Source organism: Strongylocentrotus purpuratus, unplaced genomic scaffold (assembly GCF_000002235.5).
Source record: "Strongylocentrotus purpuratus isolate Spur 01 unplaced genomic scaffold, Spur_5.0 spur5_scaffold_18, whole genome shotgun sequence".
In the NCBI taxonomy this organism is placed as follows: domain Eukaryota; kingdom Metazoa; phylum Echinodermata; class Echinoidea; order Camarodonta; family Strongylocentrotidae; genus Strongylocentrotus; species Strongylocentrotus purpuratus.
The window spans coordinates 4,805,445-4,862,374 of NW_022145603.1; the positions used below are offsets into that span (position 1 = coordinate 4,805,445).

Sequence of the window (56,930 nt, forward strand, 5' to 3'; positions counted from 1 at the left end):
AATTTAAAGGGACTAAAAGCAATTTCCCTAAACGTTCGCTCGCTATGCTCGCTCGCATTTATAGATGATATAATATGCCTAATTATAAATATTTTTAACTTATCAAAGGTCTGTTCAGTCTTCAGGATTGCCCCCCCCCCCACTCTTTATATTTAATGAGATGTATTTTTTAGCAATGAGACCTAGCTCACACATTGGGTGGTATTCTCATAAGTTAAGCCGGGACTAAGTCCAGACTAAACAAGAATTTAGTTCACACTTCTATGGAATGCTAGGTTTCATCTCCCTCCTTCAATATTCATGACAAGGATAATCTACCAAAGACTTTGTTGAAATTCAGTTCATACTCATATTATTATTTCTTCCCATTTCATTGCAAAATTAATTTTTTGGACGCTTTTCATTGAAGGATTAAAATAATCTGTTAAGGGTAAATTAGTTCACAACAGGCACTCCATAAAAGTGTGAACCACTACGTGGATCCTTGTCATTTGATTGGACGGTTGTTGATCACATGATATTCAATAGATGGTATATTGCACGGTCGTGCATTTTTGGTTATATGCGCCGTGCATTTTTGGTTATATGCAGACTGCGTACCTCTCTGCTGCATGTGCGCGTATCCCTGCGTGTATCTGACGCGAAGGCAATCTGCATGTAATCAATCGAGAAGGCTTGACTCGAACTTTAATTTATCTTTATAAGGAGTAAAGCATAATTTGTTGATTAACGTTCTATTAGGTCTTCTTCGATGTTAATGAATGTTTTTCATTCGTTTAATAGTGCAAATATGTTCATTCGTTGAAAGATTAACGTTAATTCTATTCAACTCGGCTGACGCCTCGTTGAATAGAATGTTAATCTTTCAACTCATGAACATATTCGCACTATTGAACTCATAACCATTCATTATTTGTATACCAACTAACGCGCTAACTTAGTACGCGCTACCGGAATACTAAATGTTCTCCTCGATCGCTCGCTAATTCGCTCGCTCGCAAATGAATTTTCAGACCACCACACAGTGCAAAGTATGATGTAGAGGAACAAATATAGAAATCAATGTAGGGAATAAAACAATGTCTAAACAAAGTTAATTTTTTCGCTTTGAGATTTCTCTTTGTAGGTGCCCTTTCTCTCTCTCTCTCTCTCTCTCTCTCTCTCTCTCTCTCTCCAGAAAATGCCCTTTTTCGTTGGTGCCCCCCCCCCCCCACTTTGGAAGTCGCTTGACCGCCCCTGAGTTATTTTATTTATTTATTTATTTATGCATGCATGTTCACAATTTCACAATTCATTGAAGTTAACATCACATAAAAATTAATACAAGATGACAAATCATTTTCAATTTTACAATACATTTGAATTAACTTCACGTGAAAAAGAATATAACATTGTTTTATCAAAGACAAGTTGCAACTTATATACAGTTTGAAGAATGAACACACAAAGGTGATGAAACATAAGCAAATAGAGCTTGAATCGTTACAACACCTTTCAAATATATAATATATGACAAATAAAATTCCTAAAGTTTTGTAGTGAACTATTTACACTATTTACAAAGTTTAAAAAAAAAAAAAAAAAAAAAAAAAAAAAACATTTCGTTAGGCCTAGTAACAAAATTATGTTAGATTTAATTAGAACTGATAAATAGATTATAATGTAAGTAATATCTTACATCTGTGAAATGATAATACACTTGAGTGCTCTTTTAAAAGAGTTTGTTGATTTTATATTTCGAATATCATTAGGTAAAGAATTCCATACATCTGGACCTCTGTGTCTGATTGATTTCTGGGCTAATGTAGTGTGAGGATTGACCACATGTAAAATGTTAATATTTATTAATATCATTATTGTCATAAACATTGTTATTGTTGTTGTTGTCCCGTTGTTGCTGTCGCATGCACCATCATATTCATAATCCCGATCGCTTATCATCGCCTTTGTGCATCGCCTATGCGCGGTCGCAGCGGGTAATGAATATTCATCTACTTTGATGCATATTCATGAGGATCGTTAATTGAAGCCAGAATAAAAACATAACTTCACAATTGTTAGCCGTAAGTAAATTAAACTTTCTGTTTGTTGAATTGTTCAGACATTCTTTATCACTTGTATCCGTAGTTCATTTTAACAATTGAAAGAATGAGTTTCCTGACGTTTCGGTTTGGTTATAGACCTTTTCCTCAGCCGTTACTTGCAGTTCAGACTTCAGTTCAGTCCCACTCGTTATTTTTCCTGTGTGTCCCAAGTCATTGTCGCGGTAACTTGTCAATGTCAGTGATGATTTCAGATTTGGACCTGATCGAGCGCCTCGGGGCCGGGGCCAGTGCATGTGGCCGTGCGGAGCGGAGCGAGCTCGATGAACAGGCTCTGACTCATATGTCACATATAACTTTCTGCATTGATCGCTGTGCACTTAGTTTACAATCTCTTTCTCTCAGCTATTGAGATTGGCAGAGGCCAGAGCCGCGCCGCTTGAGCGGCTTCAAATTTAAGTGAGAGAGCACAGGTAGAACTTTACACAGCGCCTGCGCCTACGCATAACGATTAACGTTCATCCAATCTCAGCATATTGCAGCCTCATTTTACTAAATTGGTGCGAACTAGGGCCCTTCTTAAGATTGGCTATCGCTGGCTTCCATTCACTCAATGTTATAATATTGGTGCGAGGAGAAAGCTTTTGATTTTTCGTTTGATCCGATCCAAAATTATGATATTTCAGTCAAACCCTCTATTTCAGTATTTGTTACAATTTTTTCAGCATCCTTAAAATGTTATGTATTTCGCTTAAGTTTAAGTCTTACGGAACTATTTTAAAGATTGAACAATTCTTATTTTCGTCATATTTGATTGATTGATTGATTGATTTTTATTCGACAAGCTTCCAACATAAAAACAATATACAATAATAACAGATCAAAAATAAGTCAGCTTGAACAGGATAACCCACGAAAGCTCGAGAGCTTATTTCCAGTGGGGTCCCTTACAGACATGTATAAAATTAATAAGTTAAAATAGTTATATTTACAGACAGATAAGAAAATTAAAAGAACTATTTATTAAAGATAATAATAATAACAACATTAAACTGATGATACTGATAGAAATGATATTAAGTAAAAGAAGGAGAAGAAGAAAAAGAGGAGAAGGAAGAAGAGGAAAATAATGATGAATTTGTAGAATTTCTATAACGTACAAAAACATAAGTATATATACAACATGAAAAAGTATGAACCGACAGAAGAATAAAAATTTCAATCATATAACATGTCATTCACTTCTCTTCTCTGACTTTCAAGTATTAGGTATTCCTTTAATTTCCTCTTAAAATGATCATAGTTTCCTATTTCTTTTACACCATTGGGAAGGGAATTCCAATGTTTTATGGCATTGTAATAAAACGAATTTCCAATACTACCTACTCTTTCTGGTAATTTAAAGTTGAATCGGCTATTTCAAACTGTAAATTTATTCTGAAATGTTCGTTGATTTTTCTATTTTATGTGTGCATCAGTTATGTGTGAAGTGCGTCACCTGTTTAAAGCATTCATGTCAAAATCTCCTTGGTGTGACGAAATATTATGTATTGACATTGCCATCGAATTTAAGTTGTGCTTAAGTTAGGTAGGCCCTCTCTCACTTTAAATTTGAAGCCACTTGAGCGGATCGCAAATGGGAGCGCGTAAACTCACTGTACAGCGCTCAATGCGCAAAGTTCTTTGTGGAGAGAGCCTACTATCTCTTTCTTTTGTTAGCCTCTTATATGGGTAGGAACGACTCCTCTCTTTAGAGACAGAAGCCGACCATAGGGTCTCTTGTGAAAATGTTGTGTCCATTTATGGCCACAAAACTTTGCCCAAGATACTCTATTTTAGCGGATTTATGTCGGATAATCGGATGCATTTATTTTTGAAAATTAGGCCTTGACTATATACATATACATCGGTTCCACTTACCAGATTGATTGTATGATGCGTTTAAGGGTCTTTTTTCCGGATTTTCTTCGTCGAAATTGAGTGCAGTAACAGTTTAAAATGCGACTGCAAGAATTTCAACACGGAGCTCAATTGCTGTTGGGTAAAACTAAAACAAAAACAAATATGATTGACTTGTCACTGTCAGTCAATTGACATGAATCCATTGATGCATCCATCACTCAGTAAACTCTGTGTAGATCGAGGTCTAGAGGTGGTCAGTGGAGCCAGGCATAGTCTCAGTGGAACATCTTTTTACACAAGAGACTAAAACTTTCGGCCTACCCACGTTGCTCATCTATGAAGAGTGCAGTGAGGTGTCTGAATATGTTATTGATCCAAACTATCCTCTCTATTTTGGTGACAATATCATTTTTAGCATTTTATATAAAAATAGTAAACTGTATGATGTTTTGCTCAACTCGCTTTGCTTGCTGCAAAATTGGCAGAATGGAAAGTTTATATTATAGTGGCAAGAGGCATCAACTTCCATTTTGCAAAAATGTGACCATGTGATCACATCTGCAACAATCCCACATATTACTGCTTTTTAAATTGTGTTATTATTATTATTAGTAGTAGTATTTCTAATATGATTATTATTATTAATTATTACTAATATTATTCATTATTATGATTATTATGTATGTTTTCTATATTTTCCATGGGGAATTTTTAATAATTTCTACTGAATTATGTGATATCTTGAGAGAGGGTTTACTTTCCGAACTCTGTTTTATCTTCAGGAGATCTATTTTCAAAAAGCTGTTTTCGTTGATGATTTATTTCAGAGGATGAGCTCCTATATGACTTTCCTGGTTGCTGCCATTACAGCCGCCGTGACCTCTGTCCTCTTTGATGCACTCCACCAAGACTTGGGGCGGAGCTACGAGATGGGCGGGGCTCTAGGTTTGATTGACAGGGAAGCCAATCTTAGCTTGGAGGAATACAATGAAAAGTACAATGGCAAGTGGTAAGCACTAACAACTAACAAGTCACTAGCTGTTGGCTTACTTCGAATCATCGGGTCATCGCGTCCGGTCATGATAAAACTCAGTGCCCTATTCAGTTTTGTGGTTTACTCTTTTTGACTGAGATAAGCTTTTTTTTCAATTCAAAATGGGCTTCCAGATATTTGATAGTTTTTTAACTACCGGTATTTAGAATTTATTATGTCAACACCAACATTAACAAATTAAAAAAAGATGAAAAAGAAACAAAAAGTAAGAAAAGAAACAAGCCATGACTAAAATTTCAGGGAATAATTGTTACATACATTACGTGTTTTAACACTTCATGGCATCGTCTGGAACTCAGGGTTAAATCTGTCTGTTCTTATTATTAGCCAATGTTTTCATACTCAACGTTTCATTCTGTACAGGCCTGTAATCATCACAGATGTGGTAGGGAGTTGGAGAGCTAGCGGCTGGAGTGAGAATTTTTTTATTCAGAACTTTGGAGAGGAGCATGTAACTTTGAAGTCTGTCCAGGTAAGACTAAGATGTCACTTTACTCTAAAACCAAAAACTTGTATAAGTTTCAGGACTGATACACATCAGGGAGGCATTTCACAAAACTTGTTATCAGTGACAAATGACAACTTGTGTTATAAGCTACTGAAATCCTAGCTTCTGATTGGTTATCAGCAGATTTGTCACTGATTTTTGTTATTTTTCATTGAAAAAAGGCTTTGTGAAACACCCCCCTGGGCTTTGTCTTATAACCAGTTGTGATTGATTCAAATCAGTTGCAGGTTACCAGTCTCCTATATGTACATTGATATAAATTGCAAATAACAGTTTCATGTAAAATAAACAATACTGCACTAAGTTTTTTGACACATTTAATTTCGGGTTTAAAGAGAAGGTTGAGTTCTGGGAAGAGGTGAAAAATAATCTGTGAGCGTTATCATTGTTATTATGAAAGTGTGGAAGAACATCAGATGAAAAATGTTCCCTGAAAAGCATGGTTCTTTCAAATGCCTTAATATTCTAAATATGACATGTAACAGCATCCAAATCGGGACAGATTTTTATGCCACATGTTCGTGTAGTCCCATAAACTTCTTTCTGTGTACAGAACTTGTAACTCAAGACTGGGCCAAATTTCTAATCATTTTGATGATTCCAGAATCTTGCAGTACACACCAATACTTATATGCTAGATGATCAACCTTTTTTGTTCGATTCCACAACGTTTCTTTCACAATGCAATCGCATGACCAGAACTCAACTTTATCTTTAATGACAAGTTTCATGTTTTGAAGTGACTGAATTATAAGATAAAGATCTAAAACGAAATTCCAAAGTTTGTTGGTATCATAGGAAACTTAATGAAGAGAGTTTCCATGTACATGTTCCACGCTTTTTCTTTCTCTTGATGTCTTTGTTTTAAAGAGAAAACTGAAAGATGCGACGAGCAGCTACACGACCCTGCAACATTTTGTGAAGCTGAAGATGAAGGCTGGAACGAGAGACAGATGGCTTTATGTTGAAGATGAGATCTTCATACCACGAAGACCAACATTGAAGGAGGATATCGGACAAGTGGTAAGTTTACAAGTAGTCGATCATCTTCTTCTGAGGAGGCGCGATAGCTCAGTCGGTAGAGCAGTGGTCTCGTAATCTGGTGACCCGGGTTCGAAACCAAGTCGATGCACTAGTGCCCTTTGGTAAGGCATTAATCCTCATTACCAGGTCTTTCGGAGAGGACCTAAAGCCGTCGGACGTCTGGTTGCTTACTAACAAGCATTTATGCTTTCTTAGCAGTCAGGTAAAATAACCATCATCATTACCATCATATTATTTTCTGTACCCCTGATCTCTCACTTCTTTTTTGGCATTGTCTACTCTTTGTATTGTGACCGTGTTCATGTAAAGTAATGTCTTGTCCCGTTCTCGTCTCTGTTTGCATCCCCCTTTTTACCCATATTGTGTAGTTCCTTGTGTAGTTACGGACTTGTTAATTTAATTACTCATTATTCCTAAGTATCATTTCAGGTGTCCACACTTAAACAAGCATTGCTTTTCAGTGGACCCCTCTGTTTCCAATATGTATTCTCAAATTGTTGTAAATGTTTATAATTGATTTGTTATGTTTTGTTGTAAACATAAATAAATTAAAATTGAAAATAAAAATTAATAATCATTACCTATAAATATATACCTATCTTACCATGCAATTAAAATTCAGATTTCCAGGTATCTCCATCAAGGCCAGTCAATATTATATAAATACTAGATCTTTAATAAAGTTACAAATGCGTGATTGGTCTGGAGCTCGTCGCATGATATTATTTTTGATATACATTGAACACTCTAGGGTTCTACAAAAGAAATGGAACAAAGAAATCCTGCTAAAATAGATAGCGTTCTGTTGTTTGAGATTGGAAAGGGTCCATTGATGTACATTAAAAAATAATAATAATAATAATAATAGATTTATATAGCGCAGCTTTTATACAAAATATATTCAGCTGCGCTGGTTAAGAGCTCCTTTTTACTAAATTCTACAAAATAAGATCACTCAGTTGAACAAATAAGTTTTTAAATTGGATTTAAAAACATTGAGAGATGGAGTGCTTCTTATTTCTATTGGCAAGCTATTCCATAATTTGGGGGCGGCAATAGCAAAAGCACGGTCCCCAAGAGTTACTTTAGTTTTGCCATGGGGAATCTGAAACAGTAATTTATCTGTGGAACTGCGCAGGCTACGACTGTGTGATTGGACTTTGAGTTGAAGTAATTCTTTGATGTAATTAGGGGCTTGACCGCTCAATGATTTATAGACGATTAACAATATTTTGAATGAGATTCTTTGACGGACTGGCAACCAGTGGAGTTCTCTCAGAAGAGGTGCGGTTGAAGTGAATTTCGACCGACGATAGACAAGTCTTGCACATGCATTTTGTACTCTTTGTAACTTACATGTAGCTATCAGAGAATCAGGCATTCCAAACAGCAACCCCTTACAATAATCAAGCTTACTTGTGATAAGAGCGTGTACAACCAATTTCATACTTTCTTGATCAAAATATTTGCGGATACGTCTGAGATTGTACAGAAGATAGTATGTTGATTTGCATATATTTTTAACATGTGTTTCCATGGTTAAATTAGTATCAAAGTATACTCCTAAATTCCTTGCTGTAACAGAGGGTATCACATTGGAGGATCCAACTCTTACACCGTCAATGCTTATTTTTGAGATCTGTTGTGGAGTTCCTATAACCAAAAATTCACTCTTACTATCGTTTAGCTTAAGATTATTGTTAAGCATCCATCTATGAATAAAATTAACACATTTTTCCAACATTGAAACACTTGCATCTTGAGTACTAGTGGATGGTCTAAAGGATAAAAATAATTGTGTGTCGTCTGCATAACAGTGACAGGAGACTTCAGGAAAATTATCCTGAGTGCTCTTGATTAGATTACTCGTGTATAACATAAAAAGCAAAGGGCCGAGCCGAGAGCCCTGTGGCACACCAAAGGGCACCTGGAAAGAGTCAGAGACAATGCCATCAATTTTAACTTTTTGATGTCGATCAGACAAGTATGACTCGATCCAGCCGAGAGCAACACCGTCGATACCGCAGCATATCTTCAAAATATCTAGTAATCTGGAATGCTCAATAGTGTCAAAGGCACTACTCAAGTCAAGTAATAACAGGAGAGTGATTTTCTGTCTGTCCATTGCAATCAGAATATCACTCTTGATCCTGAGTAGTGCCGTTTCTGTACTATGAAACTGTCTATATGCAGACTGATTGGATGGAAGGAGTGAATTACTGTTAAGAAACTGTAAAATCTGTTGTGTGGCTGCACCTTCTACCAATTTAGAAATGTATTGTAGGTTACTTATGGGTCTAAGATTACCAAATTCAACATCAAGCCCTGGTTTTTTCAACAATGGTGAAACAAGTGAGACTTTCCATTCTTTAGGAAAGTGGCCCGTAGACAAGGAGACATTGATCATGGATGTGAACACAGGTAGTATAACATCAATATATTGCAAGAGAATCTTTGTTGGAATCGGATCAGCAGAACAAGACTTCTTGCTGAGCTTCATCACAAGTTTCCCTACTTCCTGTTCAGATAAAAGTTTAAACTTATCAAGCTTGATACCATCAGGTACTGGAATAAGACTTGATGAATCAGTATCAATTCTATCCATCGAACATATGCTAGTTTGAATGTCACTGTGAATGTTTAGAACCTTGTCATGAAAGAATTTTCCTAAGTCATTCACAAAAATCTTCTTATCAATGTTACATGGCATCACTGGTTGTTTGTTTGAAACATTAAGCAGAGATTTGATGACAATGAACAAGCTCTTTGAGTCATCTTTGTTATGTGTTACTAAATCTTTATGATAAGTTCTGTGAGCAGCATTCAAAACATACAATGCTGCATTGCGAGCTTTCTTGTACTCATTCAGATCGTGATCAGATCGTGTTCTAGACCATCGTTTCTGTGCTTTTCTTCTTTGCTTCTTTGCTGCTCTAACCTCGTCCGTGTACCATGGCACATGAGGACGGGCAACTACTCGTTTTGAAACTAAAGGAGCATGTTTATCTAAGACCTTTCTGAGTGTGATATCATACAAGGAGGCCAGATCAGAGATATCACTGGGTACATGTACATTTTGACAGAGTATACTTTCTGCAAGATCTATACTAAACATCCTAGCATTAATACGGGAGGATTTGCGATACGGCACAAGTTTGTCAGCCAATAATGGTTTACATGTATTGAGATGGCACATAACAGGAATATGATCAGATAAGAGGTAATCACATGGCCATGGTTGGCCAACAATTATATCATCAGACTCGCGACAAATAAGTAGGTCAAGGGTATGACCATGTGAATGAGTACTAAAATTTACAAATTGAGTACAACAGAGTGATTCGAGGAGGTCTCTAAATGACTTTGATTCAGATGAGCTTACATCAACTCGAATGTTGAAATCACCAGCAATTAGCAATGGAACATCGGACAAAAGGTGATCTTGAATATATTCATTGAACTGAGAAAGAAACAGTGGAACAGACACGGGATGAGATTCTGAATATGGTGGTCTGTATATATTGATCAAATGAAGACGAAACGATTTACAAGAAATATGATATTCAGCATACTCAAATGATTCCTTTTGACCGGCGGCAACTTGACGAGCATCGATGGAATCTTTGGAGAGAAGACCAGTTCCACCACCGCGGCGACCAGTCCTAGGATGGTGAAGGAAGCGATACCCAGAGGGAACAAATTCTTGTAGAACTGCGGTGTCACTCTCAGTTAACCAGGTTTCTGTTAGTGTGACTAAATCAGCATTGCTTTCATAGACAAAATCGTGAATAATAGTTGTTTTATTACGAACAGAGCGTACATTAATTGAACAAAGTTTAAGACGATCTGAAAGTGATGAAGTTCTAATCGTTGCTTGACTTACATGTCGAAGACTATTCTTTTTCCTTCCGCCTCGATTACCCCGTCTGGTTTTCTTACGCGTCGTCTTTTGAATTCCATATAATCCGATAGTTTCACAAACATGTAATGGAAGAGGTGCAGTGAAATCTTTCCACTGACAGAGTTCAGCTGGGGTGTACTTGATGACAGCAGCAGGTTGATTGACAAGACGTTTTGTAGCGAGTAGGGTGTCATCATGTTGCTTGTCTGGGCCGGGATTGGGGTGGACATCACCGGCATGAACTAGTTCCAACTGGAAGGAGGCATTGCTGTTAACACTGTATGGGATCCTTGTTTTAAGGAAATGTTTCCTGGTGAAAGGTTGACAACCCAAAGGATGGACAATGGTCTGTCCACTGCAGTCAGCGAAGTCAATAGCACTGGCATAGCAGCACAGAATGATGAACAGTCCCAGATGAAAAGGCTGCATTGTGTTTGATCTGAGTCTAAGCATTCAAGTTCGTTGAAGCAAACAATACACAAAAGCTACACAGTGAGGTACATGTACATGTACAGTAATGCACAGAGGTGTACAGGGAACATAGATTCTTACATATGGTACTAGTACAAACAGCAATCAAAAAATGTAACATTCAAGAACATATGAAATAATCACATATAAAACTTACAATTTGACCAGCTGATGCCATGTAACTTACACAATCATATAGTAATAGTACAAAAGATCAAATATAGCAAAATCAAGTAATTAGGAGCTCCTTCTTGGAGAGCAGCATAAGCATGTACATGCTCGTGCGCTCAACCCAACTCAACCCAACTTAAAGATAAAGACCAGTTCTGGTCAAGTGATTGCATTGTGAAAGATCAACGTGGAATCGATCAGAAAAGGTTGATCATCTAGCATATAAGTATTGGTGTGTACTGCAAGGTTCTGGAATCATCAAAATGATAAGAAATTTGGCCCAGTTTTGGTAAAGTTACAAGCACTTTACACAGAAATATGTATATGGGACTACACAAACATGTGGCATAAAAATCTGTCCCAATGTTTATGCTGTTACGTGCCATATTTAGAATATTAAGGCATTTGAGGAGCCATGCTTTTCAGGGAACATTTCTTATCTGATGTTCTTCCGTGCTTGCATAATAAAATTGATAACGCTCACAAATTATTTTTCACCTCTTTCCAGAACTCAACCTTCTCTTTAAATATATTTGATATTGGCTAAGCAAATTCAGTCTTATTTTTTCCTTCAAGATGCAAAATGCAGAAATTTACAGCATAATTGATAACCCACTACAGATAGATGCAAGTGTGTAAATTTACAGCTTTAATGACCAGGCTTGCTCGATGTATTTGATTAATTTCAGATGTATCTTCAAGAGGACTTCTTCCAAATATTCCCAGAAGAGATCAGACCATGGAATGCCATGATGTTATGGGGGACTGCTCACTCAAGATCGGCTCTACATATTGGTATGACATCATCACTCCGTCTCTCTCTTCACCCTCTGCCCCTCTCTCTCCCCCCCCCCCCCTCTCTCTCTCTGCCCCCTCCCCCCTCTCTCTCTCTCTTTCCTTTTTTTCTCTCAAGTTTATTCTCTTTCTGTGTACCTTCCTATTTCTCTATCTCTCTTTCTCTTGTCTGTCTCTGTATTTCTCTCTTTCTTTATATTTCTTTCTCCCCTTCTCTCTCTCTCTCTCTCTCTCTCTTTTTCTCTCTCTCTTTCCTTTTTTCCCTCAAGTTTATTCTCTTTCTGTGTACCTTCCTATTTCTCTATCTCTCTTTCTCTTGTCTGTCTCTGTATTTCTCTCTTTCTTTATATTTCTTTCTCCCCTTCTCTCTCTCTCTCTCTCTCTCTCTTTTTCTCTCTCTCTTTCCTTTTTTCCCTCAAGTTTGTTCTCTTTCTGTGTACCTTCCTATTTCTCTATCTCTATTTCTCTTGTCAGTCTCTGTGTTTCTCTCTTGCTCTATATTTCTTTCTCCCCCTTGTCTCTCTCTCTCATTTTCTCTCTCATGACTGTTCTCATTTTCTGTCTCTTTCTGTGTACCTTCCTATTTCTCTATCTCTCTTTCTCTATAATGTCTGTCTCTGCATTTCTCTCTTTTTTATCTTTCTTTCTGTCTTCCTCTATTTCTCTCCTCTCTACATCTTTCTCCATGATTCTGTCTCTCTACCCCTGCCTCGTCTCTCTGTATCTCAATCTCTTGCATTCTTACTTTGGCTATTTTCTATCTCTCTACTCATTCCTTTTTTTTTCTCACTACCTCTCTCTTTCTTTCTCAGTCTCTCTTTTTCTGATTGTACTTTGTATCTGTTTTCATCTCTTCCTGTCCTATTTTTATCTGTCTGTGTCTGTATGTCTTTGTCTCTCTTCTTTACATGTAGATGTACACCCTAACTCCATCTCATCCTCTATGTTGTAGATCCATACAACTGGACAGGCACCAACGCAGTGATATGGGGAAAGAAGCGATGGAAGCTCTATCCCCCTGGTCAAGATGACTTACTTTATGCTACGACCAACCCCAACTCAGGATTCCCGCTCAATTGTCATACTTATAGCAGGTCAGTTTCCTAACCCGATAAGTGCCATAGGCAGTTATTATCTGCTCCAATTCTGCCACTATTTGATGGAGAAAAGCATGTACATGCTGATGAAATTTAATAATTGCTCATAAATGTTGATATTATGAAACAATGTTCTAAGAAAAAATGGCAAAAGAAAGTATGAATCTTGCTTAGGGAGACATGATTGTATCATGAAGTAAAAATCTTTATTCACCTACTGAAAGCAGGGGTAGTCTGTTTAGTGATTAAAACATTGTTGTTTTATCTGACTACGGATTCAGAACTTCCTTTACTGCTAGTTTGGTTTCAATCTGTAGAGGTGCTGTGGTCTAGTGACGAGGTCACCATAATGCAGATCCCAAGGTACGGCATTCAAATCCATGCCAAGGCTCTGATGTCTTATGGCAGGGCTCCTCATAGTCCAGCCGGGCCCGGATCCACAACCGGAACACAGAGCAAGTCAATCCTGACCGCCCGGCAGGATCTGCATTTAAAAAAGAAATTTAAAAGAAATTACTTTTAAATCTGCGCTTAAACCCAACTTGAAACCAGCACCTTAAGTTGGTGGCTGCACATGACGACACACCTCCAGTTTAAATGCCTTTACGGTGTCTTTTGGAGGAATCCTACCGAGCAACAATTTATGGTTTAGATGCTGCTTATAAGTACCGGCTTGCATGGTGATGTAGATATACAGTAGGCTTACGGTTGCACCATGGGAGAGAGGGGGCGGGGGAAGGATTGGGGAGTCCTGAAAAGGGCTGTTGACTGTAATCTTTCTTTCTTGAGTGTGTGTGTAGTGTGTGAAGCTTATAGTTCTAAAGAGAACTATAACGCCAGTTGGAGAGGATGGGTAGTAGGGGAGGGGTCTTGACGTTTCAAATAGGTTGACTTTCTGTCGTCGGGAGAACTATAAGCTCAAGAAAGATAACCAACAGTCCCTTTCAGGACTAGACACACACACTCAAGAAAGACAGATTACAGACAATCCTTCTCAGGACTCCCCATCCTCCCTCCTCTCTCACATGGTGCAACCGTAAGCCAACTGTTGAATGAATGGTGGTGGTTATTTTATCAGACTGCTAAGAAAGCATAAATGCTTGTTGTAGTAAGCAACCAGACGGCCGACGGCTTTAGGTCCTCTCCAAGGGACCTGGTAATGAGGATTAATGCCTTACCAAATAACATTTAATTTGATTCTTTCTTTCTTTCTTTCTTTCTTCAGTCCTATCGATGCCTTTGATCCTGATCTTGATGCTTATCCTGACTTTGCCAAAGCAAGAGGTATTCAGGTAGAGCAGAACCCTGGAGAGCTTTTAATCATTCCGACGGGTTGGTTCCACCAAGCTTTCAATGTTAAAGAGACATTCGCTATCAGCAGTCAAGTCATGAACCTTGCTAATTATAAGTAAGATACTTTTTTTTGATATTACCTTGTACTTTCAATTAAAGATAAACTTGAGTTCTGGTAAAAAAAAAGAAAATGAATTCTCACAGAATCTAACGAAACTTACACTGAATGTTCAAGATTACAAATAAATGTCATTTGCCAAACAATTTTGGTAGAAAATGTTTACTGGCTGAGTAATGAGCATAGACAGATAAGGAAATCAAGGTTAGTAGCCCAGACACATTTTGTGTAGTCCCATATACATCTTTCTGTGTACAGTGCTTCTTACTTTACCAAGACTGGGCCAAATTGATTATGATTTTGATGACTCCAGAACCTTGCAGTGCACACCAATACTTACATGCTACATGATCAACTTTTTCTAATCCATTTCACACCTTTTCTTTCACAATGCAATCGCAATGACCAGGACTCAACTTCATCTTTAAATAGCGATATTTGCTATCAGCATCAACTCATTAAAGAGCGAAAGTAAAAGCGAGATATTTGTAATGTATCACCTTGTACTTAACAAAATGGTTATTAGACCATGTGGATAGTAGACGGGCTGGGTGAGGACCAACTGGGAATAGACCAAATGGCAATAGACCAGCCTGTGTACACACATAAGGCCTACAAAAAAAAATGTTATTGCCCTTTGTGACCGACCCCAATATCTGGAAATCTATGGTCGGCTTTAAAAAAAAAAAAAATCACTGTTTTTTAGAAAAAAATATGTATTACCGGTACAACATTAAAAAGTGAGAAATATTATACAAAAGAGGGAGTTAAAAAATATTTAAAAAAAAGATATCTGACTGACCGACCCATGTTTTTAGGCCTAAGGATCCTGTTTTCATCATCTCCTTATTCCACAGAATCATCCTGGAAGAGATAGCCAAGGCAGGCCATTTTCCGCAAGGCGAAATCCCTCAAGCATATGAATCTTTGGCACCAGAAAAGCAGGTAGGGTCCAAGTCCAATTAGTGTATCGCAGAGGGGTGCTGCATTTTAATAACTGTTTTCTGATTAAATTGTAATTAGGGGGTGGCAAATTCTTATCGTTATGTAGTGGTGGTTAGTGGTGGTTATTTTACCTGACTGCAAAGAAAACATAAATGCTTGTTAGTAAGCAACCAGAGGACTGATAGCTTTAGGTCATCTCCGAGAGACCTGGTGATGAGGAGTAATGCCTTACCAAAGGGTACTAGCGCATCGCCTTTGTTTTGAACCCGTGCCGCCGGATTACGAGACCACTGCTCTACCAATTGAACTATCGCGCCTCCTCAAATGAGATCCATGTCGATATTCTGTATCATTTGAACGATATGCTAATTACAAAGTGATCTATTGTGAATGGGATGAATAAAAATTGAAAAATAATGAAGAAAAGATGTTAGAATTGTTGTTCATTTGATTCTATCCTCGACTACAGGTGGAAGCTGCTATGAGGCTCATTCCGCAGCATGTCATTGACAGAGGGCGCACTGTGATAGACATTGCCATCAATCAGCTGACATTGCAACAGTCCATGCAAGGGAAATATGACTCGTGATAATGAGTCCTATGATTTCAACTGGGGGTCTTTCACAAAGACTAAGATCGACTTTAAGTGGGACCTAACTATGGCAGGCCGTTCATGCCACTGTTTTCTCTCACCATTTATTGGCATTGGTCTCTCAAGGGATGTATAAATCATGGTCACAAATCTACAGAATTGACATTTTTTGATAATTCATTATTGGAGGAAAAAATATTATGTAAAGATCATAATGGTGAGAGCAAACAGTGGCATGAATGGCCTGCCATAGTTAAGTCCAATCTTAGTCATTGTGAAACACTCTCGTGTTCTTAGCTCAGTAACTGTAGTGTATGTAGTATGTAGAGGTGTTGTGGATTAGTGGATAAGCCACTTCTCTGAGGATAACAAGGTTTAGGGTTCAATAGTGGTCTAGTGGATGCGCCACGGACTGTGTATCGCATGGTTTGCGGTTAGAGTCCCGCTGCGGCACTTATTTCCTTTGGCAAGATACTAAGCTACATTTGTCACACTCGACCCAGGTGAGGTAAATGGGTACCTGCGTTGTTACTGGTAGGAGTTAAAGATAAACTCCAGTTCTGGTAAAAAAAAAGAAAATTAATTCTCACAGAATCAAACGAAACTTACACTGAATGTTCAAGATTACAAATGACATGTGCCAAACAATTTTGGAAGAAAATGTATACTAGCTGAGTAATGAGCATAGAAAGACAAGGAAATCAAGGTAGTACTAGCCCCGACACCATGTGTGTTGTCCCATATATAGCTTTCTGTGTCCAGTGCTTGTTACTTTACCAAGACTGTGCCAAATTTAGGATGATTCTGATAACTCCAGAACCTTGCAGTACACACCAATACTTACATGCTATATGATCAACTGTTTCTGATCCATTCCACTCCTTTTCTTTCACAATGCAATTGCATGACCAGAACTCAAGTTTATCTTTAATTCCTTGAATGCTAGAGTGCCATAAAGCCTAGGTAATAATTGTGGAGCGACATTAGTACCTGTCAAGAACCCACCATTAGTATTATTAATATCCTATGAAACCTACATTTCTTACACTTGATTCAAGCTAGGTAGTCAATTATTATTTGAAGTAGTATTTGGTATCACCTGTACCAGAGAGTGGAAAAGCAAACTGAATCACTGTGACACTTTGGGTCTCTCCAACAGGTATAACTGATTGGGAATGTGCAGGTAGACCACTATACCAACACTTTCATTTTCACTGACTAATTCCCATTTCATGAAAACACAGACTAATTTCTTAAAGTCCACCGAATAATTTCAATAAATTTATCGGCGGCCTTGTTCCTAACAACAAATTCAATTTACATTAACCAATTAGTCTTGCCAACCAAAATGGCAGCACTCGTGCATATCGTAGGGGTGCTGTCCTCCGTAGAGAGCGTGTGTTCAGGGATGAAACAAATCCGTGAGAGTTGTATGACCATATAGATATGTTCAAGAAGTATAGATTCAACAGAGAAGGAGTTTGTTTCATAACCGACGAGTTGAGAAATGAATTGGAGCAAGGCTCTACCTGCTCTAATATCTGCAGGTCTTTGTAGCATTGTGATTTTTTGCAACTGGCAGCGTGCTCGACAGTGCTGCAACGATACATGGCTGCAGCATTGCCACAGACAGTCTACCGAGTGATAAGAAGGGTGATAAGAAGTAGTGCAGCAGGTTCCTATGGTGCTGAGATGTTGACTCCCGGCCCCCCCCCCCCACTCAGTGTTATTTAGGGTACGCATATGCTTGTTCCCTCTTTTTGAAAACACCCCCTATCTGAGGACTGCCAACATTTCCGAACCCTCCTTTCGCGGGCTTTTCGCAGGCTTTTCCTGCCTTGGAGACCCCCCTTAATCATGAAAAATGCTCAATGTACCCCCCTAATTTTGGAATAATTTCTCAGGAGTCCAAAGAGATGAGAGAAAAAACGAAAAAACATCCCCTTTTTAAAGAAATCTCCGGGTGAAAAGTTAATACACCCCTTTTTTTACAGTTCTCGGGCCGGACTTTGTCGCACGAAAAGTACCCCTTTACTGGACATTTTGGTAACAAGCATGGGTCCGTCCGTTCTCGGAGTGGGGGGCCGGGTGGTGACCCTGCTCTCGATCCTCAGCACTTGTGATGATGATTGGGTACAGGAAACGCATAATCGCACTACCGTATGAACGCCTTCACCGACACATGGAACAATTGAAATTTCATTATAGCAGTGACAATGCCATGTCGGTATTCGGGTATAAAACCCTGCCTTTAAAGATAAAGTTGAGTTCTGGTCATGCGATTGCATTGTGAAAGAAACATTGTGGAATCAATCAGAAAAGGTGATCATCTAGCATATAAGTATTGGTGTGTACTGCAAGGTTCTGAATCATCAAAATGTTAAAAAAATTTGACCCAGTCTTAGTAAAGTTACAAGTACTGTACACAGAAAGATGTATATGGGACTATCCTATATCTATCCAGTCCGGACAGATATGATAATTTACCAAATATATCAATTAGTAAGCGGTTTCCCGGCAAAATTTGTATCATCACTTATTAGTCAGAACATATTCTTTCACATGATTGGTAATAAGAGCTTCCATTTCATTTTTTGAGAGGGGGCATTTCCAAAACTAGTCTTTACTATTTTGGTCCATAGCAAAATATCCATCTCGATTGTGTAGAAAAAATACATTTGAGTCTTTGTAAATGCGTTATACACGTGTATATCAAAAGATAATCCATTGTGCTGTCAAAGTATTAAAGGGATAAACTTAAATTATGTTTTTTTTTTAATATATTACTGTTTAGGCCTAGTATGTTTAATAATTTGAATTCAATTGACTTCAATTAAAATGAAAAAAAGGAAAATATGCTTAACAAATTACAGCAGAAAAGTAAGGTTTGCAATAGAAATTCAGTATCATTACCTACGTGTATATGTCTGTAAGTTCCATGTATCAATATGAATGTTTTGTAAACGTGAGTGCAATAAAGTTTCTTATTATTTATTGAAGTTTAACTGAGTTTAGCTTATCTTCTTTCATACGTTTTCATGTCAAAGAATATAGTCCAGTCAAATAGCAATTTTAAAAAAAAATAGTAAACCTAAAATAATTGCATGAGTATTTATCCCACTGTTGTGGTCTTAGGAATAATCCTCTTAAGAACATACTAAAAGATTAGGAAATTTTAAGGAGTGGAAAGCAGATAAAGACGGAGACAGTGAGAGAGAGACACACACACAGACAGACAGAGATAAATAGACGGAGAGAGAGAGAGAGAGGCAGAGACAGAGAGAGAGAGAGAGATAGACGGAGACAGAGAAAGAGACAGAGAGTGAGGCAGAGACACGGAGAGAGAGATAGACGAAGAGAGAGAGAGGCAGAGACAGAAAGAGAGATAGACTAAAACAGAGAGAGAGATAGACAGAGACACAGAGAGAGGCAGAGAGAGAGAGAGAGAGAGATAGACAGGGACGGAGACAGAGAGAGAGACAGAGAGAGAGAGATAGACAGGGACTGAGTGAGAGAGAGAGAGAGAGAGACAGACAGACAGACAGAAACAGAGATAGACAGAGAGAGATAGACACACTATGAACATGATAGACAATGAAAGTGGACAAAATATACAGTTCCTCAGGTAGACAAAGGAACATCCCTTCACTGCTATTATGTAAAAATGTGTAGAACAGGTGTCACATGCATATTCACCTGTTCTACACATTTGTACATAATAGCAGTGAAGGGATGTTCCTTTGTCTACTTGAGGAACTGTATATTTTGTCCGCTTTCATTGTCTATCATGTTCATAGTGACAGTGACACAGGCAGAGAGATAGACAGGGAGTAAGTGAGAGAGAGAGAGACAGACAGACAGAAACAGAGATAGACAGAGAGAGATAGACAGTGACACAGGCAGAGAGAGAGAGAGATAGACAGGGAGTGAGTGAGAGAGAGAGAGAGTGAGAGACAGAAAATGGGGAGAAAAATTAGGGTTGGCTCTAAAGCACGGAGCAGACCCTACCCAAATAAGAGGGTAACGAATCAAAGAGACGGAATTTTCAGTCTAGCTGGGATGTAACTAAAAAAAATTAGCGCAGTTGTACGATTAAATCTTAAACCTATCGGAACCTGCTTAATTTCCTTTCTTATGTTTGAATAACAAAACACTCACATACGGGGCATGAAAGTTTGGTTCAAAGATTTTGAGTTTGTTCTCATATTTAGAATGACATCTGAACCCCTTCAAGGGGACATGTCTGTTGTGATATTCTTTCAAACTGACATAAAAGAATATATAAGAAGGCTCACAAATACATTTTCATCTTTACCAGAATTCCAAACTCAACCTTCACTATAATATATTTACTACAAAAAATTAAGGTATCAAATGCAGTTTGAATTAAAAGCGTGACAATGGCCATTTACTTTGTAATCATACATATTTATTTTCTCTTATCCAGCAAACAAATAATATTTGGTTAGAATACAAGTGTGAAAGGAATGTGAGATTTATCAACTGTCAAAGTACATTTTATTGTAAATATTATGTAGGACACAATTAGATTTAGATTTCATGATCCTTGATACAGTACATGTGTATATTACCAGTTCTATAAATTGCATGTGACACAGTTTCTTCACTTAATCACAAATGATTTGATTGAATACATGATTTTGATCCATAAATATGAAATCAGAAAAAAGCACTTTGATAATGCATCAACTGCACAATCCCCCATCCAGCCATGCACATATTGATACCCTAATCATAAGACCGAACCCGAATTACCAACCTTGACAATATTCCCTAATCCCCAACCTTAACACTAACATACAACGTTATTCTTTACTTTTGTTCTCCAAAATCTGTTAGCACATACATCGTCTGGTAAAGTATTTTAGATTGATTTCTACACTTTAACAGGGAATTATGATAAGTCCATCCAGGTTTTAATAAAAGCAGAAAAGTGAGAGAAACAAATCTGTGCTCAAACTTTCACAGACCTGTTTCTCTCATTTTCTGCTTCCAGTCAAACCAACTTATTTCTGTCTAGCCCTAACATTGACCCTAACTATATTAAATTCATTAATTTCATAAAACACAGAGATATAATATATATCAAAATTAATTGTGCTTGGGGAAATCGCATTAAAAAACCAGTGGCTTGCAATAAAACACAGCAATTCCCCTTACAATCATAGTAATAAAAACAGCAGTTACAGAATACAATTACTTTGATCAATATCAAATCTTACTGAGTGCATTGTAGGGTACTTTGCAGTTCAGTTTTGATAATACAATGATAAATAAGCAGAATCATAGCTGAATACATTGAGTTGCTGTTTTTACAAGTTTCCTTGTGAGTTCAAATGGACGGAGTGTGTAATAATGCTGATAAAAACGATGCAAAACACCTCAATCCTTTGTACAAGTTAAGTTAAGAGCTGGTCATATATAATTGGTAACAACGATAAAATTGGTTTACATGTATGTAGAAAAGCTCTTATTGGTGTTGCTCATTGCTTTTATGCTATTAAAAAAGGAGCACTTTTTTCTCTGAATAAAAATCATTTTGATTCTGTTGTGAACAGACCGATTTCATCATCATCGTTGATACATGTGTCTATCCATTCACTAATTTTTAAACTGATACAGAGAGAAAACAATTATCATAAACACAACCTCTTTATCTTGATGGCAAACTAACCGTGTATTTCTTCATTGAGAAGGTTTTTTTTTTAATCCCTTAAAATCATAGGGTGGTATTCTCATAAAGTAAGCTGAGACTAAGTCCAGGCTAAACTAGAATTTTAGTTCACACTTCTATGGAATGCTAGATTTCATCTTCCCCTTCAATATTCATGACAAAGATAATCTATCAAAGACCTTGTTGAAATTCAGTTCATACTCATATTATCTTTTTCTTCCCATTTCAATGCAAAATTAATTTTTTGGACACTTTTCATAGAAGGATTAAAATAATCTGTACAGGGTGAGGGTAAACGAGTTGGCAACAGGCACTCCATAAAAGTGTGAACTAACTTAGCATGCGCTACCAGAATACCACCCTACAGTGATTAGCAACAGACAATAGGCCAATTTGGTAATCGAAACCAAATTTATATCAAAGTGCCTAGATACAAATTATTTCATTTACCCGTTACAAATAATTGTAATACAATAGTCAGAAAGCAAATTGCATATTTTATGTGTTGCTAGGTAGGACAAGCCATAATGTTTGTCTTTCCTAGCAACAACTAATGTATGCAATTTGAATTCTAACTAGATACATTAATTCATAAGAGGTGAATGAAATAATTTGTATTGAGGCGCTTCACAAGCCTGGCATATGCATAAATTTGGTTACATTACGAAAATGGCTTATTTTACGTTCAAATCTCATCAAAACAAAATTACTTTGCGCATCATCATTAAATCTTTATCATTATTATTTCAGGGTATAAAACGCACCTTTGGTCATAGCTAGAGGAATATTAAGAAACAAGGGCCAGGTTAAAAATACAGACATAAGTTCAAGTTCATGAAAATTCGATTAAAATGTATGTTCCTATGTAATGTCACAATAGTTTGTTTTATGGCGGTTTTGAAAAATTGATCCCAGGTTTGTATGAATTTTCATCTCACAAAAGAGAAGTACGTTATCTAAAATGTACAGTCATGTCAAACAATTCAGACCTCTTAAAATGAATAATTATTTTCTATCATTTATAGAATATTTCAAATATATAGTCATGTCATTATTATTTTCCAGATTTATGATTAGAAAATAAAACAAAAAGGAAAAAGACACTGTTATACATGACAACCTACAGGGTACAATTTTTTTCTTCAACTTCTACATTACATCACACGATTCACAAGATCTACTACTATTTACTGGTGTTTCCAAAGCACACATTGGGTAATAAATAAGATCATATTTACAATACAATTAAAACTAAGTCTGAAAATCAGATTATTGCTACCTATAATTATCTAATACCAAGAGTAACACTTAATTATTCAGAAAAATATATATATACCAAAGTTAATTGCGTAAAGATAGCTCTTCGACTCTAAAAAACAACATCTTCTACAAACAATCAGAAAATTTCCTGTGATCCTTTAAATCCAATAATTATTTAGTTATTAAAGAGGAATTCTCACAATCTTTACACTTTAGATACAAGTACTATTTGTACACATTCAATGTAATTGGCAAAGCAAATGTTTGTTTTATACATAGTACATGAACTTAATCAAACTAATTTAAACAAAAATTGGGGCTAATGTAAAAAGAATCATCCCTGATTTTTAAAGTGATCAGTGTTTAGTCAAAGATGGGGAAATAGAAACATAGGTTTAATTCAATAATAAGAATTCTGTAAGAAAGGGTCTAATAAACAGTTTCATCATAATTAGAGCACAAAAGAATTTCATACCATTACCAATGTCTGTATAAAATTGCTTCTATTACTGTTCCAACAAAAGTTTTCAACCCGTGTTTTCAAAATCTAAATGATACTTTTACTGCAAGTTAATAGTTGAGTTACATTTCTCAATTTCTGTTCATTTCTTTGGAAAAGGTGCATAGCACACTTGAATGTATTAGACATAAAGGGTATCAAAATAAGAAAATTTCTTTCACAAAAATGAATGATGATTATAATGATGATAATGTTGATAATGTTGGTAAAGTTGAAAATGATGATGATGATGATGATGATGGTGATGGTGGTGATGATGATGATGATGATGATGATGATGATAATGATGATGGTGATGATGATGATGATGATGGCGATGATAATGATGATGATGATGATGATAATAATGATGATGGTGATGATGATGATAATGATAATGATGGTGATAATGATGATAATGATAATGATGATAGAGATGATGATGATGATGATGGTGATGATGATGATGATGGTGATGATGATGATGATGATGATGGTGATGATGATGATGATGATGATGGTGATGATGATGATGATGGTGGTGATGATGATGATGATGATGGTGATGATGATGATGATAATGATAATGATGATAGAGATGATGATGATAATAAAAATGATGATGATGTATTTTGACCGTAAATTGTTCCCTTATGGTCAAAATACTTGTAATGTGTTTCCCTAGGTTAATAAAAATCACATGATAAAAATATTTTTATTTTTAAATATACTTTATGCAAAAGTGTCTATTTGTAAAAGTAAATGCAGCACAACTATTTCAGAAAACGAGGGCATAGAAGGCAAATATAGAATACAAAAATCTTTGTTCGTAGCCTCAAATAGTGAATGACATCTCTTGTATAAAAATGCAATCGCAATTTTTTTGCAATGACTCTTCGGCCTATTAGTATAAAGCAAGGTTTCAGTATCTTGGAACATGATCAACACAATCTTTGTATCAAGTTTGGTTTACAGCACACAAAAAATAGTAGTATGACACATACTAATACTGACTTTGTTATTGCATGATGTGCTCCACTGAGAAGTCTATCATTTACAGCGTACTTGCAAAATACACTAGAAAGAAGATAATAAATACATTAAACAAAATAAGAAAATGAACACTAGAAAAGTAAGAGTTTCAATTAATAATAATAATAATAGTTTGTCCTTACACAGCGCATTTCAGGACTGCAGGCCCTTTCAAAGCGCTTTACAGATAAATATTATTACCACCAGATTCAGGCTTACCCGCACACAATGTATGCACAATTAGGGTGTTGCAATTTCACTAAAGTGTTTAAATGTTTTTCTATTTGTTATAGAAACAAAACTAAACAAAAGCGGTACTTGAAACTGAAAAGTGTATGTGTAAGCCAGTGAAATAAAAGAGTACAATTCAAAGTACTGTTTATTTTTACTTTAATATCTACATAATTCAGCCACCTGAACTGCCGAACTTTGTAGAAAATCCCTGATTGGTATTAGCCATGATTGCTACGATGAGTCTAGACATCTTCAACTGCGGTCCGTTGTGGTCTATTGTGATTAACCTCCACGAGCCGGAAAGCACGTATTACCATGGCAACAAGAGAAAGAAAGTTATGTAGGACATCAACAAACGGTCTGGTGGAAGTCCTTGTGGCCACACCCACGTTAAAGCAGAACATGGCAAAAGGTTGACAGAGTCCATTAAAGATCGCCGTGGCAACCGGTCTCAGGAAATAATCCCCGAATCCGGTTGTTACTCCAACCAAGAAGGCGCTGACGATGTTGTATGCAAGAAAACGCAGCCCCTCCAGGAGGAATATGAGGAAGAAGTCGACGAGGATGCGTAGTGTTGCAAAGATCTCGCGGGCACACCGGCGAAAGATGAGTTCTGATTTGTCGGCGATGGTTGTCATGTAAACAGCTTCCTGGGAAGGCCTGGTGTCTGCGTATGAAGTGTTACCATGGTGATAGATGTATACATACCTAAAAAAAACCAAAATATAGTAAAGATTCTGTGAGTATTCATTATCATCATCATCCTCACCATGACCATCACGGCCATTACTGTCATCAAATATTGCAATTTGTTTTCTAAGAGCAGAGCGCTTTATGCTTTATTTTGTCACACGATCACGAAGAATGAGAATTGTGTAGAATATTTAGACTTCAAAATATAGTGATTGTCTAATCTTAATATCAACTGTTTATGAGTGACATGGTAACACTACTTCATGGGCTGAAAAATACAGCTTTTCAGTTCAGTCCAGATATGATAGACTGCACTAATATTTTATAGGACTCCAGGTTTGATATGTGCAGACTTGTACACCTATTAATGGTATTTTCACTTAGTCTGGCATCAGCGAATTATGACTTGCTGCACATGGAAAATGACAACCCTCTCCCTGTAAGAAATCAAAATTATCTTCCAGCTAGGATACCAACCTTGTTCCTCTTTCATCATCATCCAAGGAGATGATTGTCTCGACGTCCTCCTCCTCCTTCCTGTAAACCACATCTACCTCTGAGTGTTTGAGACTGGGGACCGGAGGGGTCGTCATGGCAACCTGCATCTCCCTCGGAGGCTCCTCCGTCTTCTCCTTCTTTGTTTTCTTCTCTTTTGTTTTGCTCTTCAGGCTGATCGACCATCCTTTCTTTTTTCTTGGACTGGTGTCCTCTGGTTGGGGCTCAGCCTTAGGATCTACACCAAGGATAAATACCGTTAGAGGGAAACCCAAGCCAAATAGACAACTACTCTATATGAAAGTAGAAAAATCAGAGAAGCACACTGATGAAAGTTTTAATTGAATCTGACTAAATATAAGAAAGTTATGGATTTTTGAAAGTTGTAATCGCTATCCGTATGGGCACTTGAAATTGGCTTAAACTGTAATGTCAATGTGATGTGGTGCCGGACAACTTTCCCATCTGTTCCAACATGTAAAATGACTAAAGTTTAAATTTTTCAAAAGTTAATGGCTCATCAGGAGAGTCTATTCTTTGTAGAGGACCTATGATGATATGCTAGCTGTGATATATTTTGATTAGTGCTCCAAGAGAGAAGGAGCTTTCGAGAAAAACAGAAATTAGTGATATTTTTCTACACGGCAAATGGGAGAGTTATCCACGTCCTACGTCATAATCCACTAACCAAACTACCAATTTGAAATTTGCATAGACTTAGTGATCTCATATTTCAAACATGTATAACTTCCTTACTGTTGGTCTGATTCATTTCAATCTTTTGCCATTCTGTTTTCATACAAATCAACTTATTACAAGGGTTGGATTGCCCTTTAATCTGGGTTCATATACCGGTACCTCTCTAAGCGCTTTACAGATATTATTACCCTGGTAATCAGATTCATGCATGCACAGTGTGCACCATCTCCACTCCCTGGGGAGTAATCCGACCATATGGGCACCGTGAGGACATATGACAATTTAATGAATTACTAAACTCAAAGGCTTTCATCACCCTACCAGGTCCCTATTCTCTCCTGGGTATAAAGTGGTAAATGTAGATGAATGCCTTGCCAAGGACATTAGTGCCATGTCTGTGATTGAACCCAAGACCTGTGTATTTCAAGTCAAGTGCTTAAACCACTCGACTACGACATCTCTCAGTATAAGAGAAGGTAATATATAATTATTGTGAGATGAAATAGCATTTAAAAAAAAAAAAAGGGCATGAGGTAATAATGACCTGTTCCCCAATTTATAACTTTTTCAATTTTTGTCCAATTTCTTTCAAACTTTTACCAGTCTGCTTCTCTGTTTTTTCTTGCTTTCTTTTAAAGGCCCACTGCACTACTTGTAGCTACTTGCACCCTCTATATAACAATCAATGCATAATCGGTGACCATTGGTCCCCCATGATCCTCTTTTTGTTATGTTAACTGAGAGCTGAGTTGATGAGATAACCACCTGTACAGTGACCTTGCAGTGTGGTCTAATCCCTCCTTTACACTAGTACTGATGAGCTTTAACATAGATCGCTACTTAGGTTGGATTTTCTTTGCTGTCTATTCACCTGTTGTTTGTTCTGTGTTATTAGTGTTGTTGTTTGTTTCTAGTCCATCCCTCTCTCTCAGGATGCGGGTCAAAGCTTTCTGATTCTCGTCTGATTCGTCCCATGAACCTGTATCTGCAACTAAAGAAATAAAATATAATCTTCAGAATCCAATTCATAATCATTAGGTTCATCAAATGATAATGTACTAAACATTCAACAAATACTTCATGCTTAGAGACACAGTGCTTAGGGCCTTAGAAATGTTATATATTATTGATGTTATTATTATTATTATTGCTTCAGAGTTCAATCAACTATAGCAAATTGTGAAGTATGCTCAACTTGTATAATGTACCATTGTATCCAAATCAAGACCATTCCATATTATTATATCAGTACAATGACATGGCATATCTACGATTTGCCGTAGTGATATATAGTTGAACGAGCTACCGGTACATAACTCAAAGTTGCAAAAGTTCAATATTCCCCAAGTCAAAACAATTTCTTGACCAAACTATGCAAAACCCGTTTTTATAAATTTTGCACTTCTCAGGTCAAATTTTACATCAGTCGAATAACAGATTTAAATTATGCTGAGTGAACTGTATTTCAGTACGGCTGCAACTAACTTTATATCAGGGTGGACTTCCCTTTTAAACCTGTATGAAGTTTCAAGAAACCCCAGGTGACTTACATTGCTCATCCTTTGGTTTAGCCTTGGTCTTAGGTGAGGCGGGGTCATAGGATTCTCCCTTCCTACTACGACCGGGTCTCTGAGCAGCACTCTGACTAGGAGGGTCTTCATCTTCATCTATTACAAGAAAGAAATGATAGATACAGTGAAACCTGTATACAAATACCGCTCAAGAGAACAAGAAAAGTGGCAGGGCGCGACAAACCCGCTTGCCCGACGTCCCGGGGCAACCAAATTGAGCCGTCGGGCAAGTAAATCAAATTATCACTTGCCCGATTCGGGCAAGTGATACTTTTACAGTAATTTCCTAGTGTCCAAGAACTCTACCATTCACCCGTCAACTTCTTACCCGTCGTCAAAATCCAGAAGCAAAAAAGCGATCGTTCCGATTTCGAAAAAACTTCACAGACAGCTAGCCAGCTCAGCTAGCTCAGCGCGCATGCAACAGTGACACTTCAAGCCATGAATGCCGCTCCGCCTCCACGCACGGCCGGCCGTGAGCTAGCTAGAGACAGCTAGCGCGATCGTACCAGCTGCGAGCTTATTCGCGCTCTCTCTCTCTAGCTCTGCAGGCCGCACCGACAGGCCTTTGCTATTCTCTGATTGCCGATTGGTTGAATCACGCCAAATATGACGTCATTATTCTAGGGAAATGAACACGTGCGAATCGGAATGGAATAAACAACAGGGATTTTCTAGTAAGTACAAAAAGTCAAATGTTTGATATTTATTCATAATGACTGTTAATGATTGTGAACATATTATTTAAAACTCGCTGCTCATATGAATCAGATGAATGTTTTTGTCTCGTTTTCAATTTATTACTGCGGTCTCAAGATCCGACCGAGCGAGTCATTTTGATAATAGTATCGAGACCCCCAGAATATAAGCCGTTGTTGTTTTGTTTTCATGGTTTTAGCGACGTTGTTTAGTCTAGTTTTCGCATACTTATCCGAGATTTATCGTAAAATATCTTCAATATTATTATTTAGTAAGAATTTACAAATTTTGGCATGATATTTATAGCAGTGAATGATGAAATAAAAATGTCCGTACTTTATTTAAAATAGTTGATTACCCATTATTTACATGACGTTTCTTGATGGAAGAGTTGACCCAAATTATTAACAGCTGAAAATTAGCCTACGTTTCCAAATGACAGCGGCTTGCACAGACACACATGTGATGTTGCACCATGGTACATGTGGCTACCATTAATGACATGTTTGTATCATATTTTTTACAACAGGGTCATTATGCTTTTTTACATGACTGAATATTAAAAACTTAAACCTGCTTGAACCATTCTACCTTGCCGAGATTCATGTGAATCTGATTATTTATGGAGAATCAATAAAATGCGTTTTTTAAACCTTCAACCATCCTTTGTTGACCATTTTCTTTGACATATTAGGTTATTATTCAGTACAGTTACACTGTACATGTATGTGCATTAATTTGCTATCTAAAACACTAACTTATCATTACGAGATAATAAATGCTTTAACCTCGAGTCCTTTTTCGCTTTAAAGTTTTGGGCAAGTGGAAATATTGTTTGGGCAAGTAAATTGAAAACCCACTTGCCCGACAGGGCAAGTGGTGAAAAAAATTCTTGTAGCACCCTGAAGTGGTCCTTAAAGGCAGGTGGTGTTTATATGTACAGGTTCCTTTAGTACAGGTTTTAATGATTACCAATTTTTAAGGGTAATGAAAAATGTGGTCTTTATAGACAGGTGGTCGATAAAGCAGGTTTGGTTATACTAATAAAAATTAAAAATTTAAACAACGATACACATTGAAATAAATAATAATAATAATAATATTCTGGGTTTATATAAGGCTCAATACGTTGATGATGTCTCTAAGCGCTTTTCAGATTTAACTTTAATTACCCCGGTCATAGGATTCATGCTTGTCCGCACAGGATGTATGCACATTCTCCACTCCCTGGGAAGTGCATCCTACCGGGTACCCATCTAACACCTGGGTGGAGAGTGGCAAATATAGATTTATAATAAAGTCTTGCCAAAGGATATTAGTGCCTCTGCAAGACTCACACCCCAAACCATGGGATCCATAGTCCCCTGAAATCTAGACCAGACCAAAACACCTCTACATCATAATAATACAACAATAACAAAGAGGACTAAAGGTACCTTAGGGGTTGTGAAACTTCATGTTAGTTTTATTCAATATTTAGGGTTAGGTTAAGGTGTAGGGTTGCATGGGGCCATGCAGGGGTGAAGTTCAGAATTTTGTCAAATGTTAGGAATTAACCCTGGGGCATATGTTGTACAGCCGTGAAATGAAGAGCATGTATATGTATGGTAAATGGGTACCCGATAGGAAGAAATTCCTTGAATGCTAGGGAAAGCTTTTCATGGTAGCTCAGTTAAAGCCGGGGTAATGATATGATTGCAGGGCCCTCAGGGAAAACAGTATGAATACTGATGAGGCTACCCTGGGTAAACAAGACATATTATTATCATTATTATGGATAAGTTCAAGAAAGAGGCAGGGCTTTGCAATGATTCTCACCTCTGAGAGCCTCCCTGAAGTCATACGGTGGTTTCTCCTCTTTCTTCTTCTTTTTCGTCTTCTTGGTGGTTGATTTCTGAGACTGGTTGTCAGAGTCAATGCCACCCCGATCTATGAATACATTCACAGCTGGTCGCCCAGACCTAACTCAGATAGGACAATAACAATATCAGGATAAAGCCGTGTTCATCAATATTTAGAGTAAAACTTAAAGTGCACCAAACACCAAAACACGTGTGTGGCGCTTGATGCAATGGGTTATAATGTGTGCCACTGTATATTTGCGGTTTAAATGCACCCTCAGTGAACAGTAGAATGTTCTTTTGAGTATACTCGTTAACGCATAAGTACACATAGGGCACGCAAGGAATCTGGGTCAGACTTGGCGTCCGTGCGGGCCCTAGACATGGGGTTTTCTGTTGTCCTTCATTTTCTTAAAGACCCTATCCAATCAAATTACATCTTTACATCAATGGAGGAATAAACATCACTTTTCCTTTCAGTATTGCACAAAAGCAAATAAAAACCTCATTTTTTCCACACACCTCCAAATTACAGGTCAACAGGGGTCAGGTGTGCAGTTACGGTGACGATAATAATACACTTCATACTTCTGTATCTTATAACACAGAGCCAAGTATGTGTAGAAACATTGTTCCTATGTAAAATAACACAACATGGCTGTTAGGTGCTTTATATGTGAAGGAGCCTAATAAAAGCCCCACTGCCTTGCACTACTTATAGCTACAATGTACTTTTTATGCCTAATCAGTGACCTTGCAGGGAGGTCTAATCCCCCCTGGCCAAACTAGTGCAGACAGGCAGACAGGCTTTAAAGACCGTCAATACTACTGGGCCAGAAGGGATTAGACCACACAGCGAGGTCACTGACAGGTGGCTATCTCATTAACTCAGCTGTCAACTAACATAAGAAGAAGAGGATCATGGGGGACCAACAGGCACCGATTGGGGAAGTTTTCTATATAGAGGGAGCAAGTAGCTACAAGTAGGACAGTGGGGCTTTAAAGCAGGATTGATGGTATACACTCACCCTGTAGATGAGGTGAGTCCATCGGCAGCAGGTTTGGAAGCTTTCCTTTGTGATGTCACTGGGTCTGGCTTTAAAGGACTTCTTGTCTTAGAATCAGCCTTCGATGCTGGGCAAAATAAATAAATATATAACAAGAGATATAAAGACAATATTTATAGAAACACAAAGACACAGAAGGCCTAAAAAAAAACAGTACATGGCTTTGCAGTTCGGACCCTCCAAATTTAAAAATTCTTACACAGGGCTCAAAGATAAATCTGGACCCCCTTTATAACAAAAATAATTGTTATGTGGAGTTCTACTTCAGCTACTTCAGCTCTTGCAGCCGTAATCAGCTCACATTGCATTTCAAGGAATAAATACAGCTAGCTAATCTATCAATATTCAATAAGGAAGCTCACAAACATGAAATTGTATAAAGAATTTTTTTTCATGAAACTTGCACATGTACATGTATAAAGAAACGTTGTATAAAGAAAGGAGTGTACAGACTAGACAACAGTGTATTCAAAGAAACGTCCTATATTAAATAAAGGTCCTATAAAGAAACAAATTTTTAAGATGGCAAAAGACAGCTGTGCATAGAGCATACTCATGTTAAGCCCTGTTCAGAGTATAAACAAATAAATGACTTGTGGTATAGCTTTACAAGACTTGTATAGAACTCTATACAATTAATGCTGTTAGTCTGAACCCACAGAGTTTAAAAAGAACTACATGTAAGACGCCATCTACATGTACATTGTATTCACCTCCTCGAGACGACTTTGTTGATTTGTGTGATCTGCTGGATTTCACACTGAACTCTTCATCAGAGCTGATCTGGGTGACGGTGTTTTCTTCTGGCTCCGAGCTGTCCCAGTTGGATTCCGTCTCGGGAGACTGCGCCCGTCGACCCTTCGCCCTCTGTGCTGCAAGCTGTGCAAAGGATCATGAACAAATATTTGGATGTTATGTCTTTCATCAGGAGTGGAGGACAATGTTACATTAAAGGGATCCGGTAACTTTGTCTCAGATTCTGAAACAAAATTCTGGATTTAGCTCATGATGCAATGATAATTATAAACCTTTAGGTCAGTCAGGAACCCCATGACTTTTACAAGCCGATCGCCTGTCTGATTATCAAGATATTTATGATTGGAATTACAAATTTTGAAAACCGTTCGCCTGACGGTTTTCATAACACTACAGTCAATTGGGGAAAACGAGTATGGTAAAACCGGTCACTCAAAGATTTTGTAATTTTTTGAGGCACTTCTTGATCATTTTGAAGCGCAATTTATTTAGGGCTTCAATATTACACCATATCACAGACACTGATAACACTTACAGTAGGGCCGTGTATCTCAGATTTAACATTGTTAAACGATCCCTTTAACAAGCATGTACAGGACACATTGCAGGAACGAATTAGGCAGAGTTAGCAGAAGAAGAACAAGATGAAGAAGAAAAAGGAGAGGAAGGAGGAAAAGAAGGAGAAGGAGGAGGAAAAGAAGGAGAAGGAGGAGGAAAAGGAGGAGGAGAAGGAGACAAAGAACAAGTAGAGACGCTAGTCCGAGAATGAGGATCGTTCGAATAAAAGAGAATATCCTCGTATACGTTAACTACCGTAATGAGGATCCGACACAGGTAACGACATAAACATAACGACTTTTAACTCATGATCTTTAATTGGACATTCAACGAATATTTACTTCATTTTGGGTATGTTTTAATTTAGTAGGGTATCTCCACGCCGGAGTTACGGGTCAAATTTTTGATAGGTTTCTGTACAAGCGCCGAAAAATGCATCAAGAAAATCATCGCCAATCACGCGGATCGGAAATATGAAACGTCTGCGATAATGCGGACGATCCTTATTCTTGGACCAGCGCCCCTACTGATGAAGATGATGAAGAAGAAGAAGGAGGAGGAGGAGGAGGAGGAGGAGGAGGAGGAGGAGGAGGAGGAGGAGGAGGAGGAGGAGGAGGAGGAGGAGGAGGAGGAGGAGGAGGAGGAGGAGGAAGAAGAAGAAGAAGAAGAAGAAGAAGAAGAAGAAGAAGAAGAAGAAGAAGAAGAAGAAGAAGAAGAAGAAGAAGAAGGAGACGAAGAAGATCGAAGAAGCTCGGCCAATAAAATATTGTAATATTAGTCAAACGTTACATGAATATTAATACATGGGACCGAATATGAAAAATTAACTGATATTTTGGTTGATTTCATATCTCGTCTATCAAAGAAATTGATGTTTAAAAAATTGCGATGATGTCATAATCTAAATATCATAATACTTTGGCATACAAAAACGATTCAAAGAATCAAGAATCTTACCATCTTCTGGGCATTAAACTTAAAATCGTCCATTCTGATATCGTCGCCAAGAAGTTTGTTTTCCCCTGTCAACGAATTGAAGATAGCCGACTACCTTACGCATATGCGTCAACGGTTTTCTATGGTACTTTCAAAGGGGAGACCTACCTTGATAGTAAACTACTCTAGAGGAAAGCAGACAAATCAGAGAAGTAGAAGTTTGAAGAAGTTTGAAGAAGTTCGAAAAATGAGAAAGTTATGACGTAATCACTACAATTATGGATTCTTCTAATTGGCTGAATCAATAATGTATATGTTATGTAGTAGCGGACAACTTTCCCATTTGTTCCACCACACAAATTGATCAAAATGTCATTTTTTTTCTCAAAACTGTAGCCTATGTCTCAGGTGGGTCTATTCTCTTTAGAAATAATAAATAATGATATGCTATCTATCTATAACATATTTTAAAGGTAATTTGTCCCAATTGCAGGCCCCAAAAATGAAAAGGTTAAATTCCAACAGCATTTGAAAAGATAATACTAATTTAGAACTTCCCTAAAAAAAAAGGACGGGGGCCGGGGGCCGGGGGCCGGGGCTTGAAAATGTCTTTAAGTGGGAAAATAATGATTATTAGTTGTCGAATCGACTTAAGAGCTATAGAGCCAGTAAGAAATAGTCTGATGTTCAGACCGTTGTACCGAATGGTCCTACGTTTTAATGCTGCGCAGAGATTCAATCAGTTTAATTTTGGCCATTACAAGAAGTGGGTTATTGATGTAGACAAATGCTCATGTACCCTTTACAGCTCATTTTATGTATGTTATTACCAAAGAAGAAAAAAAGCCAGTAGTCACTCAATAGTGTCTGACAGTGAAGTCTAGCAAGATTACAGGCTTCCTTGCATAATTTGAATATTAGGACACTGCTAACGTTTAAATTTCAGATAGGACATATATGACATATAAATAACTCCTGCAAAGTTCTACAGAATTTGATGTTGGCTGCAAAAGGGACCATCATATTATATTTAAGTAGTGCTACAAGGGAGAAGGCATTTAACAGACAAACAGAAATTACTGGTATTTATGTACATGACAAACGGGAGAAAATACGGAACAATTAATTACCTGATCAAACTGCCAATTTAAGATTCGCATACATTTATTGATCTCATATTTCAAAGATTCGGAACTTTATTATTGGTCCCATTTACTTCAAACTTTTGACATTCTGTTCCTCTGATTCTACTGCTTTCATACAAATGAGTTAATTACACGTACAAGGGTCGGATTGCCTTTAGCATGCCACAGATCAAGTTATGATTATTTTCCATCACTCGGATATAGTTATCAGATTCATCTTTACGATCTCAAGTTCTCTCCATCGATCTCACTCTCCTCCCCTCATCTCTCCCTCTCTCTCTCTCACACACTTTTTTTTTTCTTCCAGTGTTAGCATCTTTGTTTTCATTCTTCATTCTTTTCATGACTCAGTCCAACTGACAGGGAGATATGTATTTACTGCACCTGGGTGGAGAGTGGCGAATGCAGATTGATGCCTTGCTAAAAGACACTAGGGCAATGGCTGAGATCCACAGTCCCGAAGCGCAAAAGTATCCACAACATTTCTAAAAGATAGAGAATCATACTTCAAGTTTCCCTTGTCACCAATTTTATTGATCATTTTAAATGAATTAATAAGGATCACAAAATGTTCGTTGAACGATAAACAATCCATGGTTTTACCATTACTACAAACCAATATTTGGTTAAAAAAACATAAAAAAGATACAAAATATTGCAATTCTGCTGAGAATTAAAAATGCCTACCAGTACTTCCCAATTCCAATGCAATAAAATTAATGACATAATTGTAAATACAACCTTAAATTGCCAGACTATTTTTTCACACTATTGAACAGCAAGCTTTCGTTATCTACAATTCCACACTTTTTTTTCTTCACAGAATTGATTTGGAGGGCAAGTTAGGTTATGCTACAGCTGGGGAAATCCTTTCCACAAAAGATTTCTTATGACAAAATCAACATCTTTGGTGTGCAAAAAAATCAAGCAACGCGCAAAACCTTAAAAATATGTAATTTAAATTTGAAAGTGAAATTGCATTCAGTTACCATACTGTCCTGTGTATTCGAGGCAGTAGGCTAGGCTCGAACGTTCTCTTCTTCATACTTTCTCTTGTGATTTGCAATGAATAAAGTATGTGATTTACAAAAAAGGGAAGGGTTTGAGCCAACCAGAGAAATATACATGTAGATTGTATAGCCTAATTATGTGTGTAATATGTACTTTACCTTCACAAACAAAAACTATAAAAAAAATTCAGAGGAAAAAAAGTGATAAATCTTCACTATTTGACTTGCATACATATATGAATGCAATGCATGTACCAGTACTAAGTATTAAAGTCAATGTTTTTTCTCTTTATAACTAAATGGCAGTACATAATCTAAAATAGTTGAATCTGTTAGTGGATTAATTTAGTATTTTAGCACCTATGAAGTCCTGTATAGTCTAATAGGCACATTCGATATCCTTACACAAAGTTAACATTGTAAACAGTATCAAATCATATTTTGGTACATACAATCGACTTTTGATTAATGCTACCTATAAAATTCATCTTAAACTCTCAAACTGGCTTTTCGACAAAAAATACCATACTTTAACACAATATTTCCATAAGTTATCAGCATGATTGCAAATACTTTACAAAAATTCTACCTTGGGCACTTCAATAGCTTAGTGGGTCACCTTTTGAATTGACACATTCATATGATCCAAACACACCTTCTCCGGGCAATATGATACGCTATTGACAATGACCTTGAGTTACATTGAAATTTCTCGAAAGTCTTTGCGATCATGTTGACCTTACATGACCCTTGACAAAGGTAGCCCTGGGTATGGACAGTCTAAAGGCTCATTCAAATAAGGAGCGGTAAACCGCAACTGTGTTTTTAATCAAGATTAAATGAATAGCAAGAGCACGCAGAAAAGGTCATATAAGTATTCACGTAGCTCTGCGTTATACGGTAAGATACAAAAATGTGAAGCATACAGTCAAAAGTGTCTTAGTGGTCACCTCTTCCTAAAGGCTACCTAGCTATAGTAGTCACCTATAATTGCCTCCTTCAAGGAGGAAATGTGTTGTAGAACCTGTCTAGAAAGACCACCTGTCTACCATGGTCACTTGTTACGTTTCCCTTGGGTAACCTACATAGACAAGCTTGACTGCATGTATTGACCTTACGCCATCACAAAAACCCAAGTGTGGTTTATCGCACCATACATGTATCTTAATAAGGCTTACAGATGCTCAAGCTTGGGTATATAGTCGTTCATGAAGTAGGCAACTTGGTGAACTCTGAGCCAATGGGTATTCCGCTCCCGTACGGACATATCCATGAAGGGACACTAGTACTGACGGGAGCGTAATACCCGTTGGTTCAGTATGCTACCCTCTATATACCCACGCATGAGAAACTTTAATATGCGAAGCGCATTTCCTCGGTGTAGCCGAGCTTCTCAAGGTTGGGCTTACAAGCGAAGTCAATCATGGGTGGAGGGCCACACATGAGGACCAGGGTATCGTCTCCTGGTGGAGGCATGTGATCCTTCAGCATCTCCTCACTCACAAACCCAGAGCTGTACTGCCAACCTGAGATGAGAGGTGTGAAGATGGTATAATTATGTTATTGTGTTGAAATGGAACTACATAAACATGTGGCATGAAAGTGTGGCCAACAACCTTGAGCTGTTACTTGTCATATTTACAAAATGAGGGTATTTCAACAGCCATCTTTTCATGAAATTTTTTCTATGATACACTTTCACTTGAATATAAACAGAATGAAAATCATTTTTTTTTGCCCTTTCAAAGGACTTGACCATCTTTTGAGAGAGACCCGTTTTCATAGAGTCTTGATCTCTAGAGATCTTAGCCTTGGAAAAGGTGGTCTTAATCTTGGAAGGGAAAGTATTGGAGTCGGTCTTGGTCTTGGACCTTGAGGTCAGGAATACAACACTGATGATGACTACATACCTTCTCCATGACGATTCAGGGTATACCAATCATAAATGCCTCTTTTTTGAAGAATCTTACAACTTTTTCGGGTTATTTTTGTCAATTGTTATACATTTGTTGAAAAAAAATTCTGCCCTTGCATACTGTTTATTGCACAGCATCACATATGGTCAACTTACCAACAGTGTGTAACCCAATTAATCTAATTTCCACTTCCAGACAGGGGAATGGACGCGAGAACCAACAGCACAGCTAGTTTTGGGACCATACTGTTACAGCTGACCTGAGATAGCACTGATGATGACTACTTACCTTCTCCAGGACGGTCCAGGGTATACCAGAGATGGAACCTGTCTGGTTGGGCCTTCTTCACTTCCTCAAGCTCCTCACGCAACAAGATGTCATTCTCCGTCTAAAGGAAGAATAGACCAACAAAAATAATATTTCAAAATATAATATTGATCGTTCAGGGGCACTAAAAATAAAAAGTACTGTAGGGCTTACAAGATAACAGAATATGAAAAGAAACATAAAACTTGCGAGACGTGATGAAGCAACTACAGAAACAATACCAACAACAACAGCAGCAGCAACAACTGATAACAAAAACCACTCACCTGGTTAGCGAAGAGGAGCCATAGGTTACTGGTGTCGTCCTCATCTCGGAAGACTTGACGGACGAGCTGAAGCATCGGAGTGATACCTGTAAACAAGAGTTGAAACTATCTTCAATATTCCACAGAACAGCTTCTTTTAAAGCGATACCGAACTGATGAATTTCCTGCCTTCGCATACTGTTTATTGCACACCGCCATCTCATGATCAACTTGCCAACAGTGTGTAACCCAATTAACTTATTTTTCAATTAGCAGACTCGATGCGAGAACCAACAGCGCTGTTAGGGAATCAATGAGTTACGGAACTATACTGTTACAGCTGACCTGAGATAGCACTACAGGGGATTTCGCAGTAGTGCTTGTAGTGTAGTATGGCTTTGAGGGTTACATTGATCATATCGTCTGTTTAGAGCCAGAAGGGCATTAACCTCATATCATTTTACACAGACTCAACACCATCTGGCTATCAAAAGAGGGTATCTTATTCTGCAATTGCTAATACTTGTTATTGTGTACCAGAAACAGCACAAACGTACAGAAATTATGTAACAGGAAAATGCCTATTTGTATGTAGAAAAAAAGGGAAAAAAATTTGACCTGTCATAATATTGCCAATTTTAAGATATTTCTTTTTTTTCCACAAGGAAGTTTTCTTTTTCTTATGATGTCTACAAAGGGATCTGTCAAGCACATGCCTTGTCAAGCACTTCCTCATGCCATATTGTATCATTCAACACCAACAAAACACAGGAAGCTACAAAGCATGTTAAGAGTTGTCAACACAACGAATCTGCACATCCATAGAATATTGTGAAAATCCTTTACCTGTACCACCAGCGATCATGCCAATGTTCCTGGCAAACTTCTTCTTGGGTGCTGACTTCTTATCAGCCTTGATGCTGAAGTTACCTAGGAAAAAAAAAAATTCTTTGTCAATTTTTGTGTGATTTTCTAACACTTAGTCCATGTATATACATGTACAGGGCTCAACACTAAGAGGCCTCTAGGACCAATGGGTGCCAACAATCGAAGTTTAGACCCCCAAAGTTATGATTTTTTTTTTTTTAAACATAGGGCTCATGCATACGGACTGCAGACTATCATGTAAATTAACCCTTCCAAGCTAGGATTTATTTTAAGTGCTAAATTGATCACACTTTCCTCTTCACATTGGCAACAATATTTGTCTTTTATTGCTACACTGTTCTAATAAAATGCAATGTCTCTAAAAATATCCATGTGTAGAAAATTTCTATAAAGAAAGCATTGATCTACATTTGCCACTCTTTACCCAGGAGAGAAATGGGGACCTGGTAGGACGAAAGAAGCCTTGTGATAGTTAATGCCATATGCCATCCAGGTAACCATATGGTAGGAAGACCCCCCAGGGAGTGGAGATGGTGAACACTGTGCAAGAATGAATATATGATGATTGGGGTAATACTTTCTGTAAAGCATTTAGAAACAAAGTATTAAAGGTAAAGACCAGTTCTGGTCATGTGATTGCATTGTGAAAGAAACGTGGAATCGATCAGAAAAGGTTGATCATCTAGCATATAAGTATTGATGTGTACTGCAAGGTTCTGGAATCATCAAAATAAAAAGAAATTTGGCCCAGTCTTGGTGAAGTTACAAGCACTGTGCACAGAAATATGTATATGGGACTACGCGACACGTGCGCGATATCTATCCAGTCCAGATAGATATAATAATTTACCAAATATATCAATTAGTAGGCAGTTTCCCGGCAAAATTTGTATCATCACGTATTAGTAGAAACATATTCTTTCACATGATTGGTCATAAGAGCTTCCATTTCATTTTTTGAGAGGGGGGCGTTTCCAAAACTGGTCTATACCTTTAAGCATTATACAAATGTGACTATCATTATTATCAGGATTCCTACTTACCTCTGCCATCATAGGCGAGGAGGCCACTAGGACCACGGACATCGATGGCATCATCGATCGGAAGGTTCTCCAGATACTGGGACATCTTGCCTCCGTCAGGGAACTTAGGATGGACGTCCTTGAAGTACACCTGTTAGGAATCAAGAGTTTGATTTGATTTGACTTGATCATTTATTACTTAACTTCATGTCACCTAAATATGACAGATACACAACATGTATGGTGTTATGGCATTAATTGGAAGGTTCTACAGATACTGGGACAGCTTGCATCTTTCAGGGAACTTAGGATAAATACTCTTGAAATATACCTGTAAGTTATATTTGAGAACACTATAAATGGGCCATTCCATGAGAAGAAGGACATGACATCAAAAAAAGAAATGTACCTCTTATGTTAATTCTTTGATTTATCACTAACCTTATGCCATGGATGTTCATAAAACATTAGGGCCTTTCAAATTCAATACAATTTTTTTTTCATTTTTGTTGATTTCCTAAGATCTCAAACTATCATCAAAAACGTACATGTGGTACTGTAGCTGAAAAAAAAACCAATTTATTGCAGATTACACAGGATTCTTGTAATATTTTTTCCTGAAAATTTCGCTAAATGGAAAAAGATGAATATATTTCCATATTCTAAGGGGTCCTGTGATATTTAATCTATTACATAGGGGTGAAAATGGCCTCCGGACAAAATGTAACGCGAGTTACTGTAACGTGAGTTACCGACATATTTGCTTCCTGCATTTTACTAGTCCATTGTTTCTTATCTTTAATATTGTGATCTTATACTAGTATAAGTCACAACCTACTATCAAATTAAAATAGGAAAGATTTTGTCAAGATTGTCTAGTATGAGGAGAAAAGAGGGTCTCGTAGAATTGACCATGTCCTTTTTTTGTAACGCGAGTTACCGAAATTCAATAATCCAAGAATCTAAAAATGTTTGTTCTTCAATTTTCTTTTTTGTTTCATTCAGTTGTTCTATATCTACCCTGTCCATGTTTGAAAAAAGTATCTTGTAGATCCTAGCAGTTCTAAAGATATAGGCACATTATCGTGTCAATGTACCCATTAAGTGTAACGCGAGTTACCATGGAATGGCCCAAATCAGAATGTTTTCTGTGACGTCACAATTCACAGACCAGATTACCAATTTGATATTCGCATAGACTTAGTGACCTCATATTTCAAACATTCATAATTCTCTTATTGTTAGTCCGATATATTTCAATCTTCTGGCTCTCTTTCATAAAGCTATGTGTAAAGTTACGCATGACTTTACGAATGACTTCATGAAGGGCTAAAAGGGATTCTCAAAACCTTTTAATTGCACACCGGTAAGCTAAAATTGAAATATGCAGATGTAGAATAACCATCATCATTAACAAAACATTTAAATGCAAAGTGTATTTTTGGCTACTATTTAATTGAGATTATGGGAAATACAGTCACACTTTGTTAAAATGTCAGGAAAATCATTGGGCATCCCATTTGGTTCTTCATAATCAAATCATTTGTAAAGTTATTCGTAACTTTAAGCACAGCTTTATGAAACACCCCCAGCTCTCATACAAATAAATTATTAACATAGGTTTGATTGCCTTTTAATCTGTGTGTGGTGTCTTACCTTGATGACGAGATCAACGTAGCCCCTATCCTCATCACTAGTGACCGGTGTGTATGGACGGACGACCAGCTTACCATCCATTCTGGTGGTCAGGTAGATATGCTGACCTATAAATAAGAGAGGTCAAAAATATCTGTCTAGTCCAAGTTTTGAACAAATCAGGAATATCCTTCTTGTCAATGTTGAGATTAACCTACTATTCTAAATCTCAAATTCATATTTAAAATCATCTTAATACATTGCCGATGTTGAGTTTAAATAAAAACCTGTCTAATTTGAGTCATTATGCATCATTTAATTCACCTGATACAAATGATTAAAGTTCAATAGTCAGCATGCAAATTGCATATGTGTTGCTAGGTAGGACTAGCCATAAGGTTTGTCCTACCTGGCAACAACTAATGTATGTGATTTGCATTCTGACTTTTGAGATATACATGTATCTATTCGTAACAAGGGAATAAAATAATTTGAATCGAGGCACTTCACAAAGGCATACACATATTAAATATTGTTACATTATAAAAATGGCCTATAGCCTAGGGGATCGGAAACATTGGGCTTTGGTCTAAAAGGCAAGTTAGCAATAGACCGGTTTAATAACATATTTAAATTTTATGCATTTAAGTTTTAACCAAAGGTTGTTCTTGACAGCCTGAAATCTTGGCCAGGGCTTGGAGGACATGGCAACAAGTAACGTACATGTATTAAACAAGGTTATTCTTGACAATCCGAAAGCTTGCCTAATGTTTGCCCGACATAGCAACAAATATTGTAGTGCATTTATTAATAATAATAATATTGGTTTCTTATATAGCGCAAGTATCGACCTTGCAAGGTCCTCAAGGCGATCCAACATTACCCGGCTATGCTAGGCTGCCGATTTACACGCTCACAGCATTTTAAGGAATTCCTTCCTACCGGTACCCATTTAACACCTGGGTGGAGAGTGGCAAATGTAGATCAATGTCTTGCCAAAGGACAATAATGGGTTGATGGAAGAACTTGTCAATAGGTCCTCAGGAAAGAAAAATCTATAAATTTGAATATATGTTTGGACTGACCTGTTGGAAGACCCAGGATATGATCCTTGCTTGGAAGAGCAAAGCGGAAGCGACGAGTGTCATGGCTGATCTCCTACAAGATCGGAAAAACAATCATCATATTTAAAAATATCCAACATTAGAAAATTTTAGATGATACAATCACTACAGTGTATGTACAATAGTACAAAGGTCATGTGCGTCGTAACAAATTTCCAAGTAATCTTTAGAAGAATACTTCCAACTGTGTATCATTGAATGTATTGTCTGTGCATACTGGATATAGATGAATAATGATTCCATTATAACCTTTATGAGAACGTTTCCAGAATTTGTACAAATGCAAAAATGACATTTATCTGCCCATTTGGAGATTGTATCTACAAACTGGCTAACTGTGATTCGTATGAACTCTGACTCTTATAATGTGCATTGGGCTTTAACCCTTTCAGGTGAATTGACCACACTTTGTTCTTCAAATTGGCAACAATAACTGTTTTTTTATGGCTACATTGTTAAGATAAAATGTAATGTCTCTAAAAATGATATACATAGGCAAGAATGTTAACAAAGACTTTGAATCTATCAACATGTTGCCAATTTACAGATTTTAGTGATTCTTTTCCTTTATAAAATTCCTGCCATCAAACACAATATAGTCATGCTATGAAACTTGATGCAGTATGTTAAGAAACTAAATTTGCTCTTTCTCCTCAATTCGATTCGATTCGATTCGATTCGATTCGATTCAATTCAATTCCATTCCATTCAATTCAATTCAATTCAATTCAATTCCTCATGTATCTGGCATATTTTATAGGGCTCTGAATCCAAAGTTATTGAGCCAAGCCACAAAGTGTAGAATGATTGTCATGAAAGGAATGAACACAGGGTTGTTCCCACAGACTAGACAGCAATGCGACATTTTAAAAACCTAACCTAGCCATCCTAGCGCTGCATTTAAATATTTTAATATATGAATAAATTGAATATTTGCCTTGGTACGGTGTGGTGGAGATTAAAATTAAATCGGCCAGAATCTGGACTAACGGTATGTCGCATGACAAGTTTCGACCTGGGTAGTTATTTGTTTATGGTAATCATCCTGATTTTCTTACGATGTCATTTATTTAAAGAAAGATACCTTTGCACTTGTAATTTCTGTATGAAATCTCATGTGATAAATTATCATGTCAGATTCTGTGTGTGTGCATATATTATAAATATTTATGACTAGCGCATGACGTATAGGTTTCTTTTGAACCAATCAAATGCAGCGCGAGGGTTGCTTTGTTAGGTTTTAAAACAGTTGCAGGGAGCTCAGGTATGTAAGAACTTACCTCACGATATACCAGCTGGAGAGGAATCTTAGTATCAGCGTCGATCAGGGTCTTCTTGGGTCCTTTGGACTTCTTTTGTCCACCCCCCAGGAAGTACCGCCCCACGACGATCGTCAGGACGACGACCCCAATCCCCACAACCACTGGCACACCAAACTATAAAGATACAAACAGAGGATGGGAGATGATAATTAAGTGTTCTGCTTGTTGTTTTGGAGCCAGGTTATAGGGACTTTTAGATTTACACGACGAGAGCGTGGACTGCAGCGTGTGACATTGTGTTAAGGCACTGGGCCGTGCCCAGGATGTCACACATGGCGGTCCACGTTCTCGTCGTGTGAATCTAAAAGTCCCTATTAAGGCAGTCAAACAGTAACGGCAACTTCATTAGAAATATCCTTTACGGCACATCAACTGTAAAACTTGAGGATTCATGCATATATTTAATACAAATGACACTGCAAGAAACAACAAGTTGTGAATGATCAATGTATGAAAACATGAAATCAAATCAATACGCTTCACCCTCAAGTTCTATAGTTGTCTAAAATCAGAGCAGTACTAATAAAACAAAGTAATGAGCAATTGAGTTCTAGAAAACTAAAAGAGAGCTCTGGTAGAAAACAAGAATTCACTCCAATCATATCTCTCCTAGTAACTACATAGCAAAGAAGAACAAAAAGTGAGCTCATATAAAAGAGTACATTCTACACTGAATCTATAAAGCAAACACAAATGAAGTTTCAGTCCTCTGTATATAGCTACATGTAGATTAGTTCATATGTATACAGAATATAAAAAATAACACACATCCCTAACTAATATACATTTTGCGTTCCGAAAGCATCTTTTCATGCCACTGTATTTTGCTCTAAGCTACTGCTCTTTGTAAAGATCCAACATCTGTTGGCACTCATGTAGCAATTCAAATATAAACGTGCAGCTGTTTTAAAAACAGTATGGTAATAGTAACGTGAAAAAAAATAGGAGTCAATTCTTTTTTATCCTGAGTTCTTGTTATCATTACAAGCATGCATGGTGTATGCAATCAGTATTAAACTGATCTGCATTGAGCACTGCACTTAGCATACTTACATTTTACTTAATTTCCCTTGCAATGTCTTGCCTAGACATGTAGTTAATAATCTTGAAACTCATTTATATTCTTATTAAGAAATAAAGTAATGATAGTACTCAGCATGAAATACTGTTGTTAATAATTGCTGTATTGTTAGAAATGAATACCAAACTGCAGTTAAATCGGCAATTAAAGTGAAATTAATTAAATACATTGAATTTTTTTAAACTGTTGATTAAATTTATCAAGCCTGGTTGAAAACATACTTACATGTACATAAATATCTGCCTTTCACTGCCAAATTTGTCTTTATTAATTAGGCAATAAATGAGAGCTTTGAAATAGACCTGGAGCACAATTCTTTTTTTTCTTCCAATGCTCTTCTTTGCTACAGAGCTTGATCGGATGTTTTGCATCAATACACTTTAGCTCCATTTGAAAGGAAACAGTTCAAACAGTACCTAATTGCTAAGAATTACATGTACAACAACATGCTTGACATTACTGTTAAACCAGAAACTTTGGCCACATAGAGCTCTTGCTTATTAATCATTAAAAAAAGGGTATTTTCCCGCCACCAATACAAATAACCCCCAAATGTCAAGAGATCTTTTACACATGGAGACATCCCACTTTGTGCATTTTAGAATTAACCACTGTCGAAGTAATGGAGGTGCTTCATGAATACCTTTCGATTGCCCTCTTGAGAAAAATACTTCCACCTGTGTATTAGATCAGGGAATAATATTCCTGGTATCGCATCGCAATTTGCTATGCATTTTTGCATGACTGCTATACAAAATATCTTTTGTGTAGCAGTTTTCTTCCATAGAAATGTACAGAATTTCATTTGAAATATTTATCCATCGCCTGAAATTGCTAATCAAAAAATTTGAAGAAAATTATTCCCTGTAGATAATGTGCTGTTACTGTTAGTGAATAAATGAATGATTACATCGTTTTCATCGGCATGAATCCAGTATTTTTTTCTTGGTGGGTTTCATGATTTTAACACAAATGACCTTATTCAGTGATGTGTCAGCAATGAAACGTCTATGTATTCATGATCTTTCATGTGTCTGTATCAATTGCATTGTTTGCGAAAGCTTCATGCACGCCAAAGTTTCTGGTTTTTCAGTCGTTTACAGTCAATAATTACCTTCTTTGCGATGTGATATGGTTCAAGGATGAGTGATGTGAGTTTTTTAGCGGTGAGTGCCAGAGAAAAGTCACAAACCAGCCCAGAGGTAGCCAGAGGTGAAGTACAGACATGCACAGAAAGGATTGAGAGAAAGAGATTTTGCAATTTTAAAGCTTGCAGGACTGATTTTGTTATGACAATGTTGATTTGTGCAACAATTATAATTGGGAGGGGAGGGGAGGTTCAGCAATGGGCGCATGTATGTAGATCAACTATAGCAGAGTGTTTCACAAACAAAAAAATCAGATATGTAAAATTGTAACTTACAATGTATAATTATAATAATAATCATCTTTTAAAAGTCCACTCCAAATTTTATAAGTTAAACCGAAAATGGAAATTCTTTTTGCCCAATTGATCGTGAGCCCGGCAGCAGCAACTCCCGTCTTTTAATGTCTTTTGGTATGACGCGGCCGGAAGGAGTATGAACTGATGATCGATCATAAAGCACCAAGTCCTTTGTGGCTGGGTTCCAGAGCTCTGGAAGCCATTCTTAAAATCTAAGATGCTCTCTGGTGCAGTCTGATCATATATGCTACAGGTAATGCATTTTGAAACACATTTATGACTCTTTCAGAAATAATTTTGTTTGAGAATGAGTTTTTTTTATGATGATTGATGATAAATATTAGTTTAGGGATTAATAATAGTACATTTTAAATATCTCTATTAAATATTACTGCTTAGACCTGTTACTTTTATAGTTAGTCTATACCATACATAGAACTTTACAAATTGAGCGCTTTACATTTAGAAAACCTGCTCCCATTGGCCGATCCGCTTCAGTGGCTTCGAAATTAAATGAGAGAGGGCCTAGACGTAGACTAGACTCTACTTAACTCAGGGATTGTGTAACTTTGTCTCAGATTCTCATGATTCTGAAACAAAATCCTGGATTTCTTTTAGCTCATGCTGCAATAAGAAGCTAGTTTAAGGTTGCAGTCCGAGCATGAGAAGATAAAGCAAGGTCATTGCAGAACAAATTTTGAAATAGACATCTAGATCAGGCCTTCTCAACTAGTTTATTAGAAGTGCCAAAATGAAAATAATTTGAAGTTGAAGTGCCAACCTGTATTTTTGAGCGAGCCAAAATCGGTTAGGGTACAGGGGCAAAGTCCCAACGGGGGTGCAGGGGGGCAGAGCCCCCTGAAGCTGATGGATTTTAGGGCTTTGTAAAGGCCCAGATGTGGCATTTTTAACACCATTTTATTCCAAAATATATCAATCATAATTTCATATTGATGTGCAGGGCTTAAATTAATCCAAGGCCACCAAGGCCATGGCCGTGGATGCCCTTTTGATTGGCCTCAATGCCCCTCTCATTGGCCTTGGAGATTTGTTATGCGTTTCCAGTTCTTCCTATTTGTGCTGTAATATAGGAATGTGCCCTACAGAAAAGTGGCCTTGCCCTAAAAGTATTGAAAAATTAAATGAACATCAAACAAACAAAAACAACATGTTTCCAGAGACTGGCAATGTTAAAATTAGTAGCACAACGTAAGCTTATTGTTGATTAGAGCTAAGGTTAAGAGTCTTATAAAATGGTAAAAACAACAAATTCCCCTTTCTTTCTTCCTGTTTGTTAAGCAGACATTTTGGGCTCAACTTCGACTGCGACTTCTTGATTTTGCTGAGTTTTGATTTTAAAATATATAGTCTACAGGGCCTAGATCTAGAGGTCTATTTTCTTTCTTTTTGTTTGTTTTTTGTTCCCCTTCTTTTTTTGCAACAGTCGCGCGCCACTCCGACTGACCGCAAGCGTGCCGCCAGTTGAGAAGGCCTGATCTACATCTAGGCAACGAAATCATGAAAGTTATGTAGGGGCCCAATCATTATTCATTCATGCACAAGGGGAAACAAAGTCAATGGCTATTTACACCTCCAGCCAGGTCCCATGGCAATGCTGTGAAGTGATTATTTCAAAATGTACAAATGCAAAGTGGGACCTCTTCATGTTTTTGAAGATCTGTGGATATTCGGGGTCATTGACATTGCAGTAATGTGATATCCGTGAACTGGTCTTTCATAAATTTTAGACAGTCTACTTTAGTTTAGGTCAGTCAGGAACCCAATGAGGCATGACTTTACCAAGTCGGGGGAAAATTCACCACTCCCCGAGCATGCCGAGTAACCCCACCCACCCCCAACTGCCCAAGGCCAGAGCGCGGCCCAGGGGTCAGTCAGTGCCTAACAAAAGAGGTACAAAAATGCGATCGTGTTTTCACGTATTACGAACGATTCGGCGAGCTTCAATATAAAAAACATCGAAATAGAATTGTACTAGATAGTTAACTAACAGTTTTATCTCTCACAAAATAATATGACGCTTAAAAGAAATAATTACCAGAGCTTCTTCCACGCCCATTTTCTTTTCTTCTCCTCTGAATTGCAGGTCAAATTATCGGAAGAGCAAAAAAAGTAGCATTCTAATATAACAGAAAATCTATTAATGGTGGCCTAAAAGGGAAAACAGCATTTTTGCCCTGGCATTTTTTTTCTCTCAATGAAATCTTCCATTGGCGTTGATAACTCTGGCATTTTACTAATCTCTAAACTTTTTGTATATTTTGTTATGGGAGATATTCCTAAGCAAATACAGTTCACAAAGAAAAATGATCTTATTTGTTTTTCGGTATTTGTGTTAGGTTACATGAGTTTCAGATTCAGAGATTAGGCAAAACGATGTTTTAATGGTGGCCATATTTTTTTATTTATGCAATGCCAATTATACATTATCAATTCCACAACCTAGATTTTCAACCATTTTTAGTACATGTATGTTGATATAAAGGAAGCTTTTCTCAAGTAAATGCATATAATGTGGAAAATCATCTAGTTTGTTTTAGATAATTTTATTGGGCCTGTCTATAGTCTCAGATAACGAAAACATCAGGCAAAACGATGTTTGAATGCTGGCTATTTTAAATCTATGCAAACAGACCATTTTCGTAAGGTATTGAAAATGTAATGCACATGTTAAGTGCCTCCTTAAAAATTATTTTAGTCACCTGTTACGACTATTGTACATGTATTTCAATAGTCCTATCGAGCAAAAACTTTAATTGGGGGGGGGGGGGGGGGCTTTTGGACCTCCCAAATTAAATTCAAACGTGGTTTATTTCTAATTCCATTCCAGTGATTTACAAATGTTACTGAAATGACATGATTTTTCGGGTATTTTTCTCTCTTGTTTGCCCATTATGCCAGAGGCGGTTGGGGGGAGGCACTGTTCCACCCACTTATGGGGCTTTCACATATACACTCCGGGGCCCGTACGGCGAGTAAAAACAGACATTTTGGGAATTTTCGGCCGGTGTCCGGCCGGCTGCCGACAAGTTCCTACGGGCGCCGGGACAGTTTTCTAAGCCGTACGGGCCCCGTGGTGCTGAGTTGGCTGCTCCCAATTCTCCCGGCGTTTTGAACTGACCGTTAGCCCGTAGGAAACCCGTAAAGGGCCCGTCAGGCACCTTACGGGTCCCGTGCGGGCTCCGGAGTCCGGACAGTGCCCGGACGGGCCCCTTACGAATTTTTCTTCAATTTTAATAAAAAATATTTACGGGCGCCTTGCGGTGCTCAAGGGTTCCGTACGTGTACCCTACGGCGCCCTCACGGGCCCCTCAAGAGCCCCGGGTGATATGCACAACAACAGGCGTCTGCCGTCCGGGGGCCATTTAAAATGAATATTGCCCGTGCGGGTCCCTCACGGCGGCATCTCGAAATGTACAACGCAGATTTAAATACAGGAGGTACGGATACCAGAGGACACATACAGAGTGAGTCAGAAAAAATGTCCCACTTTTTAAAAGTTGTATTGTTTGAAGTATGAATATTTAATGATGAGTTTTATGATATATGTCTTGATAGAGTTATCCTCCCAGTACATTTAGATACCATTTTCATTTGAATTTCTGCATGCATGACTGAACATCAGACAATCTTTACAAGACTGACAGATCTCACTTGTGCCAAGTTGCTAGGTGAGGAACAAAATAATGTTTTGAACAAAGACAGCCATTTTGTTCAATTATCCCATCAGCCAGACAGACAAAAACACACAAATACACGCACCCCCCCACACACACACACACATATATATATATATATATATATATATACGAACATGCACAGGCACACGTCCACAAATAAGCATTCCATTCCCGACAAGGCCTACCAAAACTGTTACTTTTTGTCGGGAATTCTTCTTATCGTACGAAAAGTTGAGTGGCCGCTGTCCTCTTGGTGCGTATTGGCGGATGTTGTGCTAGATGATGATGATGGTGATGATGATGATGGTGATGAAGATTAAGATGATGACAATGATGACATGATCGTGGTAGTGAATGTGTTTACAAGGGAAAGAATTTTACTTTAGGGTTATGCCACTTAGACATTCAGCGATCTTGATAAAAATCAATGCTCAATCAGAAAAGGGGCAATTATGAAATAATTGTCACCGTGTGTGTTGTGTGTGTCGTGTGTGTGCGTGTTGGTGTGTGCACGTGTCTGACTGTCTTTGTCCAATGCATTGTTTTATTCCTCACCAAGTAACTTGGCGCAAGTGAGATCTGGCAGTGTCTGATATTCAGTGATGCATGCAGGGATTCAAATGAAAATGGTACCTAAATGTACTGGGAGGATAACTCTATCAAGATATATCATGAAACCCATGATTAAATATTCATACTTCAGACAATACAACTTTTAAAAAGTGGGACATTTCTTCTGACTCACTCTGTAGTTCAGTGCACCGCACGGCACCCGGCCTGGCGCCTTGAGGACCCCGGCCGGGCCCCGGCAGGGCACCTTCCCGAGCCATCGGTACACCTGCTCATCGGACGGAGCCCGTAAGGTTACCGGTCGGCACCCTGCCGGCACCCTTACGGGCGCCTTGCATTTCACTCGACCAATTTTCTCCGGGCACCTCCCGGGCGCCGCATAATATGTGACCACACATGCCGTAGAAATGAAAATCGGACGGTTCCCGTACGGTCTCTAAATCTACGGCAAGCCGCCGGGTAGGGAAAATCGTACGGGGCCCGGTTTATATGTGACCTAGGCATTATTCAGGTAGCCTACACGCAAACAAAACTTTTTACATAGGGCAAGTGCCCCCTTTTCTTTTTTTAATAACTGTCCTTTTCCTCTCTTTTCATCTCTGGAGAGTAGGCCTACATCTTTTCAGGTGCGAGAACCCCCTTCACTTTTTCTTAAATGCAACTTTTCACCTCTGATAAGTGCCCCTTTTCCTTTCTAATAAGTACCATATTTCCTTCGGATAAGTGCCCTTTTCCTTTTTTATATGAGCCCCTCCCCCTTTTTAAAATGCCCTTTTAACATCTGATGAATGCCCCTATCAAAATCTGGTAGGTGCCGTATCCTCCAAAATCCCCATTTCCATTCTCACCTCTTTTCATTTCTGTTGAGTGTCCCTTTTCGGTTGCTAGAAGTGGTATTTTCACCTCTGAAGGCTCTGATAATTGCTTCTTCGTCTTTTTTTTTACCTTTGACACGAGCACCTTTTCTTTTTCTAATAACTTTTCTTTTCCCTTTTGATAATTAAGTGCCTACTTTTCCTTCCTCCAAAACTTGCACCCTAAGTCAAGGCGACTTAGAGCCCCTTAATTTTCTTTATTTTTTTTCCTAGAGCTCGCTCGCTCTCGTTTATAGATATAATAATTATGTTACTTATAAAATAACTTTTCATTCTTTCTTCATTATATTAACATTTTTGCTCGCTCGCTCGCTTCGCTAGCACGAAATTAATATTCAGACCATCACACCTAACTACAAAGCATGTTGCTTAATTAAGCAGTATCTTGTAGGCCTACCACGTAAAGAAAGCAACAAATATTGATATCATCCCCGGTAGCGTAATCACAATCATGACGATGTAGGGGTATATACCAATGTCGAAAAATGGTGTAGGTTTTGTTGATGTTTCCCTTTGTAGGTGCCTCCTTTTTTTTTCTCCAGAAAATGCCCTTTTTGTTGGTGCCCCTCTCTAGTTTGGAAGACGCTTCGTCGCCCCTGCATATATGCTACTTTTATGTATTTATATATTTATTTTGGTTTAAAAAGACATATAAATATACATGATTCAAAGGTCCAAAGACCAAAACTGATCATGTTTACAAGAAATACAATTAACTTATAGATACAGTAAAATGAGCCAAACAGACAGGTATAACAAGTACAAGATGGCAATAAAGATGAGTGAGTCCTAAATATACAAATATAAGCTTGGCAAAGAGCGGCAACTTGCATGAAATAATGTAATCTTAAATGAAAATATACATTTTTTTCGTTGCATTAGGATTTTTTCCGCTTCACATTACCCACCCGGCTTATAAAATGAATTCATGGCCAAAGTTTGTCATCCAATTGTTAAAGCTACTTTAATGAGGTATGCTAATAATAATGGGTTATTGTAAAGAGTTCATGGCTGTTACTAGGTGTTCGACTTGTCCGTCCTGGCACTCCATCATTTGAAAGAATTAACTCCTGTATGGCTTGTATTGAAATTTGAGAAAAATAAAAGCCTAAATATTTTTGGAAAGTGATCAACAGTAAGTATTGAAAAGTAAGCATTTTATGAAGTACGGGCATGCGCGTACGCAGGGTGTGGGGGTGTTTTGAGGGTTAACACACCCCTTGGTCTTAACAAAAAAAAAAACGAATTAAGGAGGGAAAAGAAAGAGAGAGAGAGAGAGAGAGAAAAAAAAGAGACATTCCCGGAATTCAGTCTAAACGAATTAAGATGCAAACAAAGTATTAGCACTGATTGGATAAGAAGTTCAAAAGAATACCTAAATAAACCAATTAGCGTGGTTATTAGTTTTAAATCAAAGAAATTAAAAAAAGTAATTTCATGACTGTGCGCAATAAAAGCTTATTCCGCGTTTGCACGTACGGATGTGGGCCCAAAGACCTATAGAGTACCGAAGCTGTGACATCACAATCTATTTTTAGAATTTCTGTCTTCGTTTTCCAAATAAGCATATTAAGTCCGAATGTCCAAAACCAATTGAGTATGTTAAGTATTGGCTGAGATATGACTATCTGAATAAATATATGTCCTTTGGGAACTCGGTCTTATAGTGCTATGGTTCCTAATGTTATGGTTTTCGACATTCGGACATTATTATTGATGCTCTTTCGGAAAGTGCAGATTTTTTTTTAGATATTCTAAAAATAGATTTGTTATGACGCCACACTTCACCACTCTCCGTCTCTGCTTGGGCGGAATTAATTTACTTGCCTTAATTGGTGGTGGGGGCGTAGGGATGTCGAGTTCTTGGAAGGGTTAGGAAATTGTCCAATTTATCTTTCAACCTTTTTGTAATTACACAAAGATTAATGAACATTAATTTTTGGAAAATTTTGATTTATTTCTGTGTTTTCTCAACAAAAAAAACAAAACAGGGTGTAAATGATAGTGGGTCCCCATAAAAAAACATATTATGTGGCCAGAAACATGATTGTGTGCAGTTTCAGGTTTTAGGGGTATCTTGAATATTGTGTAATTTCACACGCGTGCACACACACACACACGCGCGCACACAAATAAACACACACACATAAACATACGCACACACACACACATGCAAACACACAAACAAACAGACATTCATACAGAAGCACAGACAATAGACATACATACACAGAAAAACACACATGTGCAAACATACATCGCACATACAGAGGCAGACAACCAATATTGCAGACAACATATTAAGACAACATATTAAGAGCTTTAAAAAAAACATTCAAACAACATTTACATTGATTGTTCTTCATTTTGTATTCGTTTCAATTCTTGTTTCTTGCTTCTTTTTTGTTTGGTTCCATTTCTGTTTCAAATTAACAACAATGATATCAACAACATTAATAAAAATAATAATCATAATTGGATCAATAAGGGAACTCAGTTCACACCGTTCCAGATTGCTACTTGAAGCAGGATAAACTCTATTGTATTCAAATCTGCAGAAAAAATATGAATCAAAAGACTCATAAATAAATGTATGTTTTATGCTATTAATGAATTAATATAACTCTCTAATACATGTATAAGAGTGTTTCTCTTTCTTTTCTCACACTATAAATTATCCATTTAAGATAACAATCTCCAACCCCTTTCAGAAGCCCGTGTTTCAACTGAATTCAACTAAACTCTCTTAAACTAATAAACTATCATTTTGTTTGTATCTGAACATTCTATCATGCCAAATGAGATAATAAATTCAGTTTATGTCTAACAAAATAATGTTATCTCATAATCAATTAATCTCCGAAGATTCAATCTAATTCAATCTATCATACGCAAAATACATGTTCAAAACAAGGCTTGGAATATCAATTTTGCTTTATAACACAAGGCCCAAGTAAACCAAATGTAATTACAGATTATGAAATACAAAACAACCAAAGTGCCTCTGCCAATAAAGCACCAAACTAATTTACCGTTTTTTCCCTCACTAGATTTTGAACCAACAACGAAATGACTAATATAATCATTTCTTTCATTTCTATGACCAAATCTTCAAACTCTAAAATTCACTTGCCCTCATTGGTTCTAACATGTAACAATTTCAAGCCTTGCCCATCGTACTTGTCGATGACACAATTTAATATACTACAATTCATCATACTTTATCTTTAATATTTCTTTAAGAATCAATATGCAAGCATATCTATGTATACCAAGCTCTGAATTGTTAAATGCATGAACTGGTTTCTTTCAATGTATTGTAACCAAAATAGATATTTTAATAACATCTCTTTAACTTTCCTTATGTCCCTCTCAAATACGGTCAAATCAAATACATACACGTTGCCGGTGACGTACCGCATTGTGTACAAAATCTTAGTTTTAACTTATAAATGCATTCATGAATTGGCACCAATTTATCTGCAAGAATTAATCGAGGAATACAAACCCTCACGCAGTTTACGGTCATCTTCACAATTACACCTTGTATCTACTTCTGTGTCAACTCTTTCTTATGGTAATCGCTCCTTTTGCAAAGCTTCTGCTGAACTTTGGAACAGATTACCTTTAAATGTAAAAAACTGTCAAACTGTTAACCTATTCAAAACTAGTCTCAAGACACATTTATTCAAAATAGCGTTCAATGATTAATTAACTCTGTTCACTTTGACGTGTATTCCATATGTATTGTAATTTGTATGTCTATTTGCACTTTTAGTTTTGTATAAGATGCAATTGTATATCAGTCTATTTTATGTGTATAGCGCTTAGAGACTTCGGTGGTCAGCGCTTTATAAGTAACGTTATTATTATTATTATTATTAGTAGTAGTAGTAGTAGTAGTATTATTATTATTATTATTATTTACGTATGTAATACAGTCAGAGACCTGCACATGTACTTAAAAATGTCAATGTCAATACCAGCTTATTCTTTATGATTGAGCTATGACAATTATACATTTCTCATACTTCTATCACACGAAAATTAAATTACTTAATTAAGTTTTTGATCAATATACGTATCGGACAATATACAAAGTTAACACAAAGAAAATTACGTCTCAGGATCTTGGATATACCAGCACTTCGCATGAAAAATTAGCAATGCTTTGATTACGACACATCAATTAGATACAAATCGAGCGTAACTATTCTTTTTAAACTCACATCCTTTTACTACAGTCTACGTATAATTTATTTATAAGGGAATAATTTTCAATGCTTTTCTTCAAACATTGATAGCATATAAATTATTGACTTTCATGACATGATCAATTCAATAATGTACGTTTTTAGGAACTTATACATTAACATGTACAGCGTTATGAATTAGATATGATCAAGAATTTACACCTTGAAATCCCAAAGTATAGGATGGGAACTAAACCACCATCGGTTAGCACCAGACTGATAAATTGAATGATACGGATACTTGTTTAGTCATACATAGATTGTTCTAAACGGCAAAGGGTTAGAGGCTTAGAGCATTTACTCAGATTTTTAAGTCAGTTTTTAAAAAAGTGTTTTAAGCTTGTTTCTATGTTTTCCTTCATGTGTCGACATTATGATCAGTCTGGTGCTAACAGATGGCTTTATAC

General features: G+C 37.3%; 3 protein-coding genes across 4 annotated transcripts; 1 reads left to right on the forward strand and 2 right to left on the reverse strand.

The window, feature by feature from the left end:
* The first annotated feature begins 2,002 nt into the window (after positions 1-2,002).
* On the forward strand, positions 2,003-16,445 carry LOC100887994 (F-box protein At1g78280). The gene is made up of 9 exons (XM_030989086.1): positions 2,003-2,063; positions 4,772-4,953; positions 5,362-5,470; positions 6,377-6,529; positions 11,783-11,888; positions 12,841-12,982; positions 14,211-14,393; positions 15,254-15,341; positions 15,811-16,445. The coding sequence occupies exons 2-9, from the start codon at positions 4,775-4,777 to the stop codon at positions 15,928-15,930; spliced, it is 1,080 nt and encodes a 359-aa protein (XP_030844946.1). The 5' UTR covers positions 2,003-2,063; positions 4,772-4,774; the 3' UTR covers positions 15,931-16,445.
* A 7,516-nt stretch (positions 16,446-23,961) lies between these two features.
* LOC105441016 (chromodomain-helicase-DNA-binding protein 1-like) lies at positions 23,962-34,188 on the reverse strand. Its single transcript, XM_030989087.1, has 8 exons — positions 33,990-34,188; positions 32,432-32,597; positions 31,680-31,785; positions 30,629-30,771; positions 28,091-28,207; positions 27,412-27,531; positions 25,824-26,079; positions 23,962-25,361 (listed from the first exon to the last, which is right to left on the reverse strand). Exons 1-8 carry the CDS (start codon positions 34,020-34,022, stop codon positions 24,896-24,898), a joined length of 1,407 nt encoding a protein of 468 aa, XP_030844947.1. The 5' UTR covers positions 34,023-34,188; the 3' UTR covers positions 23,962-24,895.
* A 1,437-nt stretch (positions 34,189-35,625) lies between these two features.
* On the reverse strand, positions 35,626-49,268 carry LOC105443546 (NADH-cytochrome b5 reductase 3-like). 2 transcript variants are annotated; one of them, XM_030989088.1, is made up of 10 exons: positions 49,184-49,258; positions 46,798-46,800; positions 44,561-44,716; positions 43,242-43,314; positions 42,178-42,284; positions 40,543-40,672; positions 39,458-39,541; positions 38,633-38,718; positions 38,328-38,427; positions 35,626-37,649 (listed from the first exon to the last, which is right to left on the reverse strand). In XM_030989088.1, exons 1-10 carry the CDS (start codon positions 49,202-49,204, stop codon positions 37,477-37,479), a joined length of 933 nt encoding a protein of 310 aa, XP_030844948.1. In that variant the 5' UTR covers positions 49,205-49,258; the 3' UTR covers positions 35,626-37,476. The 2 variants fall into 2 exon arrangements, with proteins under 2 accessions (XP_030844948.1, XP_030844949.1); XM_030989089.1 differs by lacking the exon at positions 46,798-46,800 and having other exon boundaries at positions 49,184-49,268.
* Positions 49,269-56,930: the final 7,662 nt, after the last annotated feature.

What these genes read in the sequence shown, in the direction of transcription:
- LOC100887994 (XM_030989086.1), top strand. Translation starts at nt 4,775, where the DNA reads ATGAGCTCCTATATGACTTTCCTGGTTGCTGCCATTACAGCCGCCGTG. An exon ending in TAACTTTGAAGTCTGTCCAG is followed by an intron (nt 5,471 to 6,376) that starts GTAAGACTAAGA and finishes TTTGTTTTAAAG; the next exon opens with AGAAAACTGAAAGATGCGAC. An exon ending in AGGAGGATATCGGACAAGTG is followed by an intron (nt 6,530 to 11,782) that starts GTAAGTTTACAA and finishes GATTAATTTCAG; the next exon opens with ATGTATCTTCAAGAGGACTT.
- LOC105441016 (XM_030989087.1), bottom strand. Translation starts at nt 34,022, where the DNA reads ATGGACGATTTTAAGTTTAATGCCCAGAAGATG. An exon ending in GGACTCACCTCATCTACAGG is followed by an intron (nt 30,772 to 31,679) that starts GTGAGTGTATAC and finishes TATCTGAGTTAG; the next exon opens with GTCTGGGCGACCAGCTGTGA. An exon ending in GATGATGAAAGAGGAACAAG is followed by an intron (nt 25,362 to 25,823) that starts GTTGGTATCCTA and finishes GGTTTTTTTTAG; the next exon opens with GTATGTATACATCTATCACC.
- LOC105443546 (XM_030989088.1), bottom strand. Translation starts at nt 49,204, where the DNA reads ATGGGCGTGGAAGAAGCTCTG. An exon ending in ACGTTGATCTCGTCATCAAG is followed by an intron (nt 40,673 to 42,177) that starts GTAAGACACCAC and finishes GATTCCTAACAG; the next exon opens with GTGTACTTCAAGGACGTCCA. An exon ending in GGCTCCTCTTCGCTAACCAG is followed by an intron (nt 38,428 to 38,632) that starts GTGAGTGGTTTT and finishes TTCTTCCTTTAG; the next exon opens with ACGGAGAATGACATCTTGTT.